The sequence below is a fragment of the Xyrauchen texanus genome, chromosome 38 (genome assembly GCF_025860055.1).
Source record: "Xyrauchen texanus isolate HMW12.3.18 chromosome 38, RBS_HiC_50CHRs, whole genome shotgun sequence".
In the NCBI taxonomy this organism is placed as follows: Eukaryota; Metazoa; Chordata; class Actinopteri; order Cypriniformes; family Catostomidae; genus Xyrauchen; species Xyrauchen texanus.
Window position 1 is genome coordinate 3,107,664 of NC_068313.1, and position 72,089 is coordinate 3,179,752.

General features: G+C 38.3%; 3 protein-coding genes and 1 long non-coding RNA gene across 12 annotated transcripts in view; 2 read left to right on the forward strand and 2 right to left on the reverse strand.

Moving 5' to 3' along the window:
* Positions 1 to 5,215: 5,215 nt before the first annotated feature.
* LOC127631528 (structural maintenance of chromosomes protein 5-like) lies at positions 5,216 to 6,657 on the reverse strand. The gene is made up of 5 exons (XM_052109683.1): positions 6,546 to 6,657; positions 6,350 to 6,394; positions 6,195 to 6,265; positions 6,043 to 6,106; positions 5,216 to 5,890 (listed from the first exon to the last, which is right to left on the reverse strand). Exons 1-5 carry the CDS (start codon positions 6,552 to 6,554, stop codon positions 5,621 to 5,623), a joined length of 459 nt encoding a protein of 152 aa, XP_051965643.1. The 5' UTR covers positions 6,555 to 6,657; the 3' UTR covers positions 5,216 to 5,620.
* Positions 6,658 to 8,750: 2,093 nt separating this feature from the next.
* LOC127631529 (uncharacterized) lies at positions 8,751 to 14,268 on the reverse strand. Of its 9 annotated transcripts, none has more exons than XR_007968988.1 (13): positions 14,200 to 14,268; positions 13,826 to 13,950; positions 13,564 to 13,728; positions 13,373 to 13,444; positions 13,090 to 13,288; positions 12,825 to 12,931; positions 11,064 to 12,676; positions 10,936 to 10,977; positions 10,638 to 10,703; positions 10,255 to 10,534; positions 10,069 to 10,178; positions 9,864 to 9,934; positions 8,751 to 8,929 (listed from the first exon to the last, which is right to left on the reverse strand). It is a non-coding gene; the product is annotated as an uncharacterized LOC127631529 (long non-coding RNA). The 9 variants fall into 9 exon arrangements; XR_007968986.1 differs by adding an exon at positions 10,789 to 10,863 and having other exon boundaries at positions 10,255 to 10,703; XR_007968989.1 differs by having other exon boundaries at positions 10,638 to 10,863.
* Positions 14,269 to 14,921: 653 nt separating this feature from the next.
* On the forward strand, positions 14,922 to 53,819 carry LOC127631510 (cullin-3-like). Its single transcript, XM_052109655.1, has 16 exons — positions 14,922 to 15,160; positions 15,870 to 16,067; positions 27,174 to 27,287; positions 27,440 to 27,600; positions 27,955 to 28,069; positions 28,209 to 28,437; positions 30,535 to 30,680; positions 30,774 to 30,950; positions 34,416 to 34,586; positions 34,676 to 34,783; positions 39,138 to 39,262; positions 39,406 to 39,502; positions 39,619 to 39,750; positions 40,759 to 40,945; positions 47,030 to 47,175; positions 52,995 to 53,819. The coding sequence occupies exons 1-16, from the start codon at positions 15,098 to 15,100 to the stop codon at positions 53,124 to 53,126; spliced, it is 2,301 nt and encodes a 766-aa protein (XP_051965615.1). The 5' UTR covers positions 14,922 to 15,097; the 3' UTR covers positions 53,127 to 53,819.
* A 6,966-nt stretch (positions 53,820 to 60,785) lies between these two features.
* LOC127631515 (protein FAM124B-like) overlaps positions 60,786 to 72,089 on the forward strand; it is an 11,432-nt gene continuing 128 nt past the window's right edge. Inside the window, exons 1-4 of the mRNA XM_052109664.1 lie at positions 60,786 to 61,101; positions 65,325 to 65,356; positions 66,328 to 67,121; positions 71,586 to 72,089. The exon at positions 71,586 to 72,089 is cut by the window's right edge and continues 128 nt beyond it. Of these exons, the coding sequence (XP_051965624.1) occupies positions 61,028 to 61,101; positions 65,325 to 65,356; positions 66,328 to 67,121; positions 71,586 to 72,089 (1,404 nt within the window). The 5' untranslated portion in view covers positions 60,786 to 61,027. The remainder of the gene's footprint in view (positions 61,102 to 65,324; positions 65,357 to 66,327; positions 67,122 to 71,585) is intronic.

Sequence of the window (72,089 nt, forward strand, 5' to 3'; positions counted from 1 at the left end):
TATTCATTTGTATTCTGCAAAAAAAGAAAGCCATGTTTCTGGAATAGCATGAGGGTGAGTAAATAATGAGGGAATTTACATTTTTGGGTGAACTATCACTTTAAATAAAAAATAACTAGATGATGAATATAGAAATGAAGTAACTATACACACACACACACACACACACACACACACACACACATAAATATATATATATTAGTGGTCAAAGGTTTGGAATAATGTACAGATTTTGCTGTTTCAGAAGGAAATTAGTACTTTAATTCACCAAAGTGGCTTTAACTGATCACAAAGTATAGTCAAGACATTACTGATGTTAACAGCACCATCATTATTTGAAAAATGTCATTTTAGATCAAATCTAGACAGCAGCATCACTCCAACACCTTATCCTTGAGTTATCATGCTAAATTGATCATTTGGTGCTAGAAAATCACTTGCCATTATATCAAACACAGCTGAAAGATATTTGGTTTGTTAAATGAAGCTTAACATTGTCTTTGTGTTTGTTTTTGAGTTGCTACATTATGCAATAGACTGACATGTCTTAAGGTCAATATCAGGTCAAAAATGGCAAAAAATAAACTGCTTTCTCTAGAAACTCATCAGTCAATCATTGATTTGAGGAATGAAGGCTATACAATGCTTGATATTGCCAAAAAACTGAAGATTTCATCCAAATGTGTACACTACAGTCTTCAAAGACAAAGAACAACTGGCTCTAACAAGGACAGAAAGAGATGTGGAAGACCAGATGTAAACTAAACAAGAGGATAAGTACATCTGAGTCTGTAGTTTGAGAAATAGATGCCTCACATGTCCTCAGCTGACAGCTTCATTGAATTCTACCCGCTAAACACCAGTTTCATGTACAACAGTAAAGAGAAGACTCTTATGGGAAGAATTGCAAAGAAAAAGACACTTTTGAAACAGAAAAACAAAAAGAAAATGTTCTAGTGTGCAAAGAAACACAGACATTGGACAACAGATAATTGGAAAAGAGTGTTATGGATCTTAACCCTGCTGAGCATTGTGGGATCAGCTAGACTGTAAGGTGCTTGAGAAGTGCCCGACAAGACAGTCACATCTATGGCAAGTGCTACAGGAAGTGTGGGGTGAAAGGTCACCTGAGTATCTGGACAAACTGACAGCTGGAATGTCAAAGATCTGCAAAGCTGTCATTGCTGCACGTGGAGGATTTTTTGATGAGAACTCTTTGAAGTTGTTTAAAAAGTTCTGAACAATTTTTTTCAAATTTAATATACATTTTTCATGTTATTAATGTTCCGATTATACATTGTGATCAGTTGAATGACACTTGGTGAATTAAAGTACCAATTTATTTCCATAAGTGCAAAATCTGTACATTATTCCAAACTTTTGGCCGCTGGTGTATATATATATATATATATGTATGTATGTATACACTGGCGGCCAAACGTTTTGGAATAATGTATATATATTATTGTAATATATATATATATATTAGGGCTGTCAATCGATCAAAAAGCGTCTTTAGAATACATTGTATTGTTTACTACCATATTATTGATCATAAGTCAATCATTGACACACAGTTCACAGCAATCCATTTCACAAGTGAATTTGTCAATCAGAGATTTATTATGAGGGCTTGTTTAAGGACCCATCAATGTACACCTGCGTCAGACATGCTTGTGTAGTGTCTCGGATGAGTTGCATCATAAACATAAAATTTAGGTCACTGTGTCGAGTTAAATATAGTTTAATACTTAGAACACATCTTGAGATCCCTTAGTTCGAATTTGCACTCCATCAAGTGTTTTGAACGCAAGAATGTTGCGCAAGTTTGTGTTGTGTGTCTGCTGATGGGTTGATTTCTTCACTGTATAAACTGTGCGTTGCTCATACAGCTGAAGTTTCACTTACTGCCCTCTAGAGTAAACAGGTGGTACTACAAGCTTGCATTTCTCAGGAAGGAATCTTACTTATTACGGTCCGGGGGTGATTCATTGCGTAAATTTTTTTAACGCGTTATTTTTTATCAAATTAAAAATTATATATATATAAACAGTACTGTGCACAAGTCTTAGGCACATAAGATGCTTCACAAAAGCATTTGTCTTGAGATGTTTATTTATATCTTCAGATTTAGTGTGCTAACAGGAAATATATATATTTTAGACTCCCAAACATTACTTTTGCAAACAGATTAGAATAGAAGAACAGTAAGCCCTGCAACAGAGGTCATGGTCCCCACAAAACCCCCCACGAGACAGAAGCAATTGAGACAGCTTAAATAGATAGAAGAACTGTGGAGAATTGTCCAAGAAGCTTGAAATATCATATCTGCCAACAACCAAGAAAAACTGTGTCCAGGTGTATAGTAGAATCAGTGCTGTTTTGAAGGCAAAGGTGGTCACACCAAATATTGATTTAGCTTTTTTATGATTACTGGACGTTGTATGATGTTAATTGATTAATTAAAACTATTTATGGCATTATTTCTGAAGACATCCTCTCTATGCAACATTTTTATTAAGTGCCTAAAACTTTTGCACAGTACAATATATATATAGATCTTGCGAGCTCTCTGCGGGGGCAGGGTGGCACAGTTTGGGGTGGCGACGTCATGCCGCCTCAAAGAGAATTGCTGCCCTAGGCAAGAAGCAAGTAGCGGCCCGACGGTGGCAAAGTGGCCCTGCGGATCACCAGCCTTCTCCTCATCGTTTTTCGAAATTGTTTTTTCTCAAAGCTGTTCGCGCAGCAGTCTGACGGCCCACAGTCAGCCCATATTATGTCTTTCCACATGCTCATGTCCTTCCACCCAATAATGAATCAAAAACATGTACACCTCTCTCAAAAACCATTGCAAATGTATTAATATTATCATTTAACAGATTAAACCTACCAAATTATTGGTTATAGAATAAATATCTAAGACTTAGTAACATCAATGTAAATATATTAATTATTGTAAAGTACAAAAATATAATATTAATATATAGAAAATAAATAATTTCTTAAGTAAAGGAACTCTTTCTGTCTTATATAATTGTAACCTATAATTTTCTGTTTTGTATATTTGATTCATATGAAGCAGTTAAGTTCTTGAGTTCAATGACCCTCTTCAATTATTCTTTCTTTTCTACCACCTTCTCTGTCAGCGGCTCCTTTTAGAAATGTTGAGACCACTCTTGGAGGCTCCCCTCTGTTGCCTCTTTTGTAAATGGGTTCTTTCTTATGACTCCTGCAATCACAGAACACTTCTCATAAACACTTGTACATACATCATGAACAATTACTATTAATTTGTGTGAGAATAGATTAAAATATAACTCCTTTTCACTGTAAATATTCACTTCAACAGTCTTCCTGGTGATGATTTCAGGTTCAATTACACATCCTAGCACCATCTAGCAGTTCTACACATGCATCAAGCACTAGGATGTGAAATCAAGCCTTAAATCATGATCGCCAGGAAGACTGTTGATATGGAGATTTACCGTGAAAAGGAGTTATATTTTAATCTGTTCTTGCACAAAACCCATTGGATTGTTTCAGAAGACATTTATTTAAACCATTGGAGTTGTTTGAATTGCTGTTTTTGTGTGTTTTTGGAACTTGGAGTGTTGGCACCCTTTCACTTGCATTGTATGGGCAAACAGAGCTGAGATATTCTTAAAAAAATCTTCATTTGAGTTCAGCAGAAGATAGAAAGTCATGTTCGTAACAGTACTTATAGGGCTCTGTTTTCATAACAAAACAACATCAGGCTCAAATTGTGTTTTTTTTTTTGTCGAGTGGTTCAGGGAGCATGAGGAATCATTTTCACACATGAATTGGCCACCACAGCGTCCTGACCTAAACCCCATTAACCCCAATGAAAGTCTTTGGGATGTGCTGTAGAAGACTTCACAGAGTGGTTCGACTCTCCTGTCAGCAATTTCAACCAAAAATGAATGCAACTCTGGATGGAAATAAATATTGTGTCATTGCATAAGGTTGTCGAAACAACACCATGACGAATGCACACCATATTCAAAGCTAAAGGCAGTCCAACAAAATATTAGAATATGCATTTTTTTATTGGCCAGGCAATGTATACTTTCGTTTCATTTTGCACTATCATTTGAAGTGTCATTTAGAAATATATTTGGTTTAGAATTAAGGCATTTTGATAAACAAATTAAATTTGTAATACATTATTTATTTTATTTTTTGGTTTTTCAAACCTGATGAACTTTTAAGTGATTCTTATTAACAGAGGTGCACATGAGAGGTGCTGAAATGTGGCTATCGCTCAAAACAGGCTAATGCTCATCATTGTAATTTCATTATAGGCATGATTTAATAATTACTTGTATTTACCTTGCTGGCAAATGTTTAAAGTTATTTTCTGAAATAACCAAACTAATTAATAACATTAAAAATATAGTTTTATAGTAATTTTGTGGTGTAGTTTGATCAAGCAGAGAGCCTCTCTTGCTCCCAAAAGAGCACGAACATGACACCAATGCACAACAATTAATAATAAATATATAAATAAAAATAACTGTAAAGTGATCAATGGAAAGGAGGAGGTGAGAACCGGCTTGACGATATAAATAATGGTTTAATGATAAACTTAAACTACAACATAAACACACACGACAGACATGTCCGTAAACGATCTCTCTCTCCTGCACGATCCCCTGCAGTCGACCTTTATCCCTCACGGTGGCCTAATACGGGACCAGGTGTGTAGGATCACAACCCGGCCCCGCCCCCCGCCCTGCCACAATAATGTTTATGTAAAAAACCTATTATGTTCACATTGTATACTGCTGCATGAAGTGTAAAAATCTTACAATTAACTGTATTATAGTGTATGATGTGTAATTTGGTCTGTATACTTAACGATGCTCTTAACGTTCTACTATTACTCCACAGCACTCGTAGGTCCTAAACGATTACTGTAAGGCTCTCCCTTTTGGGATGCTATTCTCCTCCAGACCAACAGAGGGCGCTCGTCCTGTACCTTCTATGCCATGTTCCTCTCCCCTCCTGCAGATGGCACTAACACCCCTAACCCAGTTCAACCATCCACTCTTCAACCCTCATTCACCTGTGCTTAGCCCTATATAACCCACAATAGTATCCAGCTGCAGACCCGCAGCACCACCAGTTTCAGAACCCCAGCGCCAGAACCTGAAGTGAGGGGCGGAGCTTACGTTCTAAACCGAGTAGCGCCACCTAACGTTTTGGAGCGTAGTTTGCTTTTATTACAAACGAAACATCATACTTTATACGTATGTTATAATGATACATTAAGGTACAGTACAATAAGCATTTTAAAACATTGATCTTGTGTAATATAATTGTATATAGTTATCCGTTTCCTTGTATTATGAGAGTTACTTCCTGATCATGATGGTGAAAAATAATGCTTGAAACTTATGGGCATTTTATATAAAATATACTTTATTTCACAAGAACATGTGCAGCATGCATTTTTCTTTATGTAAAATAAAACATGTCAAAAAACTAAAAAAGAGAGAAAATTCAGCATAATTTTAAAAGAAACAATAAAAATATATACAACAAATGACCAATTCACCCCTAGGCCCATTTAATCATGACAATCCTGTATAAATTAAACTTAAAATGTATCAAATGAGGAATTCACTCTCAGGCCCATTTTGTCATTACATTCTTGCAAAAATAACTCCATGTCATCCCTGAACACAAAATGAAATAGAAAGGGCTCTCTGGAAGCTTCTGACTGTTCCAGGAGATTGTTGCGGGCCTTTTCCTTGTGGTCTTCATTCATTCGAATGAAAAGAGGCTCTTCCACTGGACCCCTGAGCAGATGGCTGTTGGAATGGAGCCATTTCACAGCTTCTTTCATGTGCCGGATTATTGGGAGCTCCTTCATTACAGAATATTAAAGGAAAATGTGACTTTATAAATGTGACATATAAATGTATTATATGTTAAGAGATTATATATATATATATATATATATATATATATATATATATATATATATATATATATATATATATATATACACACTCACACCGCCTCACTGCTGCTAAGCGTAGCTTGTTCTTCACATGGAAGGGACTCTTGTAGGGTTTCTGCACTGGAATATATATATCTTGGTTAATTTAAAATTGATCAGAAGAGGGTGCAAATGTAACGGTGGGCTGGAGTAAATGTCCAGTATATACCTTTCAGAGACAACCCCAAAGTTCTCCAGAAGAATAAGAGCCAACCATCTCCGTATGTTTGGAAAGTCGCACTGGAAGACAAAAATAGAGAAATCTTGATATTTCAACTGCTACAACATCATAAAGGTCAATTACTTGAACTGGTAATTACTTACAGATGTAAAATCAAAGGGTGCTCCCAAGACAAGATGTAGAGCATACTGGAAAACAGCAAAAATTAAGGAACATTATCTCTGTAAACGTCAAATTAAAAAAATTCTTCCTTGTTCCGTATTTAACAACTTTAAAAAATTAAAATAAAAACACCACCACACCAATCATTGGTTTAATTATATCAAAACAATGTCTCACCATCAACATGAAGACTCCACAGTCTACACCACCAATCTGTTGGGGGATATCCTAAAAAAAAAAAAAGCATGAGTTTATTAAGGGTTTGACACTTCAGCAGTCCCAACTTTAGCAGACTTCTTTATAACCAATCTTGTTTTTCAGTAGCACCCAGTGCCTGGTGCAATTTTGGCTGTCATCTTACTGCAACAAAAATACAAAAATAATAAAACAGATTTGTTAATATGAAGTTACATTGTGCAGCACACAGTTTGAAGCTCTGAATCCATGCAAAAACACAGTAAACAGTATTTGGGTCTTTCTTGTAAAAACTGTCACAGCATGCAAAATCAGAACATCATGCAAGTAACCATTAAGCAAGTTTATTATACTCTTGAACGGCAAAACTTGAACACACACATTTAATTTTTCACCACATGATGTCAAAAACGTTAGACAACGTTACACAACTCACCATGCTCTCCGCCATGCTTGTCTCATTGTCAATAACTCTGCCCCTCACTTCAGGTTCTGGCGCTGGGGGTTCTGAAACTGGTGGTGCTGCGGGTCTGCAGCTGGATATGTCTCCTGTTTGTTTTTCCACAAGGTGTTCCTCCTGTGACCAGCCCTCAGCTAAGTTTGTCTCTAGTTGCTTTATTGATCTATGTTTCTCAGTTTTGTGGAAGCTGGTCTTTCCCAGTTTATTTGTACTTTGCAATTTTCTACAAGTAAAAGATAATATTTTTGGAAGAAACACAAGTATCCTGAGTCCTGACTCTTTACTTTTCTGGTCTTGGGTTCAACTATTGGGGGAATTAGCTCAGTGGCAGAACACCATACATTCTGAGCACTGCAGTCTCAGGTTCTATCCCCTCCAAAGGCAGACCTGTTACAAGTAGCGCTAAAGTTATTATCCTTTCTGGTAATTGGGCTGTAATTCTAGGATGATTCATTCTTAGGCTTACAATGCTTTTGGGAAATGAGGCCCAGATAAATTGTAGTTATCTCAAAACAGAAAACTTCAGGATTCAAATTAATTTGAACTAGTTTGATCATCAAATCATTTAGTCCACCCTCAAGCACCTAAAACATTATTTATGCTTATGATTGGCTGTTAATGTAAATAAAGCCATATTGTCTATCTCTATCTGAAACTGAGCATCAATACATCTGAAACCCTGTCTTACCAAAGCCATCAATATTTCTTTAATTAAATTCAGTAATATTTAACAAGGTTTCATTTCTATGTTTGTCTGTATTTCTGCATTATTTTCATGTTGAGAAGACAAACTGGCTTACAATGAGCTTGGGAAATTAAGTTTTATACAATTACCAATTCAGATTATAAACTGTTTGTTTTTTTTTGCAGGCAAACATCCTCTTTGGTCATTGATAGACATCACCCCTTTGCAGCCAAAAACCTCACCTGTAAAATAAATTGTTCATAGTTGTCTAAAGAGTAGTGAACTAGGTCTTCCAAAAGAAAAGCAGTGGTCACAGACTTCATAAGCACCCAAGTACTTATACAGTACTTTAATTACTCCCATAGACAGAGCCTTAACCATTATAAAAAGTGTTAATGTTCACTGTATGTAATTTTTCATTTTCTCCTGAATCTATGCATTTTCAGCAAGAGATGTTCAAGCTCCTGCAGCATCAGCTTGTTCTTTAGAGGAAGCACAATGTCCTCTGGCAGAACTATGTCCTCATGAGATCCATTATTTAACTGCATTAATATGTTTTGGGTTGTTCTCTGACATCCTCAGTCAGTTTCCATAGGTGCTGAAAAATCAGCCTATGGAAATCTTAAAACATCACTGTGGACTTAGAAAATCTCTGAATGACAAAGTAAAAGCTCAATGAAAACAGCTCAGATTCACTCAAGTCATTCACAAGAGAACACATTGAGGTGATTGAGCTTCAGGAGGATTCAAGGATTCTCTTTTGGGGTCTGTCAATTTAGCCTACTTTGTCAAAACAGCATACCAGTGTTTGTGAAGGGTATGCTGTTTTGATAGCCCCGGGTTCAATAAAAATACAGTTTATAAAGGGGTATGCTGTTTTGATAGCCCCTGTTTTTATAGGTCTTGCTTCATAGAAAATGAAGTGTTGGGGTATCCTTTTTTGTTAGTTTTCACACTTACCATCATACCCCTTCATAACCTATTTCTGTGTATCTTACTAAAAGAAAATAAATTATAAAAACATTCTTTGTTTATAGACAGATTGAAAAATATTTTAATACAAATTTAAACATACAATATGTTTATCAACAATATGTACAACATAGTTTGAGGCAAACATTATGCTTTTAACACACACTTTTTACACTTGAAATGCTCTGAGGCAAGGGCTGCAGGGGTACACTCCTTGTGCGTCCATCTTGAGCATATGTCACACTGCACCTTTAAAGACACAATTTAAAAAAATTCACTTTAGAAGTGCAATATATAATCAATGAAGCATTGAAGAATTGTTACAAACTTTTTCAGCTGTACCAGCAGTAAGAAGAAATAAATTTCTTCTTACTGCTACAAGAGCCTTAAATAGCCATAGTTAAGACTATTGTAATGTAACTTTTTTCAAGGATGCCTGTATTTCCTGCTTTAGTGAAAGCAGTTAGGAATGTCAGATTGCTGATTTGATTACTCACTACTCCAGAAGAGTGTACTGTCCCAAAAGACACCATGACATCTTACAAGGCCATACCAGTCCTGAGAACATTTTATCTAATGTTCATATGGGCTGGATTGGGGGGGCGGATATGAGTGGGGGAGAAGAGTCATACAAAATGCTTTGCGTTCTGCTCTGCTTGTTAACAAGCTGCAATAAATTAATAAAAAGACCAAAGGATTTTGTTGCCATCCCTTATGAAGAAAATGTCACAACACTATACTAAAATGCTTGCAGGTAAGCAAAAAGAGGACACAGCATCGTTGAACCAAACCAGGAGATGCTGCTGCTCCATTTGCCTTCGCCTCCCACTTGTCTGTCCCTAGAAGTCAGGTGAAGAGGCAGCTGGAGAGACTGAACCAGTGTTGTGCCAAATTTCGACCCCCACCAAATTATTACCCCCTAGTATTGGTAGGTTTAGGATTAGATGTGGGGGAGGGGTTAGGATTAGGGGTGGGGTTAGGATTAGGCAATCACCATTCCTTTTCACTCTGTACACCTCAGACTTCCAGTTTAAGTCAGAGACCTGTCATCTGCAGAAATACTCGGACGACTCTGCAATTGTCGGTGTATCAGAATTGATTTACATCAGATAAAGACAAAAAGCTGAGTGGATGGATAGTGAAAGTTGCCAGTTTGTCAGTATATAACCTATTGTCTTATTACCATCTCTGTGAAATCCTCCTCAGCATCAAACTGCAACATGTTGCAGGAAACACAGAGCTCTTCCACACCATCTTAAATGAAAAACAAAAATAGTGCAACACAAGCAATGTTAATTTAAAGACATTTGCTGCAAGACTTTAACCAATTTATCCTGAATATAGTCTCTTGTCAAAGGACAAGTCAGACATGGATTATTAATGGATACCTTTGCATTCCAAAAGAGTTGGCTGAAATTTTGACTCTTGCGGCTGAGACCTCCTCTGTGTCTGTTTGAGCAACGCAGATACTTCTGCCTTGGAGAATGAGCTCTGCAAACTACAAAGAGTCAGTGTAGGTGTAAAGTAACATACATTCACCTTAATTACATATATCAATAATATCCCTACCATACCATTAAAATTAAGACTCCACAACTAAAGCCATCCTGCTGCAGATTGTATTTTGCAGTTTGGATCGTCCTCGGGCCTTCACTGACATTTCTTGTCTTCCAAAAATTTCTGTTATTGTACAAGTCATTAGTTCAGACACATATTCAAATACAAAAGTCTACAAACACAGTAAGAAAGGCTTGTTTTACATCACCTCCAATTCCGAAACATTTATCTCTGGTACATATTTTCATTACCGAGGGGGTCTATCACAAGGAGGGATTTTTCATCCATTTTGACAATCTGTTAAAATGTATTAGTTAATCCTAAAACAATCCCTAAAGATTTTATAGACACCAAAAACTACCAATAAAGTTTGTGGTAAATACAGAATCAAGAAAAGTACCACTAAAATCCAGTGACCTCCAACGTTTACAGGACAAATCCAAGTTGAGGCTGTGGGTAACTTCATCTAAAAATAGAAGAGAGCACTTAAAATCCAAAGTTCCAACATGCATGTGTATAAGGTTACATAGTCTGTAATAAAACCATATAACCTTTTGAAAAACTCTGAAAAGGCCACGATGAAAGACAGAGGACCCAAGTACAGCATTCAAACAATGCACAGGTATCTGTAACAGTATTGGTCTGTTAAAATCCAGTATTTCTAACAACAGAAAAACACAGAAATTTTCATTTATTACCTTGGCTAATTTCATAATGCAGTGCAGGTATGCATCAATGATCTGTGTAAACAAAAAAAGTTGTTAGTAATTTAATTTCATACAGCACTGAAACATTAAACTTGTATATCACATGGATGTACTTTCACCTCATCTGAAAGCCAGCCATGTCCCGATAGTGTTCTAAAAGAGGTATCATAAATTTTGTATGGTCCCACGACCGCTTCCACTTGACCTGTATCTTTAGAAGACCAAAGTTTTTCGACTGCAACACAGAACATTTCAAATTATTCTTGTTAATATTTAGATGAAAAACTGTACCATTAACATTTTCAACAAAGAACACATGCAACCATGACCAGGAACGGGTCATGGGAGAAACATGCAACTTGATGACCAACCAGTCTAAACCAACGACCAACAGATCGGAACTAACTTATGAGTTTCTATTGCACCTTGCTCTTGAGCACTACTCCAGACAGGTACCAGAGAACTGGCTTGGGCTGGGACCCAAGAGCTGGTTGGGGCTGGGACCTGAGAGCTGGTTGGGGCTGGGACCTGAGAGCTGGTTGGGGCTGGGACCTGAGACCTGGCTTGGGCTGGGACCTGAGAGCTGGTTGGGGCTGGGACCTGAGAGCTGGTTGGGGCTCGGACCTGAGAGCTGGCACTACTTTTTTTATAAGGTTTCAGGTGACTGATGTTATATTTTGTTTTAAGACAGACACCCTGTGGTGTTTGTAAAGTTGCTGTCTTTCCTGAAATCTCCTTAATTGTGTAGGTTCCAGTGTAGTCTGCTTCCATTCTCCCTCCTTTCCTGCTTCTCTTTCTCATGTTCAGTAAGAGTACTTCATCTCCCTCTTTAAACTCCACATTTCTGTACTTTTCCTGAACTCTTTTTGCAAATGCCTCTGTCATTTTTTTTTTGTGACCGTGCAATATTCTCCTGGACCTTTTCTCTTGTGCTCTCTTGCATTCTCTGACTGTCCCTGAGAAAATCACTGCAGTCTTCAGGGAGTATTATTGTTGAAAGCTACAACAAAATAGATAATGACTTGTACATTTCATAGTATAGACTTTTACACTAAATTAATCTACAATAAAATATTAAACATGTTTCCAATAAAGCTGAGCTTCATGGGCAATATATCTGCATTTATATATTACTACTGCATCTAATGGATATATGTGGAATCTGGGAGTTACAGGAAAAGATATTGTGGTTGGGGTAGCCCGAATCTGTATCTGTATGCATGAGACTGTCTGAATACTGGCCGAATTCACACTTTTGTAGTAAAATGAGAAACATTATGCAGAAGTATAATTTGCTGTTATTTGTGTTTGTCAGAGCCTGCAGTTACTGTGTGGAGTTGGTGTGTGATGCGCGTTCGCTGCGGGCGTATCGTGACGAGCTGGACGCGCTGCGAGAAAAGACCGTTAAAATCGATTCTCTATTTTTGTTTTCAAAACTTGTGTTGGTTGGTCCGATCGATTGTGCATTCGATTTTCAAACATAAAGTGACAGCCCTACTGGTTTAAGCTAAGCCTATCTTTTAAAATGTTTGGTCACTTGATGCTTGGCACTAACAGAAAGCCATTTTTAAGAAAAAGACCTACCGGCAGTTCAACAGGCACAGGCCCATACATTAAAAGAAATGGTGAGAATTTTGTTGTGGTGTGTATTTTGGATCTCAGCGAAAAAATACTTGCATCTAGGTACTGGTCCCAGTCATCCTGCTGATCATTAACAAGTTTTTTAAGTGCCCTAGAAAAAATATTTTTACAATTTTTCTAAATGAATGTATTTCAAGACAGAAACTACCAAACTTTCAATACACTCTGGAAATAATGATCAGAAGAGCTACCAAATAAACAAAACCCAGAAAATAAACACAAGAATAATGAATGCTTACCGTTTGATGTTATCATTGGTTTTCTCATCAAGCCCATTTTTTGGGGGATGGTAAGCAGCCGTAACACTCCTCTCAATAGAGAGCAGCTCACAAACTGTGCTGTTTATCTAAAAATAAAAAAAACATAAATAAATAAAAAATCAGAACATTATTTTCATTTGGTTTATAGTACTTCTGTCAAATATTTCAATCAATAAATCTTTATTTGTTGAGCACCAAATCACAAATGGCATCATCAGAACAAAATGCATAAAGTGAAGCTTACTTGATTGACAAACTCCCGTCCTTGGTCTGACAGTACAAAGGTTTTTGGCTACTTCCAATGCAGACTTTGTCTTTTGAGGAAAGGCCTCCACCCACTTGGAAAAATAGTCAGTGACTGTCAATATATACTGATACCCAGTAGATGTTTTTTGGAGTGGACCAGTGAGATCAATGCCAATGAGCTCCCAAACAGCAGATACCTATTAGTGATTTGAATGCATAATAGATTAAATAACATAATGCTTAGCATTGTTAAAATCTAGTCGATTACAAAAGATGGTGACCTTGATGCATTCCAGAGTTTTAACAGCATTCAGGGGTGGTCCCACCCGCTGACATTGGTCGCATTCAGATATCTTGAAAAAAAAAAAAAACCTCAATTACAAACAGTAAGTTTCACATAGCTATTAATATGTAGATATAGACGGATAAAAATACAAATTTTGGCGTATGGATGAACAGATAAACTACATACCCATTTGTCATTGTCCACTGTCATGCCATACCAGTAGAACCGTGAACACATGGCAGTTCGTGTTTTTAAGGTTCCTGTATGTCCTCCAATAGGTGAGGCATGAAATTCTTTAAATAAATTCATAGCCTCCTCCTTTGTCTTTACTGCCAAAGAGTAGTTCTCCATCTTTAATGTATATTGACATAACCAATAATAAATACAAAATATGAACACGTCATATTCCTGTCAGTATTATAGACGTATTTTGATGGTAAATACTGACCGTGAATCCTGAATTTCGAGGAGTAATTCCTTAGGCTTTGCTTCTGACCTTTATTTAGCTCTGCAGGGTATGAACCCTTTAAACGGTAATTGAAAATTTCCTCCCACTTATTTCCCATGGTTAAACTACAGTTAGCAGAAAAATAAGCATTAATCATTTAAAAGCAAAACATTAGTCGAGGCGTTTAATCTCGGTCAGATGGCGCCAAACGCTAGAACCTCGAGCTAACACAAGATTTAACGTTTTAACGCGACTTTACAACTCCACTTGCTAAAAATAATATATTGAAAACGTCTGTCAACAATTCTTGTGATTGTACAAGGATTGTACAAAGCAACAATTAGGTAATGTGTATATAATACACCAACACTTACCGCTTGTAATCTTAGGTATGCTGAAATGATGTTTTAAATTTAACGCATGCGGAATTCTACAAATTTCACTGCTGCGCATGCGCATTAACTGAAGGTATCCCATTCTGATGGGTATGATGTTTTGTCAGAACACCTGCAACATTACAGATAGGTCATTGTTAGCTGGGTTGTTTGTTATCGTAACGGCTTTGAAACGGTGAAAAGCACTATAGATAAAACAACAACTTGACTGGCTTTACATAATTAGTGAACATGATTATATAAAAAAATAAACCAATAATAAAATAATAATCATTACAAAAATAAGGGCATAATAAAGGCATGTTTTAGGAGAGTTGCTTCTAGCTAAATGTTCTTAAATGTGCTCAAACCTGCTCCGGACACAATTATTATTCCATCATAATAGCTGGTGTACATATAATTGTAAGGCGTAAATATGTGAAATATTTTGTAATATTGTGGTTCAGTAATTCTGTGGCACATAGCTTGCTAAATGTAAGCTAACTGAAAAACAAGAAATGTTGTGGTAATATATGTGTAACATAAGATTTAAAGTCAATAAATGTCGTATTTATAAAGTTATATTGACATACATCATCAAAAGGGTTTTGTAGGATTTCTACTCAGGCAGTGAATATAGACCTCATTAAAAGTTCTAAGAGCCAATGGAATCGCTAAAACGTCAGATGCGGACCCATTTTCATTTGATTACGACACCGCCATCTCTTGAGTGGAGCCCGAGAGTAGCTGTGCTCGCAGCGGTTTGTCAACAAGTCGGAGTGAAACTCATAAAGAAGGTCAAGTGGAGGCAAAGCTGCGCCTCATTTTACGTGTTCCCCGTCTTTTCTCAAAGAGCACTTTCATGTGAAAAGAGGCAACGGCGGGGAATAAGCTAGACATGTCAAACCTTAGCAAAGGCGGCACTAAGAAAGACACCAAGATGAGGATTCGAGCCTTTCCTGTGAGTATGACCGGCGCACAGGTGCTCAGAGGCGGCGAGACAATCACTCGAGCACCGGGGATCAAAGCAAGCAGGCCTATATGCTCATATCCCTTTACACGGTCTCGAAATGCTCTTATATCTCACACAGTGTCAAATAACTGCCACGAGAAGAGTATCAGAATAATGACGGTGCAGTGACAAGTTTAGAGTTGTTTTTAGGCCAGCTAAATGAGCCAACTAACCTGATGAACTGCAACAGATATCACAAATACATGCGTTATGATCCTATTTCATTGTTTTCACAGCTGGGTAGACTTATAATCTACAATAACATGGTTTCAGTCATGCATGAATCAAAAGGTCGTGATGCTGTGGATTCTAGTAATAATGTTTATGAGAGTTTGCTGGTGTATTGTGACGTTTGTACTGTGTGGTTGTTTTACGTCACGCGTGGCCACCGCTTCTTTTTGTGTGACGTCTTGCACGTGTTTGTGTTCGTTAAGTTTTTACCAGCGAAGAAAAATAAATGCAGTTTGGAGAGTTCTTGATACGGCTATTTACAGTTCCCATGTTCAAAACATTTCATACAAACTCGATATGCATTGAGATATTCGGTCTGTTAAGTGACATCTTGAACATGACATCATTGTGAGAGTTAGTGACATCACACGGTTTCTAAGCACTTTATTGACATGATTGTTTCGCATACACTACCACCTCCTCATAGATGACCATGGATGAGAAATACGTCAACAACATCTGGGATCTCTTGAAAAATGCCATCCAGGAGATCCAGAGGAAGAACAACAGTGGGCTGAGCTTTGAGGAGCTCTATAGGAATGCCTACACCATGGTACTGCACAAACATGGAGAGAAGCTCTACACAGGCCTGAGGGAAGTGGTCACCGAACATCTCATCAACAAAGTAAGCACCAGACTAATTTTAAAATATCACATTATACTCAAACAAAAATAATCAAACTGTTACTGCGGCTGTATATGCGCTCTGCCCAAGCAGCATCACATTTCCTTGAGGCCATAAATGCATTGTCATGTGCATGGAGTTACACTGCTGTGGTTAAATGGCCTCCTCTGGGTGCTTTGATTTTTAAATGGTTTAAAATCAAGTATCATTGAACTTGTTTGATTATTGTATGAAAAATGCACACCAGAGCAAAATGGGGAAAAAACACTTTCTTACTTTTTGTCAAGCGCTGAAACTTTGCTTGATGAATAAAATACCTGGCATGTTTAATGGTGTAACGGTCACATAAAGTCCATTTTGGCAATAAAAAAAAATGTGCCAATCCAGTTAAAAAAACTGACACAAACATGGCGGCTTGTCAGAACTCATTGAGTTGGGGTCGGTTTGCAAAACTCTATTGCATGTGTAGAAAAACCGAAAAAGATATTGGGACTCGAATAGTGGTGTATCAATGGTTTACCAAATGCAGACTATCTGTGCACATCCCTACACTATACGTGTGTCTCTCTCTCTCTCTCTCTCTCTCTCTCTCTCTCACTCACTCACTCACTCACTCACTCACTCACTCAGATGGTAGCCTTTTTTTTCTTGGAGGATATTGAAAGGAATAGAGTCAGGGTTTTTCCTGCATTTGAAAATGTTTCAGAAAATGTTGCTTTTGGTGCTTTGTGAGCACTAAATATGCTTCTCATGTGGTACGTGGTAGGGCTGGGCGATATGTAAACAATATGTAAATGATAATTGCAATGAAAAAGCTATTAAAATAATGTGATAAAAAGTATTTAACCACCTCCCAAAATCGAAACATTTAACATCTCCAATGGCCCCAATTTGCCAGCACGCAAGTATCAGTCAGCAACAGCAGGTGGATAATTACGATAGCCTACAGATTAATAACTAAAGACAATTATAAATGGTAAGACATTATAAAATAATTAAGCCGTATAAATTCCCTCGTGTTCCCAAAATAATACTGCCAAATGTGTGTGCTTATCGAATTTGTGTTTGTATTGTGTTTGGTAATACAGAAAATGCTGCCTAAAGAAAAAAAAAATAGAACTCAAATTTAGGTAATTATTTTGTTGCACGCCTCTGAACAAACAGTGAATCAGACACAAGCATTGACCGCTTTTCTTTTGTCTGTTCTTAAAAATTTAATAAAGGGTGTTTCTTCAAGCATGTGTCTTTGTGACTAACAGCATTTCTTATTATGTGTGATTTTGAGACATCTTGCAGATTGCCTGCCTGTTGCGGAAAGATGAGCAAAATTACCCGTGCATGAAATACATTTGCATGAGGAGCTTGTGAACTGGATTCAGCCTCGTTGCATTTGCCGGTGGCGGGTGCTAGTTTCACACCCTGGGCTAATATAGAGATGCACCGATCGACCAGCCAGGGACCGGAATCAGCCAATTTTCCGCATGCTCGGCCCGGACCGGTAACCGGCCGGTCAGACTCACGTCTTTCCGATTCCAAGCCAGTCCGTTTTGTTGCCAGCGGCGCAGGCAATAACGCCACAGCTGCATGTAAATGTCATTGGCGTGGAAGCTCATTACTGTGAAGAATACATAAAGTTCGCAATTTGTAATGATTGTAAGGCTAAAGTAAACCGCGGGGAACCACCAAAATAATGTTAAGAAAAACAAACCTAATTTAGACACTTAATACACCATCACCCATCTGAAAATGCCCATTTTAAAAAAAGAAGCTAAATAAGGGAAAGTGGCTAAAGCTAACCAGAACTAATCAGCCAGCCACAAGTCAGCAGCCTCTCCTCTCTTTCCTTGGTATGGGCAGCGAAAATACTGTGTCCGATATTAAAATCAGTGCGACACACATTGCAAAAGGTATTGTTGATATGGCTTCGGGATATGAAAATAAATTCTTCCGTCCAGCTGTTGTTAAATTTACGTGTGTGTGTGTATATATATATATATATATATATTAATTTATTTTCGCCAGAGCACCACCTTGAGTCTTCTCCTTCCATCTACCAGTGATGCTTGATTCAACTTCGCATCTACTGCCTGCGTAGATATCAACAGAGCAGCTGGGTTTTGGTTGCCAGATTGAGGTCACAAATTATTAGAAATTTGTATGATGTGTCGATTGTGTGTGTAGGATGCGTTTCATACAAGATCTGGCAATTGGACAACCTTGGAATAATATATTGATGTGATTATTCATATAACGTGGTTTGGGCCATACAAATTATGGGAGTTTCCCGGGAGAAATAAAAAACGGGTGGGGGCGGGAGATGGGTGTGAAATACGGGAGACTCCTGGGATAACCGGGAGTGTTGACGGGTATGGTTACAAGCCGATCCCGAAGCATGTTTTATGATCAACAAATCATGGTGTGATCAGAGGAACGTACATTTAATCAAGTCTTTCTGCTCTCCTGATCTGGAATATCTCATGCTTCTGTGTCGACCATTCTGGCTGCCGAGGGAATTCACAGTGGTCACTATCACAGCTGTGTACATCCCCCCCACAAGCCGACACAGACCGGGCACTCAAGGAACTGTATGGGAGAATAAGTGTGCAGGAAACCGCGCACCCTGAGGACGCGTTCATTGTTCCCGGGGACTTTAACAAAGCCAATTTTAAAACAATCGCTCCAAAATACCACCAACACATAAACTTCAACATACAAGGGGACCGGGTTTTAGATCATTGTTACTCTCCTTTCCGGGATGGCTACAAATCCCTCCCCCGCCCCCCATTTGGCAAATCAGACCACTCTTCCATTCTGCTTCTGCCCGCTTGCAGGTAGAAACTGAAACGGGATGCACCCACCCTCAGAACGATCCAGTGCTGGTCGGACCAATCAGACTCTGCGCTACAAGACTGTTTTGATCACGCGGACTGGGAGATGTTCCGGTTCGCCTCTGATGACGACATCGAGGTTTACGCTGACAGCGTAACGCGTTTCATCAGGAAGTGCGTAGAGGACGTTGTTCCGACTAAAACAATACGGATATACCCCAACCAGAAACCATGGGTTAATGCCGATGATGGCGCGGCACTCAATGCGCGGACCTCCGCTTTTAATTCTTCTAACACGGAGGAGCGTAAACAAGCCAGTTATGCCCTCCAAACGCCAGTGCAGCCAAACGCCAGTACAGGCACAAACTTGAAGGTCAGTTCAACACCACTGACTCTAGAAGTATGTTGCAGGGAATTAACACCATCACAGACTACAAACGGAATAAAGACTCCGCCGTGAACACCACTGCATCTCTCCCGGACGAACTTAATACATTTTATGCTGGTTTTGAGGACAATAACACCGCCCTCGTGGAGAGAGTATTCGCGTATGCTCTCACCCATCTGGAAAAAAGGAACACTTATTTGGAGTGCTGTTTGTAGACTACAGCTCAGCATTCAACAACATAGTGCCCTCCAAGCTTGATGAGAAGCTCTGAGCTTAAACAGCTCGCTGTGCAGCTGGATTTCCTGTCAGGCAGAAGTGGGGTGGTTAGAATGGGCGGCAACATCTCCTCATCACTGACCCTCAACACTGGAGCCCCGCAGGGCTGTGTTCTCAGCCCAGTCCTGTATTCCCTATACACACATGACTGTGTGGCAACACATTGCTCCAATGCCATCATTAAGTTTGCTGACAATACGACGGTGGTAGGTCTGATCACTGACAATGATGAAACAGCCTACAGAGAGGAGGTGCACACTCTGACACGCTGGTGTCAGGAGCACAACCTCTCCCTCAACGTCAGTAAAACCAAGGAGCTTGTAGTGGACTTCAGGAAGAAAGGCAGAGAACACAGCCCCATCACTATCAATGGAGCACCGGCAGAGAGAGTCAGCAGTTTCAAGTTCCTCTGTGTCCACATTATTGAGGAACTCACATGGTCCGTCCACACTGAGGCCGTTGTGAAGAAGGCTCGCCAGCGCCTCTTATTCCTGAGATGGCTGAGGAAGTTTGGAATGAACCAACACATCCTCACACGGTTCTACACCAGCACTGTAGAGAGCATCCTGACTGGCTGCATCGCCATAAAGCCCCGACTGGTGGATGGCTGCAATGATGGTTGACTTACTACAACTTTCTCCCATCTCCCGACTGCATCTTTGGGTTCTTCTTTACCTCTCTCACCAAGGCTCTTCTCCCCCGATAGCTCAGTTTGGCCGGACGGCCAGCTCTAGGAAGGGTTCTGGTCGTCCCAAACGTCATCCATTTAAGAATTATGGAGGCCACTGTGCTCTTATGAACCTTAAGGGCAGCAGAAATGTTTTGTAACCTTGGCCAGATCTGTGCCTTGCCACAATTCTGTCTCTGAGCTCTTCAGGCAGTTCCTTTGACCTCATGATTCTCATTTGCTCTGACATGCACTGTGAGCTGTAAGGTCTTATATAGACAGGTGTGTGGCTTTCCTAATCAAGTCCAATCAGTATAATCAAACACAGCTGGACACAATTGAAGGTGTAGAACCATCTCAAGGATGATCAGAAGAAATGGACAGCACCTGAGTTAAATATATGAGTGTCACAGCAAAGGGTCTGAATATTAGGACCATGTGATGGACATCACTTCAATCTATTATGACGGACTTCAGAGGATGAAATTATGCCAACTCCAATCTGCATCACCTCGGTCTATTTATGGACTACGATCCTGAAATGAAATGCTTAGACTAACAATTGCCAACAAAAGCCTTCATCAGCCAATTAACAAGGACAATTGCATCTATGTGAACTTCTGCAATTAATCAAGATGGACTTCAAAGACTTTGGTCATTAATCTTACAGTTCAAACACAATCTATGTTTAATCAATGACCCTTATCACTTAGTTTAATAATTTTAAACCATGATTTTACCTATACATAATTCATATTTACATTACATTCATGATGTTAGCCAGAGGGGAACTGGCCCCCACAGTGAGTCTGGTTTCTCCCAAGGTTATTTTTCTCCATTAATGTACATCTTATGGAGTTTTGTGTTCCTTGCCACAGTCGCCTACAGCTTGCTCACTGGGGTTATTAATACAATTATCATTTATCATTTAATTATTTATAAACACTATTAAAATTCGTATTTTATCTAAATTACACAATGATGATTAATCGACTTTATAGACATTAAAGTTCTTATCGTCTGTTAATGCTGATATTCTGTAAAGCTGCTTTGAAACGATGTGTGTTGTGAAAGGCGCTATACAAATAAAATTGACTTGACTTGATATTTCAGTTTTTCTTTTTTAATAAATGTGCAAAAATGTCAACAATTCTGTGTTTTTCTGTCAATATGGGGTGCTGTGTGTACAATAATGAGGAAAAAAAATGAACTTAAATGATTTTAGCAAATGGCTGCAATATAACAAAGTGAAAAATTTAAGGGGGTCTGAATACTTTCCGTACCCACTGTATATATATTACTCTTTACTTATTGTATTGTGTATTGTATATTGTGTGTATTGTTTACTGTACATTGTATATAATTATTGTGTTGTGTAAGTATGTGTACATTTGATATGTAGATTTGTGTTGTTTACTGTAACTGGTATATGTCTTGTCACTGTCATGACTGTTATGTTGCTCGGAACTGCACACAAAAATTTCACCTACTGTTGCACTTGTGTACATGGTCATGTGACAATAAAGTGATTTGATTTGATAAAGAGAAAAGGGTCCATTTATAAAAATAGTGGAAAAGGACATTTTGTTTTGTTATATAAAGCAACTCATTTGCAGTTAATTGTTATTTCTACCTCTTTCCAGTCACAAAACACACTATTATGAGAGCTGTTTAAGTGAGAGAAGATCCTGTAAACTTAGTGCAGTTTGGGGGAAATTGCAATGTTTAATAATTTATTTTATTATGAAAATAAAATTTAGCATTGAAGAAAGGTTGATTTTGTTTGTATATGCAGTCAATAATAGTTCTTAGTAAGAAAATCGTAATCGGGAAAAATCTGTATCGGCAGTTCACACTTGTAAAAACAAATCGGAAAATGGAATCGGCCAAGAAAATTGCAATCGGTCCATCTCTAGTTTAATATATTTGCAGACTTCCAAGGTCCATGGTTCTGAAGGTCCATTTCCTGAAATTGTTGATCATCGTGTGTCAACTGAGTGGGTTAGTAATCGGGATATTTGTAAGATATAGTCGATATCCGATTACATCGTCCTATAGCCCAGAATCTCTCATGCAAGTGATACAATCTTCTCTATCCTACTATTGTATTTCAGGAGCATGCAGGTGCGCGCCTCAAGTGGGCACCGACAAAATAGCACAGAGCAGATCACATGCACATTTAAACTGGGCTTCCCTCGATATCATGGTGCAAAACAAACATAATGCGACCCATTTAAATTCTAGATGAGAATTTTCTATTTAATTCTATTAATTGTGAGCTATACCCGCAATCCCATGCTGAATTTCAGGCCCTGCCTACCGTACCATGTAAAACACACAAATTGGCAAATTGACATGGTCTGTAGATGATGCCACATGAAATGTTGCGCCTCAGGAGGCAAAACCACAATCCTCGCAAAAACATCTGTCCCTTGCTCATTCCAGATAATACAGGGAGGTCCGAGATTGACGTTTCAGCAAGATAACATAAGACCATCACCTCACTGATGCAAAATATATATTTTAAATCCCTGAAACTATGCATAAATTCAGATTAATAAAATGTTCTAATATCTGTTAGTCAAAATGCATTCGTATACATGTTTCTGTTGTTGAAAAGATTAGTTAACGTATACAAATGCATTATTCTGCCATTTACTCAGGATTGTGTTTTCTATGATTGTGTGTATTATTAATTTATGACAAGACATTCAAATGCATCACTTTGCGAATGAAATCATGAGGGTTTGGTACTAGGGATGTGCCACTGTGGTCGACTGATGGACTAGGTGTCCAACTACCGACTAGTCAGTTAGAGGGGTCAACGAACATTGATGTTTTTAGTGGTCATGGCTTTAATGTGAGACACAATTCTCGAATTATTTGATTTAACTTCTTGGAGAGTGTTTTTGCATGATTATAATTTGTTTTAATCAGTCTTGACTTAAAAGTGAACAAGAGTCAGCACAGTAAAACCTTCTGCAAGAAGTTTCATCTCTTTAACATTTTAGGCTTAGTTCATTTATGCACTGCTACTGTTTGAGCCATCAAAGCACCGCATCAACAATACAAGACGATCACTGTCGGACGTTAAATCCTCTGCTGTGAGTAATTTTCCCATATTTGTGATGTGCTTTGGAGAGATTCAAGTCTTTTGCTGATTCTGTTTGACACTGCTTAAATGCATAGTTGCAGTAAAAACTGCTTTATGTCGTGAACTAAATGAACTCATCATTTTGTTGCAGTTCTACGCTTTTGAATGTGCAGCGAGGATCACTGAAGAACTACGGTTATGTTGTACTGCGGTTTTGTGCAGCTCTGTGTTGATGCTACGTCTCTTACTTTGATAGTTTTGTACAATATGGTGTTATGTAAATGATAATGGACAGTAGGGGCGGGAGAAAAAAGATATTCTCCGACGCATCACGATTCTTTCGTGGGTGATGTTTATTTGTTTGTATTTTTTTGTCTGCTGCTTCCCAATGTCTTTCTCTCCTTCTATTTATAATATAATCAGTTGAATTAGTTATTTTAATAGAATAAATATTTATTCTATCATATATTTTCTTGTGCTTTAAAGAGGTCAGTGTTTATCACATTTTATGATGACAGTACTGCCATACAAAGGCTGTAAATACACAGTATACCACCAAAACTCTTCCTTGATTATAATGCGGATTCTGAAGTAAACTTCAATTTTCTCAAAACCTGTTTATAGTTGAGTCAGACTTTTTAGTCTGAGAAACCCAAATTGTCAAAATGTGAAGTTACTGTGTTTTGCATTTGCACAGCAGAATTATCATTAAGAAAAAATTTAGCTCTATCAGGAATCATTTTGGAATCTTATCGTGACTCCTAGAATCGGATCAAAATGTGAGGTGCCTGAAGATTCCCACCTCTAATGTAAAGTCAGGCAGTTGTTATTGCGGAATAAAACCTTACGGGGTATCAGGACACTGACTCAAAGTGGAGGACCCCCTGCGTCACTCTGAAGTGTTTTAATTTGCGATAACAACCTGCTAATTGTACATTATCCCACATAAGAATACTTGCCAAATAAATAAATAAAAAAACATGAAACATTGATTTAGTTGAAATTATTTTATTAGCCTACTTGTAGAGATAGCACAGTGATTTGAGAAGCAGAAAAGATGACTCGGTACCCGGATGAGCAGTCTGATATGTGGATGTGCAGTTGATACTGAGAAATATCAGACAGCTAGATGGCGGCATTTTACCGATCATAATTAACTATTCAAGTGGCCGGTATTATAAAGTTATTTAACCTATATTTTTTGTTGAGTATCCGTTAGTTACAATGTTGAAGTGCTGCACTTAGCATCCGTAAATCCCTGTCTGATCAGGGTCACCTGAACATATTGGAGCCTAATTACATGTTACAGTTCAAACAGCCGACCAATGGCACATCCCTACTTGGTACAATTAATGTGTGTAAATGACAGAATAACATTCTGTCGTTCGCGATGATGTCTGATGTCATTGAATGTGATTGTATTTTAAATTGGGGGCTCATATAGGGCCCGAAATTCGGAACGGGAATATGAGTATTGCGCACAATTTTAATAATTCCCGCAAGTTCCACGTTCATAATGTTGTGCTTTGTCGCACAGTTACTGAATTTAAGATGTTACAGATGTATAAACCTTTCTAAACCTGTTAATTCGACATGCAAATTGCATTATACTGAATCTCCGTAAGTGAGCGACATGATACAGCTATATTGTTCCGGTTTATGGTCAACAAAGCTGTTAGCATTGTTGGCATCTCGGGATTAGTTTGCAGCTTTTTCATATCTTGGCGCTCCATTAATCATACTGCAGCACATTTCCAAAAATGCTTTGTGTAATGTATTTTCTTTGTTTTGTAATGTATTCATATTATGAAATCAAATTCGGGCATGTATTTCTCAAAACTGTTTGTCTTATTACAAGGGAGTCTCCATTAAACTTCACTGAGCGAGCATTTGTGTCAAACAGATTGCAATGGATAAAGGGAGCACAATAATTTTGATTAAAACTGTGGTTTGCGGTATAGTAATTGTGCAACTCACAACCATTTCAGTTTCAATGTAAATTGTGCAGCTTTAATGGATGTCACACTGATGAGGCAGTGTTTTTTCTTTTAGTCATAGTTTTAGTCTTTTGACAAAAATTAGTTTTAAAATTAGTCAATATTTCATCAAGTCATATTCATTCATGTTCATGTTAGTCGGTTTGAAAATGGTTTTTCATTTTAGTCAATGAAAATATCTTTTAGTTGAAGATGATGTGCAAAATGGACAAAGTGTCACTCTAACAGACCAAACTTGAATAAAATATTCAAACATTTTGAAATAAAAAATTATAAATATTTTCTAATTTATTGTATATTATAAATATAAATAGGCTACTGTCCTTGTTGTGGAAAAACAAATGCTCCTAAAGTAATAATGTATAGACTGAAGTATTACTTTAGACTTTACCGGATGACTTTAGATGTAGCCTGTATTCTGAATGCTTCATGCTTTAGAGATTTGATCGTTTTCAGATTCATTTTCCATGAAAGGATATTACTTTGTGTGTAGCATGATTCTTACGGAATGAACATATTCACAACGCAAAGTATCCTTATTCTGACTAGCACGTCACTTGTTCATTCGCTTCACTGTGCAGATGAAAGTTGTTATATTACACACATATTGTGGATATAGTGATTAATCTCATGTACAAATAAGATGTGTTTTGAAGCGGTTCAGCGCATTCAACTCGCACACCAAGCGGAGAAATCCCCAATTTCCTGGATTATTGGATTGGATGAATCCTTATCTAATATCTTCTTTTATATGCAGATTCTTTAGATGTTTCTTCTTTGTTTATACAATATAATTTTCATCTCATATTTTCTTCAACAGTATGCTTTAATGAAAATGTTTATCTTCATGAATGTTTTTTTCAGTGATTTCATTGACAATATTAACACTGCTCAGAGGTCAAAGTGTCACTTTTTAACATGTTTTAGATGCACTGATGAGACTTAAGTGCAAGAGTGAATCTAATGTCTGATTTCACCAGTAAATTAATACTGTAACATTATTTTACTGGATATGCAAGCACTACTGTTAAAATGTATTTTTGAAAAGAATTGCTTTAAAACATGTAATCAGTGACAATACGCTTATAAAAATGAACATACTTAAAATGTATGTAATCAGTATGACCATGTACAAGCATGTGTTTCTAATTATTAACATGACATTAATATGGCGAGTTTAACTTTAACTTCTAGAGTGAGCGAGTTTGCATGCATGACAACCCAATGCTTCTGTTTTGCTTTTGATATTAATTATTTTAATGATATAAAATGTCCGCCTGCTGTCAAAATGTGGACAAACAGTTGGTTTTGTATTGATAATGTGAAATGCTGTCTGCAATTTATATTGTTAGATTTGTGCTAATATTTTATTTCAGCACACATATAGCCTATATTTGTTTTAAAGCTTTTAATAAGGAACTTAGAGGAGGACATGGGGAGAGATAAAGGAAAACATGTTTTGTTCATGAAATACAGGAAATAAAATGATCAAATTAATGAAAGAAATTAAATAAAAAGATAAATGATCAAAATATCGTTAAATGCAACCTAAGGCCTATTCTTTGTTCAGAAAGCCTTTTTCAGATTAAATTGTAATTACTATACATATAAATAAGCCACAGAGGAATGATATGTGGGAATGAGGGGAGTTGGAAAGCAGAAAGTGTTGGATAAAAGTGGTGTCAGAGCTCAATTCTCCCCATAATTGGTTCATCTTGATGTCATTTTGCACATAGAAGATGTTAATGTTGTATGCTACTCTTTACAGTTTGTTACTTCAAGTCACTTGGATACATAATTGTTTTTTGACATTAATTCTACTTGAAAATAATACAAGACGTATCATCCTCTCAAAGGTACGGGAGGATGTGCTAAACTCCCTGAATAACAACTTTCTGCAAACACTGAATCAAGCCTGGAACGACCACCAGACAGCTATGGTGATGATCAGAGACATCTTGATGTACATGGTGGGTCCTTGCAACAGTGTTTCAATTAGTGTTGCTTTGATTTTGACTCTGTACTTCACTTTGTATGTGGAAGCTCTTGTGAATTACTCTGACGGATGCTGAAGTTGATGGTTGTATCAGGTTTCTGTCTTTTCCTGTTTGTCTTCCTATAGGACCGTGTGTATGTACAGCAGAATAATGTAGAAAACGTCTATAATCTGGGTCTCATCATCTTCAGAGACCAGGTGGTTCGTTATGGTTGCATCCGGGACCATCTGAGGCAGACCCTTCTAGACATGATCGCACGTGAGAGAAAAGGCGAGGTGGTGGACAGGTGGGTGTCTTCTCAAGTAGTGCTAAAACATCTTGATATGGGTTTAAACCTTGAAAGTGTTGCTGACTTCATCGATCACGTTTTCATTCTTGAGTTGTTTTGGATAAGTATTTTCGATAAAAACAACTTGCATAATTGTGTTGCTGTAGAACCATCATATTGAATGTTAAGCAAAAAAATAATTTTAAGATATCAATTTCAGTGTATAGAAAGAGACAAATAATAACAAATTAATTCTGATTTGCTGCTTTTCACAATCATCTGATAACAATAATGAAATGTTATCCTAAAGGAAGGTTTTCATAGTATAATTGTAAAAAAACAGAAAAAACAAAAGCGTTGCTTTTCATCCAGGGGAGCCATCCGTAATGCTTGTCAGATGTTGATGATTTTGGGCCTGGAAGGACGTTCAGTTTATGAAGAAGACTTTGAGGCTCCATTCTTAGAAATGTCTGCTGAATTCTTTCAGGTTTGTAAAGCTACATTAAACTTTATTGCAGTAGTATTAAGCACTAGATTTCCCTCAGTTAAAATATGACACCACCATATCATATATTTCAGCAGTTTTAAGTAAATGCAGATGTTTTTATGCATTTCTTATTTATCAGATGGAGAGTCAAAAGTTTTTAGCGGAGAACAGCGCAAGTGTGTACATAAAGAAAGTGGAGGCGCGGATAAATGAGGAGATCGAACGAGTTATTCACTGTCTGGATAAATCCACGGAAGAGCCCATTGTGAAGGTGGTGGAGCGAGAGCTCATCTCCAAACACATGAAGACCATTGTAGAGATGGAAAACTCCGGCCTGGTGCACATGCTCAAGAATGGAAAGACTGAAGGTGTCCTGTGCTTAACTGTCTCACAGATATTAATTATTAAAGTTGTTGAAGCACAACTTGGGGCATCTGTTGCAAACGCTAGAGATCTGGATATTATCTTACCACTAGGTGGTCTCCTAACAGTTCTTAGCTAAGAGATTTTTTTTTTTGCTTAAGAGCTATTCACAAAACTGCTAAGAGCATGTTTTACTAATAAATTAGGGGTGGGCATTCATCAATAATTTGGTATTTGAATAGTGTACAAAAAAAGAAACAAAAAGAATAGAATGAAAGCATTTAAGCTCAAAGCGAAGAAAAAGTAACCACTATTGACGTAGACTGACGCAGTTAACGTACAGGACGACTATAAACACTCGTCATATAATAGTTATCATGTTTATATTGTAGCTCATGTCATGTTTTTGTTGAGAAAAACAAGCATATCCACATGCTCTATAAACTATACTCATTTGTAAACACCAGTTTAAATGATTGAATGTCCTTTACTTCAGCTAGCATAGTCTTTCTCGGATGCCATGTTTGTGTTCACAGAAGTGTCGCGGGGATTATGTTGCTTCGGGGATGCTGCTTTCTAACGAGCTGCACATATTCAAGAGTAAAGTGTACACCGCTTATCCAGTATATTTAAACAGGAAACCAGCTTTCTCACAGTAAGCCACATTCTCACAATAACCCGCTTTTCTGCTGTACATCTTAGTCCATATCATTATTGCATAACGAATATTCGACTACTCGTGCACATCCCTAAAGGAAATCCTAATGTAAGTGTAAGGCGGAGTTGACCTCGTAGCTATGGATGACGTCATGTTTAATGAGAAACCATCTCTATTAACAATCACTCTTTATTTTTATGGAACCGAAAATACTTCCACACTTTCGTCTTAACCCTTTTAGGTGGCAAATAAAGGGTTGGCCATGCTTCTCGTCCACACTGGTTTGTTGACATCAGAGTGTGCATGTGTCATTTATGCTGCATACACGCAATTTTGTGAATCTCGATTCGTTGATGGAAAACAACTACTGTGCGATCAGAAAAATCTAAACAATTTGTCAAAAGGTTATCTACAAATAAGTGCCCATGATAATATTGTGCGTGTTAATTAACATCATTCTTTGGTGATCCTTGCTGTGCGTTCAAAAACGCAGAACTGCAAGATAATGATGCAGGTTCATTTGGTCCATGTGACCCCAATCAGACTCGTTTTATAGGAATATATAGATAGTTAAGCTGTATAATGTGTATTTATATTTAAGCTCAACCCTTTAACAGAATAACCAACAGATATTTAACAATTAAATAGGCTAAATAACTACAACCTCTTTATTGCAAAAAACAATCAAAAAAAGAAACATAAAATGCAAGAGGCTCCAAAACCGAGTGTCAAAAAAACACTTGTGCGCAACATGCAGAAGGATGCTTTTTAACATAATCGTGTTTGGAGTCAGATGGTGATTCTTGCTTAACATTCAAATGTGCAGAATGTTTGCATATTGCAGTTGCACAACATGTAGTTCCCGGCCTCCTACAGTTTGGTGAGGATTTTTTACTGCTACATAAGGCAGTGTCAGACAGAATCTGCAGAATGACTCTCCCCACATACACCTTACAAATATACCTGGGGAATTAAGCATAATAACAGGAATTGATCACGGCTGAGGATTTGACATCCGGTAGTGAACAAGCGGCACTTTGATGGGTGCAACAGTGCTGCATGAAATGTCTAAACGAAAAGAATTAAAGAGATGAAAACTCTCTGAGAGAAAATCTTTTCACGTGGAACTCTGCACAAATATAGCTTCCTGTAGCTGTCATTGAATTAGCATATCAAGCTAAACATGTGTTATTAAATTACAAATAGATTTTAAAATTTTTGTCTCAAGAATTGTGATTCATAACAATCAAGTTTTTTTCCACCGCTTATTTTGACTAGTAGTAATTCCATTTTATAGAATTTAAGGAAAGATGATCGCAATACCCAGATGACTGGTGAAATATATTCGTACCTGGATATATTGTCGAAAGTGCTCATAAACATAGAAGTTTAATAATAAACTGACTTGTATACATCATTCACGTTGTTGTGTTTGTGTGCGCAGATCTGGCCTGCATGTACAAGTTGTTCAGCAGAGTGCCAAACGGCCTGAAGACCATGTGTGAGTGTATGAGCTCCTATTTGAGGGAACAGGGCAAAGCTCTGGTGTCTGAGGAAGGAGAAGGCAAGAACCCAGTCGACTACATCCAGGTACCAAGATAAGCATTAAAACCGTACTTATTCACAGAACACACAAGAGGTGGGACAGACCTTGTTTTCCTCCTGTTCCCTCTCTTTCTTTAGGGTCTTCTGGATCTAAAGTCACGGTTTGATCGCTTCCTGCAAGAGTCCTTTAACAACGACCGTTTGTTCAAGCAGACCATCGCAGGGGACTTTGAGTATTTCCTGAACCTCAACTCTCGTTCGCCAGAGTATCTCTCACTCTTCATAGATGACAAGCTGAAGAAAGGAGTGAAAGGAGTGAGTCACTTTCTTTAGTCACCATTAATGGACACTTCCCAAGAGATGAATCCTGCTCAGGCAGAAAACCTCTTCCTCATTCCTTTGACTAAGCACAAATCATTTCAGGTGACAACTGGGCATGTTTGAAGCCTGCTGGGTGGGCTTGTTTTGCCCGCTGTGTGCTGTCATTCATTCTCTTTCTGTGTGAGCCATGTACAGTAGAGTTCGACCGATAGTGGATTTGGGCAGATAACAGATTAATCAGCCAAATCGTTTTTAAAATCAATTTATAGAACGTTAAAAAAAAATCTTATTTTGTCCTTACCATGACAAGCACAGGCATAGAGACTACGAGAGTTTGAAACAAATAAAATCCCAGATGAAGTTTATTTTTCGACCAAAATCCCAAAAAAGATATGTTGTATAACACAGGGCTCTTAACGATAAACAATCCCAAAACACACTGTGGACTCTCATTTTGAAATGGAGAATTGGCTCTGTTACAAGCAGGGATGCACTGATAACACTTTTTCTCTTCCGATTCGATACCTGAAATCTCAGTATCGGCTGACACTGATCCCGTTTACCTAATTATTGGGGTTCTTTTATATGTAAAGAAACACAAACCTTTATCTACATGTTATTTCAATATAAATATACAGCCTATTTAGAAAAACTTTATTGTTAAATATCCTACTGGAAAAAGCAGCACAAAATTAACAGTTATTCTAGTGAAAGTCTTCAGTAGAAAAGAACAGTTTTCTTTGCACCATTTTTTCAACTTGTATTTGGACATTTAAAGGATTCATATAAAGTCAAATTATTATTATTGACTTTTAAAATTTTATAGAACCCTCTGGCTTTTATTTTGATGCTTGGAAGACTCCAGGAAGTCCTGTAAGTGTCTGTATGTGCGCCATTTCACCGTAGATTAATTAGCTGCTTCAAAGTCTGGTGAAGTGCTCCTCTGGTGTCTTTTTAAATGCATGTTATAATCAAACTGAACTATTGAGCTTCTACATCTTAGATGTTGTTCGTGTGGAGTGCTCACTTATTGCTTGCCGCTCTGAGAACTCGAGCGTATCACCAGCCTGCATGTGCTATATATGTGTCAACAGAACAGCGTCATTCACTAACGCGCTGCATGTGCAAACTATACAGTATATTTTCTTATTAAATGCAGCCTTTTTAAGATCCACTGTCGAACATGACTAACACACAGTATCGGATATGGATCAGGCTCGTCGGAGGACCATAGAGGAATGCAAAGCAATAATATATATTTTTTTTAAATTGTCAGCATAGATTTTTGCCAGTAACATAGTTCCAAAAAACAACTATTGGCACCGATTTAATTTATGTATCAGTCCACCTGTAATGTACAGTATGGTCCAAAAGTTTGAGATCATTTATGAAAATGCATGTATTTTGTATTATTTTCCAATTTGAAGCAACATTTTTCATTACAAATTAAATTAATATTATTATCTTAACAATTTGAGTCCATGTTCTCCCAAAATGATTTGAGAATGCTCCAAAGAGCATCTCGTGTTCAAGTAAATCTGACTTTTTGTACTAAGGTGTTAAAATGTTTACAGATTTGAGTGGTGACCTAGAAATGGTGCAGGAAAAAAAGTTATGCTGTAATAAGAAGCAAAATATTTGGTTTAAATTTTACAAGGTTCCCACGGACATGGTAAACCTAGAAATGTTAGGGAATTTAAACATTGTGTTTTCCAGGCCTGGAAAAGTCATGAAAAGTATTCAAATCTTTAAAGTCATGGAAAATGCGCAAACATTTCCAAACTGAATACACATTCGAGTTTTTGCTATAAAATATTTCGGCCCATAAATATTGCTCTGGTGTAGAGTTGAACTTGTAAGCCATAGCGTTGTCCTTTATTTGTGAGTCGGTTCTTTGCAGTTATTTCAATGGTCTGAAAGATTCGTTAGCAAATCAGTCTGAATCAAAATGACTTCTTAAAATGTATTTCCAGAAATCACAAATTGTAAACAAAATGTATCAATGGGTTGGCATTTTTAGCATAATTATATTAAATAATTAAATATATTAAATATAAAAATAATTACTGATTTTAAGTGTATGTTTGAAACCGTAAGGTCTAATGGTAAATTAATCATTGTTGCTGTTTAAAAAAAAAAAAAAAGTTTGGTGCTATTTTCATGTCTATGTCTAGGAATTCCGTTCTTAATATTAGGTTCATGTATGTTCTTGAACATACACTTGAAGTAATTAAAACTCATTTTTTAACAACTCCACAGATTTAATTTAGGACAACTACTTTGTGCATGACAGGAGTAATTTTTCCAACAATTGTTTACAGACAGATTGTTGACAATATCACAATTCCAGTGGGTCAGAAATTTACATGCATTAAGTTAACTGTTCCTTTAAACAGCTTGGAAAATTCCAGACAATGATGATTGCCTTTTAGACAATCAGCCAGTTAGCTTCTAATAGGAGGTTTACTGAATTACATAACGTACCTGTCGATGTATTTTAAGGCCTACCATCAAACTCTGTGCCTCTTTGCTTGACATCCTGGGAAAATCAAAAGAAATCAACCAAGAAACAATTGTGAAGGAGACGCATTCTGTCTCCCAGAGATGAATGTACTGAAGTTTGGTGTGAAAAGTGCACATCAATCCAAGTATCTATATCCACAGTAAAACGATATGTATCGACATAACCTGAAAGGCTGCTCTGTGAGGAAGAAGCCACTGCTCCAAAACTGCTATTCAAAAGCCAGACTACAGTTTGCAAGTGCACATGGGGACAAATATCTTCCACCATCCCAGCCGTGAAGCATAGGGGTGACAACATCATGTTGTGGGGATGTTTTGCTGCTGGAGGAACTGGTGCACCTCACAAAATAGATGGCATCATGTGGATATATTGAAGCAACATATCAAGAGATCAGCCAGGAAGTTAAAGCTCGGTCACAAATGGGTCTTCCAAATGGACAATGACCACAAGCATACTCAATCTCAATCCAATAGAAAATTTGTGGGCAGAACTGAAAAAGCGTGTGCAAGCAAGGAGGCCAACAAATCTGACTCCGTCTGGAGGAATGGGCCAAAATTCAAACAACTTATTTTGAGAATCTTGTGGAAGTCTACACAAAATGTCCGACCCAAGTTAAACAATTTAAAGGCAGCATTGCTCATTCCTACCAAATACTAACAAAGTGTATGTAAACTTCTGATCCACTGGGAATGTGATGAAAGAAATAAAAACTTAAATAATTCACTACTATTATTCTGACATTTCACAATCTTCAAATAATGTAGTGATCTTAACTGACCTAAGACAGGGAAAGTTTTCTGTCAGGAATTGTGAATTGTGAGTTTAAATGTATTTGGCTAATGTGCATGTAAACTTCTGACTTCAATCTGTATGCTAGAAATACACATTTTCTGTTGGACCCCATTTTATTTTCTATGCTATTTGCCCACTTTTAGCTGACAGAGCAGGAGGTGGAGTCCATTTTGGATAAGGCCATGGTTCTGTTCAGGTTCATGCAGGAGAAGGACGTGTTTGAACGCTACTACAAGCAGCACCTGGCCAGAAGACTCCTCACCAACAAGAGCGTTTCAGATGACTCCGAGAAGAATATGATCTCAAAGCTAAAGGTGAATTCAGCTGCGTTACTAACATCAGCCGCTGTACGGAGTGGTGCTGTTTGTTTACGTCGCATTTGGTTTTGTTTCACATTCTATAGACGGAATGTGGCTGTCAGTTCACGTCCAAACTGGAAGGCATGTTCAGGGACATGAGCATCTCAAACACAACCATGGATGAGTTCCGCCAGCACCTTACATCAACAGCGGTGAGATATACAGAGTATGGTTTTGTGATGTATGTACAATGAATTTGCTGATTCTATGGTTTATGTTATCACTCATATGTTCACAAGTTCCCGTGTGGCATTTCGCATGTTAAAATGTTGTATTAAGACAAGCTTTCATTATTTTAAACATGATTTTTGATAAGGATGCATTGGCTGCCAATATTTATCCACCAATTATTGACCAAATTAAAGCTATCAGTTATAAGCATGGACAGGCTGATATGAAAAAGTTATGGTTTTATTTCTAATTAGTAACTCACTTTGTAAAAAATCTGTGAATTGAAATGCACAATCCAGAATAATAATAGCAACAAAATGTAGAAGGATTGGCACTTGTAATAACTAGTCATATATCACTTTTATTCCTTCTCGTTTTAATGTTAATGCAGATAAACTGACTTAAACGGTGTTGTGAAAGCTGCACTTAGCTATTGGTTGCATGATGATGGAAACATCCAAAACACTTTGAAACCAGTAGACTTTGACTTCTGTGACATCGATATACTATCCATTAATCCTGCATGATTGATTGAATTCAATATGGCCTTGACGTTATTACAAAAACCTTAAAAGTTTGTGTTTAAAATAAAGTGTGCATTCAGCACTTCAGTCAGCGCTGTTTGAGCAAGTGGCGCCCTATAGTGGTTCTGGAGGTCATTATTCATTATACTAGTATAATACAGAATTTGAATGTATTAAATTAATGCAAAATCGGATGTGCAGAAAAGTTTTAAAGATACAAAATAATGTTATCATATTTACTTATTTTTTGTGTCTTTTTTTTCATATTTATTTTTATCTTTCATTATGGCTCTTTAAAATTTTGCCCTGTCATGTGTTCAGATCCAATCCATGTTATTATTTTTTTATTCATTATTTAACTATTATTAGAAGAGTAAAAAAGCTGTTGTACCTCTTTGTACATTTTAAAGCATAATTACAAAGGAAAACAGTAATCTGATAACAAAATAATGAGGTTAGTGGCAAAATATCAGTATTGGCCTTACGTTTTTTGTTAAAATCAGTATCGGACAAAAAAATGTCATATTGCTTCTCTAATTTTCAAACAATTATAATCTTTCATGTCTTCATGGAACACATCTCATTAAACATTTACAGTGCTGTGGAAAAGTGTACCCTTGGATTTAAAGGAATATTACGGGTTCAAAACAGGTTAAGCTCAGTCTACAGCATTTTTGGCATAATGTTGATGTGAACAAGGCCAATGTTTAAATGATGGCAGAATTTTTTTTTTAAACCACTTTCATTAATTCTTCTGTTAACTTGTGTACTATTTGAGCTGTAAGTTGTTTAGATTGTTATTTTAGGGTTTGTAAGTAAATTTATCACACTAAAATCATGTTTACATGCATATAGTTCATTTTTGATCTGGAATGAAAACAGACCTTTTCTATGTGGATTGTGCACTGATTTTGCACCAATATGACTATGCAAAAGTACTCCAAAGGCTGCTTTCTTAAATAATTTAATCAAAGAATATTTGACATTATTATTATACATTGTCAACAAATTCTAGAAATGAAGGCAAAGAAAATGAATTAATAAAAATTCAATAAATAGCTAAATAAACATCAGTACTGTTTAGTATCAGTCAAATGCTGACTATTTTAGTACTGCCAGTCAATTAGGAGCAGATTGTATAACAAGAAGCATTTACACCTGCCGAGTCAAGAGGTAAACAGTGGCCGTGGTGTTGCACCGTATTCTGCTGTACAAGTTCAGGGGAAACTTTCAACATTGGAAAACAAGACCATTAAATATTACATTTTGTAAATGCAATGACTGGAATTGTTCGGTTAAAGGGGGTACCAAACTGCAAATCCCAAACAAAACAGTTTGGTGAATACATGTTTATACTTTAGCTTATAATAAGGAATTTCTTTACTTTCCAGCATTGTCTCACCAACTAGGTAACAACATAGCAGGAAATCAACACTCAACAGACACAATCCACCACCACACCTTTGTCTGCTGAGCTGCAAAAAGATGCTCTTATAAAATTTAGCTATCTAACATAGCAAACAGATGTGATATTTATGAGTGACATGGTTGTCGGGGACATGGTTAACGCTATATTGAAAAGGGAAAATGATGGGGTCATTGTTTATTAACTTTCTGGTATGTATTTCATAAACAAGTTGGCAACATACAGAGAAGACACCACTTAACTTTGCACTGTCTGCAGAGCCACTGTCAGGTCAGCTCTGTATACAATGGAATTGGTTGTCGCTCTGCTAGGCAAACTGCTGTACGTTATGACACCAATCCTAAAGCATTGTTTTCTGCATTATATGTACTGAAAGTTTTCATATCTGCTCATATTGGTAAACGTATACGCCGATGCTGATATGTCTGTGAAAGGCTAATATCGGCAGATTGATAAATCAGTTGGGCACTAGCCTTGTGGCTACTCTTTTGAGAAAGTGAGTCTTTTAACGTTCAAAAATTGGCCCCCATTCACTTCAATTGTAAGTGCCTCTCTGAAACCCAGATTGTTTTTTTTTATTATTATTTATTTTTTTTATTTTAAGAAAGGGTGGGGCAAGTCAAAATTTATTTTTGTGGTAATCAACATAGTCACAAATGCTGTCGATTTGAGCTTAACTTCAGTTGAATCCTGAATATTTTTTAAATAACTGGGCAATCCTCCTTTGACAGCCTCAACCAAGCATTTCCGTTAGCTGTGGATTAGACTTGCACAATGTTCAGAAGGAATTTTAGACAACATAGCATAGACTTCCTTACAGAACTGCTTTGTCAGCCATATTCTTAGGATGTTTGTTGTGAATGGCTCTCTTGAGGACATTCCACAGCATCTCTGATAGGTTAAGGTGTGGGCTCTGACTGGGCCACTCCAAAAGGTGGATTGTCTTTTTGTTTTGTTTTTTAAGCCATTCTGTTGTGGATTTACATTGATGTTTAGGGTCATTGTCCTGCTTCATCACCCAACTTCTACTGAGCTTCATCTGGTGCACAGCCACCCTGACCTTATCCTGTAGGATATCTTGAAATTTGGGAATTAATTTTTTCCCTCAATGATTGCATGTGGTTCAGGCCCTGAAGCAGCAAACAGCCCCAAATCATGATGCTCCCTCCACCGTACTGCACTGTTGGGATGATGTTTTCATGTTGGTATGCGGTGCCCTTTTTATGCCATAATAGTGCTGCGTGTTGTTCCCAAACAGTTCAACCTTAGTTTCATCAGTCCACAAAACATTTTTCCAGTATCGCTGTGGAGTATCAAGGTGGTCTTTTGGCAAACTTCAGGCACACAGCAATGTTTTCGTTAGAAAGCAACGGCTTCCTTCATTTTGTCCTGCCATGGACACCATGCTTGTTTTGCATATAATAGACTCTTGAACAGAGTTGTTAACCAGTCTTCAGTCTTCAGCGGTCACTCTGAGGGTTCTTTGTTACCTCATTGAGCAATCTGCGGTGTGCCCTTTGAGTCGTCTTTGAGTAGACACAGTACTAAATTGTCTAAATACAAAATGTATTGATAAACTCTGGACTGGTGAATATCTTAGCTCTTCTAGATAACTTTTTAAATCCATTCCAGCTTTATGCAAAGCAACAAAACTTGATCGTAAATATTCTGAGTTTTTTTTTTGCAAGGCAAGGTTCACAACAGCAGATGCTTCTTGTGAATAAAAAACGTAAAATGTTTGAGTACTTTTTATTAATCAAAGTAGCTCTAATCCACACCTCCAATCTCGTTTCATTAGTTGGATTCCAGGTTTGCCAACTCCTGACTCTTATTAGCTATTGTTGATGTCATTAGCCTAGGAGTTCACATGCTTTTTCCAACCTACACTGTGAATGTTTGACTAATGTATTCAATATTTACAAGAACAATACAATCATTTGTTTGTTATTAGTTAAAACCTGTTGTGTTTGTTCATTATTGCAATTTGGCTGAAGATCAAACCTGATTTTAAGACAAGTTTTTACATAAATGCAGGTAATTCCAAAGGGTTCACATATTTTTTTTCTTACCACTATCTGGGTGATTCTGGGTGGCACTTTTAGTCTTGTTAAAATATTTTTCACACAGTAGACAAATTTGTCTGCTTACAATGTCCAACAGTGTATGCACATACGTACATCGCAAGAAATACATGTCAATTTAGTATTTTTTATACAAGTCATGAATACCCATATATTTAAAAGGCTGTAAAAATAGTTTTTGCCCAAAATATCGAACTTTTGCTGGAAATATCGCCTAGCCATAATACAACATTCTGCTCTCCATGGCAAATACTGCATAATTAGGAAATAGATTGTATTGTGAATTTGATTTTTCTCTTCTCAGGTGACTTTAGGTGGTGTTGACCTCACAGTGAGGGTCTTGACAACAGGATACTGGCCCACACAGTCAGCCACTCCCAAATGTAACATCCCCAATTCACCAAGACATGCTTTCGAGGTCTTTAGAAGGTGCTTATTATTGTATATATTGTAACATTTTCTTCAAGTTTGTTGATCAAATAATTGGCTCATTCTGTCATTTATAAAGATGAGGTTGCTCCTGGGGGGGCTTGTTTGTGTATTCACAGTCTCTTTTGGCTGTTGTATTGCAGGTTTTATTTGGCCAAGCACAGTGGAAGGCAGCTCACATTGCAGCATCACATGGGTTCAGCAGACCTCAACGCCACCTTTTATGGGCCAATCAAAAAGGTACATGCGCCGGTAGCAAGCATTAACACACTGGCTAAAAGTGACCTGCCTTGAACAGTCCTTATCGAACACTTCTTTTACCTCCTCTGCTCATCCTAGTTTGTGTCTCCCTAAAGGAGGATGGCTCAGATATGGTAGGTGGAGCTCAGGTTACGGGCTCAAATACCAGGAAACACATTCTGCAGGTTTCCACATTCCAGATGACAATCCTCATGCTCTTCAACAACAGAGATAAATCCACATTCGAGGTACTGCACTCAATCACATGTTATAAAGGGTTTTAAACAAATCGTACTACTCTACATACTAATACTGTGTATGCAGTAGGGCTGGGGAATAGCATATTGTTTTTTTTTGCGGAATTTGAAAAGGTAATTTAGTATGAATAATTTATTGTCCCCGGCCCCTTGAATGCTGTAGGGGTTGCACAAACTTGTTGACTACAACTAATGTAGTCATCACTGCTAGCCTGAATTCTACTAGTCGCTCACCACGTGATTTATAAAATGCATCTGTAGGAAGTACAGCTGGTGTGAAGCCCAATAGCTCTGCACTGAAAAGATGTAGTGGCTCAAATATAGACTGTGATGGTCTGTCAGACTCACATTAAGACCCCATTTACACCTGGTATTAAGATGCATTTTTGCTGATCCGATCAAATGTGGTCAGGTCTAAATAGGGTCTAAAACGTTTTGTGATTGGATCACAAAAACCACATGCGAAGGTAGTCAAAAACGCATAAACAGTAATTGACCCCTCATCTGTCAGTCAACCTGTGCACTAAAACAAGAGTTTGAACTTTGCCAGTAATGAGCAGCTTTAAAAGGACGTGACCGTCCGATCGGAAAAATTGTAAAAAGCTGATACATAAGCATGAGAACATGATGGATCTTCTTTAGTGTGTCTGAGATCAACACAGATTAGAAGCTCAAACATTTGAATGTCCATTTAATACAGGTAATCTGGGAGAAACAGTGCACCGTCTTTTTCACACTTTTATTGTCTTCTGACTTTTGTTGCACTTTATCATGCAGTAACATAGTGATTAATGTATGTCATCATGAAACGGAGAACCTTCCCTCGAAATACGAACACAAGTGGTCACAGGACATGCTTTTAAGCTACCTGGTGTAAACGGTGATATGTCTCGCCTGACTACATGTGATAGGATCACTCGAGACGCATCTTAATACCATGTGTAAATAGGGCCTAAAAGACACTGGCACATGTTTCTCTTATTTTTCCTCTGGTGACAGGAGATTCAGCAGGAGACCGATATCCCGGAGAGAGAGCTGGTGCGGGCACTGCAGTCTCTGGCCTGTGGAAAGCCCACACAGCGAGTCCTCACTAAAGAACCCAAGTCGAAAGAGATCGAGAGTGGCCATGTGTTCACTGTCAATGACCAGTTCACCTCCAGACTGCACAGAGTGAAGATTCAAACGGGTAATGCTCTGCTTATTTGATTATTTTGAACCAGTCAAGAAAGATGCTCATCAATAATGAAAACCCATCAACACACAATGTAGCCGCGTCTTTGATAAAGCTGCCTTTTTGAATCTTTGCTTGGCTTCTTTGTTTTAGGTTATTATGGATGTAATTGTTCTTAAGTCAACCGATATGTTTTTTTTTTTTCAGGACAGATACTGATTATTAGTAGGACTGGAAATTTAACAGGTTAATTCAGTGTGGTTAATTGTATTAATATAACGCGTTAAAAACATTTACGCAATTAATCATGTCCCCGGACTGTAATGAGGAATGTTCCTGAGAAATTCAAGCTTGAAGTACAACCTGTTTTCTCCAAGTTGCAGTAAGCGAAACTTCAGTTGTATAGACAACGCGCAGCTTATACGGAGAACAAAACAACCCTTCCGCAGACAGCACAACACGAGCATGCATTCTTGCATTCAAAACACTGCTTGATGAGTGTCAATTTGAACTAAAAGGGATCTCAAGACATGGTCTTAGTATTAAACTACACTTAAGTTGACACCATGACCTAAGAGTCAGCTTTTATTAAAATAAAACAAATTGCTTTCCAGCATTTATCAAACAAAATACTGCTTTTCAGCATAAATTTAAACAAGGTCCAGCTTTTCAGTAATAATCATAAAAAGTCTCTGATCATAAATGCACATTCTCTGGTGTGTCACTCCTCTCTGTGGACTGGCCATCTTTTGTCTCCCCCGACTTTCACTGTGAACATTAAAACAGTAATTAGTCACAATTCATCTCAGGTGGATGTCTTTACCGCTTTATCTCTCCCTAGACAGGTGCTCGACCATGTCCTCACCTCCACATATTCCACAACCTGACTCAGGCCGGAAGAACAATCCAGACTGCCCACTCCCCCTCCTTTTCTAGAGAGGAAGTCTGCGACAGTCATCTGAGCCCTGGTCTGTGGACCACCTCAAACTTAAACGGCTGGAGTGCCAAATACCAACATGTGATCAAGGCATTGGCATCTTTCATATGGTGGAGCCATTGGAGCGGGCCATGGTCCAAACAGAGGGTGAATGCCCATCCCATTAAATAGTTGTGGAGCGTGAGGACCACCCACTTGATGGCCAAGCACTCCTCCTCAATGGTGCTGTACTTAGTCTCTCTCATAGCTTCCGACTAATGGACAGCACCGGGCGCTCCTCTCCCTCCACTACCTGGGACAGTACATCACCCAGCCCCCTGTCCGATGTGTCTTTCTGTAACACGAAAGGGAGAGAGTAATTAGGGGAGTGCAGAAGATGGCCCCGCCACAAAGCGCAGCTTTTACCTGCATGAAAGCTTGTTGGCATGTCTCCGTCCACTGGACTGGGTATGGGGCTCCCTTTTTAGTGAGATCAGTCAGTGGGCTGGTGACATCAGAAATATTAGGCTCAAACCTTTGATAGTAGCTGGCCAGCCCCAGGAACTGTCTAACCTCCTTTTTGGTTTTGGGTCCTGGGCAGGTCGCAATCTCTGCAGTTTTATCAATTGTGGGTCACACCTGCCATTGACCCAAATGGAACCCCAGACACCGTACCTCCACCTGGCCAAGTGCGCATTACTTCTGGCTAGCTGTGAGCCCTGCCCGTCACAGCGACCTCAGAACTGCCCTCAGATGCCATTGCCAATCATTACTGTAAATAATGATATCATCCAAATAAGCAGCAGCATATGCAGCTTGTGGTCTGAGGACTCGGTCCATAAGATGCTGAAATGTAGCCGGGGCCCCAAACAAACCGAATGGTGGGGTCACAAATTGGTGTAAGACAAATGGTCAAAATAATATTTAATGAAACAAAAAGAGACACAACACAAATGCACACAAGGCAACTGCACATGGCTCTCTCTCTCTCAAACTGCCGCATCCTGCTGCATTTATTCATCTCCTCGTCTTAATAGCCCGTTTGGGGTCTGGCCATGCATAGTCACGACCTGGCCCTGCCCCCCTCCTCATCACAGGGTCAAAATGAACTCTTACTAAATCACACACATTTGCTAGGAATAAAATGCCCAAATATTTAATGCCCTGTTTGGGTCACTGGAAGGCACCCAGCTGGAAAGTCGATACTGGGCAGTACACTGTCAGAGCCAAAGCTTCGGATTTAGACAAGTTGACTCTGTAACCTGAGAGTTTAGAAAAGGGATTATTAATTCTGTGGGGGCAAGGCATTGGTCTAGTAGGGTCAGAGATGAATAATAAAGTACCATCTGCGTAAAGCAAAAACTTATGCACCATACCTCCCACCACCACCCCTGGAAAATTATCCTCCTTATCGTGGCTGCTAATGGTTCCAGGGCAAGACAGAACAATAATGGGGAGAGAAGGCAACTCTGCCAGGTGCCCCATCCAGAGAAAAATAATCTGAAATTAATCAATTTGTTTGTACCGCCGCTACCGGGTGTCTATAAAGTAACTTAATCCATCCAATAAAAATATTCCCAAACCTGTACATTTCCAAAATCTTAAAAAGATTATCCCTTTCTACTATATCAAACACCTTTTCGGGATCAAGTGCGATGGAAGCGACCGTAATCTGATAATTTGCCACTGACCACATGATATTGATGAAACGCCTAATGTAATCAGAAGAGCTATGGCCCCGAATATATCCCACCTGATCTATATGTATAAGAGGATTCATAACTTAATCGATTTGGCAGCATTATTTACAGTATTTTTATGTCTAGCTAGATCAGGGAAATTGGACGGTAACTCTTACACTCGCTTGGATCTTTGTCCTTTTTAAGAATCCGACTAATACAGGCTTGTGTCATGGTTGGCAGAAGCTTTCCATTCTTTAATGATTCCGTATAAACTTCTAACAAAAGTGGAGCCAGAAAGAATTCAGCAGCAAAGCAGTCAGGCCTCGGAGCCTTTCCTGTAGGCAAGGCCTTAATTACCTCGCCTCACTCCTCCAAGGTTATCTCAGAATCAAGAGAATTGTTTTGGCTCAGTTGTCAGTTTAGGGAGTTCTAATGGTTCCAAAAAGTTTCTAATAGCTTCATCAGTAGACGAAGATGTGGAACTATAAAGATCTTTTGAAAGAAATTCTTTAAAAGCATTATTAATATCAGTGGTCGATGTAAATATTTTACCACCAACAGATTTCACTGAGGGAATGGTATAAAAAGATTCTCTCTGTAATATATATCTAGCCAAAAACTTCCCTGCTTTGTCCCCCGACTCATGTCTTGCCCTGAATAACCAAAACTCCACCTTCTGCGATAAAATAGTATTATATCTGTATTTCAATCAGGTCAGTTCTCTGAGACCATCGGATGACATTTTGCTCTTCAGCCCTGCCTCTGCACTTTTAATGTTCCCTTCCAACTTTACGAGTTCTGGTGCTTTTGGATATTTTATGAATGAGGCAGTTCTCCTAAGAACTGCCTTAAGATCATCCCAAGCCATGCCCACAGAGGATACTGAGGACCAGTTGGTCTCCATATAAGCATTGATTTCAGCCTTTAACATTTGTTGGAATTCAGGATTTTGCATAAGGGATACATTAAAGTGCCAACTATATGATTTATTTTTCTCCATATGTGGCAACGCCTCTAAACTCACCAGGGCATGATCCGAGACTAAAATGTTTCCAATTGAGCAATCAACAACAGATGAAATGAGGGACTTGGATATAAAAAATAATATATTCTAGAATAAATCTTATGGACTGAAAAAAATATGTATAGTCCCTACCAGATGGGTTCAAATGTCTCCAAATATCTGTAAGACCAAGACATTTACACATCCTGTGAAGCGTCAATGTTGTTCTAGTGGGCTTACACACTTTTGCTTCACTATGACTGAGTCCATCAAGTCTCCTCCCAATATTAGATCATGAGGGGTGCTAGCGGCTTGCAACATCCCTTCAAGATCTATAAAAAAGTCCTGATCATCAGTATTAGGTTTGTAAATATTAGCCAAAATAAGACAAATTTCTGCTAAAACAATAATGACTCTTCCTAATTTATCTTTAATCTGTTTGAGACATTTGAATTGTAGATGCTTGCTTATCAGTGTATTGACTCCCCTGCTCTTACTCGAGCCAGCACTAAAGAAAACATGCCCACCCCATAACTTCCCACATTTTTCAGCTTCCTTTGGGGAAAGATGCATTTCTTGAAGAAACACTGATCATATTTCTTACTTTTAAGAAAATAAATAACCTTCCTTTTTATGGGGTGCCCCATCCCATTCACATTCCATGTGGAGAGAGACTATCCGCTCATATTAACATTTGACATTTTGACACATGAGAAAAAATAGATTGTGTGTCAAAAATTACATTATAAAGACCACATTCCAACATTAGTGCAACAATCAAACCCTGAACGAAACAAACAGGAAAAAGAAGAACATGTGCATTAACCCCACACATGACAGCACCAACCGGCATCCATCTCTCTAAACTTAAACTGTCCATGTACACCTACGAGAGTCCCCGTGACAACTTGCTGTCGGATTGCTTAAGTCTTCGGTACAACTTTTGTGAGACAGAATTACACAGCAAAAAATAGTCTATAAAACAATCTCCAGCCCATAAGCAGAATAAACACACACAAAAAAATACATGTAGATTCATCCACTTAACTGTCTCAGAAGGTGTGTGCCTCCACAAAACAAGCTCCATCCGCTAGCGGAACAGCACAAAAAATACAATAAAATGGGCCATTCAGTTCTTTGGGCAGTCAAACTCATTCCAATGTCTTGCAAGAAATATTCCACAAAACCAACTCCAGCCAACAGGAGGCATAAGCACCCAAAACAAGCAGTTCATCCACAAGCTCTCTTGAAGAAATTATATTACACAAAACAAACTCTAGCCGCTAGGCGGAACCAGCACAAAACGAAACAAAAAAGGCGCTCCATTTCCTCGGACAGTCAAGAGAATTTTCAGCGAGACAGGTCCACTAGGCGGCCACATGAAAATCGCCAAATGGCTTGCTCACTCCAATGTCTTTTATGAAAGACCATAGTTACTGTGGGCATGTAAATTCTCTACAGCCATCCTTAGTATCTATTCTCAGTTTGGCTGGAAACATCAGTGCAAAAATGATCTTCTGTTGATGTAAGAGATCCTTGAATCGATCACATTTCTCACTTGTCGAATTTGCAATGTCTGGGAACAAGAAAATGTTGTGGTTTTTCCAAGAAATCTTCCTTTCCGAAGATCGGATGATCTTAGAAATTTGGCCAGAATTGATCTCCTCAGATTTGCGAGCCTGGACTCTGCGAGCTCTCTCGATTTCCAGCTTATTGCCTGTTATTTCAAGCAGACTTGGGAAGAGCTCATCTGGGAATGGTCTCATACACTGAAAACACCTCATGATCATCACGTGCCCTCTGTGTGTAGCTTTTTGGGTTTATAATCGCACTTGACCATGTAGCGAACTGCTTATTTGGAGGTGATCTACTTCTGTCAAAAACACACAAATGATTTAGTAATTAATAAATAAATTGCCACAATACTGTATTCATCATCATTATCGCTTGTGCGCTTTTCCTTAAATATTACACCTGTTGGGCACACAAAATGTCCTGGGAAATTATGCCTTGAAAAGAGTGGGAACCCTGAAGAAAAACTAGGATCATACCATGTGACACACATTTGGTTTTCAACCATTGCATATATGTAAAATGTAGTTATTTACACAGGAAACCTGACTGAGAGCCCCATATCTCGGATTTAACCATATAGGGCCTTGATCTAAAATAATATGAAGATATCTTTACAACTTCTGGAGTTATGGGCACTCCAACATTTTGACTCGCACCATTGGCATTTAATGCAACAAAGGGTGCTAAAGTCAACTGATTTAAGCAGATGTACCTTTCTGTGTATAATAAAATAAAAGGCAATTCCACCTTTGTAAGGTTATTTCTTTTCCTTTAGTTTTGCTCCAAAATCAAAGGTAAAAAATATTGTTTAACCCCCCCCTGCAAAATAATGGATTAAGCCATTTTAATTTTTTTTATGATTTGTTTATTTATTTAGAATCTATTTAACTTTATCACTCCACCTGTTTGTCTCATCCCTGCAGTTGCAGCCAAACAAGGAGAATCCGACCCAGAGAGGAAGGAAACACGACAGAAGGTTGATGATGATAGGAAACACGAGATTGAGGCAGCCATCGTTCGCATCATGAAGTCCAGAAAGAAAATGCAGCACAATGTTCTAGTAGCAGAGGTGTGTTTACTGTATATTGAGGCACTAGTTTAAGAACTTAAAAAAAGTTGATGATATCATAGTTAAGATAAAACACTACCTAAAATTCATCCTTCAATTATTTAAAAAGAAAGCTGAGGCTGCAGTGGGCCTACCATCTGTGCACCTCAACAGAAATTGAGATTCATTAGACCAGTCTTATTTTTAGATTTTAACTGTCCAGTTTGGGTGAGCTTGTGCTCACTGCAGCCTCAGTTTTCTGTACTTGGCTGACAGAAGTGGAACCCAACAATTTCTGCTGTTGTAGCCTGTCTGCCTCAAGGGTCCACGTGCATTCTGAGATGCTATTCTGCTCCCTACAATTGTACACAGGGGTTATCTGTAGCCTTTCTGTCAGTTCGAACCAGTCTGGCCATTCTCTGTTGACCTCTGTCATCAACAAGGCATTTCTGTCCATAGATTTGCCGCTCAATGTTTTTAGTTTTTGGCACCATTCTGAGTAAATTCTAGGGACTGTTGTGCGTGAGATCAGCAGTTACAGAAATATTCAAACCAGCCCATCTGGCACCAGCAATCATGCCATGGTCCAAATCACACAAATAATTTCCCCATTCTCATGGTTGATGTGAACATTAACTGAAGGTCCTTACCTGTATCTGCATGTTTTTATGCATTGCACTACTGCCACACACTTGGCTGATTAGATAATCACATGAATAAGTAGGTGTACATGCGTACATAATAAAGTGCTTGGTGAGTGTGTATATAGAATAAGTCAGTGGCACATACAAGTTTGGAACAACATGAGAGTGAGTAAATGACCGAATTCTTTAGTTTTTGTCTGAACCACTTTTTTAACTACATGCCATGTCACAGCAGAATTTCTGTTATTAACCCTCTGGGATCTGAGGGTGTTTTGAGCCCTGGAGAAGTTTTAACATGCCTTGACATTTGTGCTTTTTTCAGTTGCTTAAAAACACATTAATGACTAATGTCTGATAACACTGTATTCAGCACAAACTGGGCTACAATAATATGTGAGCAACATGTGTGTACAGGTTTGTATTTTTGAGAAAATAACATTTATGCATGGTTTTTGAAAAAAACAAAATTTTAAGTCACTGAAATAAGGTCATAAACATTTAACACACACTAAACATTTGTCCACAAGACTTTTGAGAACTGGATCCTGTAGCCTAGAGTTTTTGTTACAAATGATGTGAAAACCATCCTGATCACTCATTCATACAAAACAATGTAGTAATTCAACTTTTGTAAGACAATTTTAGTGTTGAAAGGTCATATGCGAGGAGGCGTGATCGATCATGAATATTAAGGTAATTTACACCTGAAGAGACAAAAGACTCTCCCCTGGGCCTATCAATGAGGGATAGAGAATGAATGTGAGGAGACTTAATGATCAAAATCAAGTTTTAAGTTAAAAGAAGTAATCTGACTATATATTTTCTTTACGTAAAGACTTAATTTTATACCTACATTATTGTTAAAAGAAGTCTCTTCTGTTCACCAAGACTGCATTTATTTGATCCAAAATATAGTAAAAACAATTTAAAAATTTAGAAGAACAGTTTGCAACTTGTGATCAAAGCTGAATTTTCAGCATCATTACTGCAGTCTTCAGTGTCACGTGATCCTTCAGAAATCATTATAACATGCTGATTTTCTAATATGGGCATATTTAAAGTGCATTTTACTCATTTAACTTGAAAACATATTTGCAAGCACAAGCTTTGTTGATGATAATGAGGCAGAATAAACACTAGTTAAAATATAATCTAAACATTCATATTATTTTTATATCATATTAAATATCATATTTATATCATACGGCATACAATTTAAATACCTGCTTTAGCCGAAACAACATTTAAATGTAACTAAAACTTGCTTATTAGGACATATTTCAAATGTCAATACACTGAATCCTGGCTGGCAAGTCTGGAAATAGTCCCACTAGTAAAATATGTACATGTTTCTATAAAATGTCACGTCAGCTTATGAAAACTAAATGACTTACTCGTCCGAAATTGTATCTCTCTTCAAAATACAAACGTTCATCGGAGTCCCGCTCTTCTTCTGAGGAAAATGTTAACTCTTCGTCACTATCCAGGAGTTTGATCGCATGTGTATCGTTACAAACACTCAGAAAAGTTGAGCTGTGTTGTGTTTACATTAAACCTCACTGTCGGGGATGTGTACATTTCCCTTGATCATCTCAGTACATTAGCGTATGAATGGCTCACTCTGCTGGTAGGTGTGATCACATTAGCATTAATGAGTTGAGCCAGAAGAAACTGTACATCACTTTGTTTCATACAGATTACATTGCAGGAGAATATTTGTTTTAAATTTGAATTGTTTTATTTAAAAGTAGACATTTTAAGCTTTCTTTAGACATAGGTTTCATGTTTGTGTGATAAGTATTCGCGGACTTTGTTCTTTTTTGTGACGTGTTTCAGAAATATGCTCGTGAACCCATAGACTGCTGAAAGCTCACCCTTTTTATTTTCTTTATTTTACAAAAGCACAAGGATTTGTTGTTATTGTGAGTGTACACATATAAAAGTAGACACTTTATAGTCTCTAATGATGTCTTACACTTATCTGTATACCCAAAAATTGAGTATTTTAAGTTGTTTCCGCTGTAATGATGAAATATCCAGCAGGACGTGCCAGCGCGTCCGTAGACCCCAGAGGGTTAACTTCGATATTCCAATTTTGATTTGAAAACTTGTTTATAGGCCCTCGGTTGACCTGTAAAAGATGTGGGCTATAACAAGGACTATGTACAAATATAGATTTTAACTATATATATATATATAATTTTTTTTTTTTTTTTTAACTGAAACATATCAGTTTAATTGCTATCTTCATTTGAACAATTCAATTCTTAAAATCACAAGATCTTTTTTCCCCATTATCTATATGCCGGTTTCCTTCAGTGGTGAATCCTCGTAGCCGCTCCGCACAATGCAGAGGCATGCTCTTAGACATGCATGCCGCTTCTGTCCCCTCTAACACTAATCTGTGCTAGCTTTGTAAATTATATCAGCAAAGCCTCCTCACCTGCTAGAGACTAGTGATGTGAACGGATAGCTGACGTCCTGTTAACCATTCGACACAGCACTATTCAAATAACAAAATCACTATTCGGTTATTTTACACATGAAATGGAGGTCTGCAACGTGACGAGCTACACTAGTTCCGACAAACCATCAGGTTTTCCGGCCGGGTTAGGGAGATATAGGGTGAGTTAGGGGCTGTTCAAACGTGCTTTTGTGTGCATCTGCGCTGTTTTCTGTTATAGATCAGTGACACGAACACGTGCTGGACAGACATTTTTGACTGTTGCGCTGAATCTCACTTTCTTTCAGTGCCTCTCACAGGATCGCTGCATTTTTAGACACAAAGTTAAAATGAATTTTTTTTTCAGAACTCCTGCATTTGTGTTTCATTTGTTTTGCTGCGTTCCGATGATGAGTAGCCTACTTTGAGACTTTACACCATAAAAAAAAATTCCAGTTTGTTTTTCACAGAGCAACTTTTCAGCGCTTGATAAATGGTAAGAAAGTGTTATTCCCCTTTTGCTCTGGTGTGCATATTAGTACAATAATTAGACAAATAATTTAGTTCAATGTATTTCGATTTTAAACCATTTAAAAATCAAAGCACCCTTGAAGAGGCTAACCGCAGCAGTGTGACTCCACACACACACACGTGATATTTGCGTTCGTTGTCTTAAGGAACCTGCCCGGGCAGAGCACATACAGGTGAAACTCGAAAAATTAGAATATCGTGCATAAGTTCATTCATTTCAGTAATTCAACTTAAAATGTGAAACTAATATATTATATAGACTCATTACAAGCAAAGTAAGATATTTCAAGCCTTTATTTGATATAATTTTGATGATTATGGCTTACAGCTTACGAAAACCCCAAATTCAGAATCTCAGATAATTAGAATATTACATGAAATCAATAAAAAAAAGATTTTAAATACAGAAATGTCAGCCCTCTGAAAAGTATAATCATGCATATGTACTCAGTACTTGGTTTGGGCCCCTTTTGCATTAATTACTGCCTCAATGCGGCGTGGCATGGATGCTATCTGCCTGTGGCACTGCTGAGGTGTTATGGAAGACCAAGATGCTTCAATAGCGGCCTTCAGCTCTTCTGCATTGTTTGGTCTCATGTCTCTCATCTTTCTCTTAGCAATGCCCCATAGATTCTCTATGGGGTTCAGGTCAGGCGAGTTTGCTGGCCAATCAAGCACAGTAATACCATGGTCATTGAACCAGGTTTTGGTACTTTTGGCAGTGTGGGCAGGTGCCAAGTCCTGCTGGAAAATGAAGTCAGCATCTCCATAAAGCTTGTCTGCTGAAGGAAGCATGAAGTGCTCTAAAATGTCCCGGTAGACGGCTGCGTTGACTCTGGACTTAATAAAGCACAGTGGACCAACACCAGCCGATGACATGGCTCCCCAAACCAACACAGACTGTGGAAACTTCACACTGGACTTCAAGCATCTTGGATTGTGTGCCTCTCCATTCTTCCTCCAGACTCTGGGACCTTGGTTTCCAAATGAGATGCAAAATTTGCTCTCATCAGAAAAGAGGACTTTGGACCACTGAGCAACAGACCAGTTCTTTTTTTCTTTAGCCCAGGTAAGACGTTTGACATTTGAAGCCCATGTCCAGGACCCGTCTGTGTGTGGTGGCTCTTGATGCAGTAACTCCAGCCTCAGTCCACTCCTTGTGAAGCTCCCCCACACATTTGAATGGCCTTTTCCTGACAATCCTCTCCAGGCTACGGTCATCCCTGCTGCTTGTGCACCTTTTTCTTCCACTTAACTTTCTATTAATGTGCTTTGATACAGCACTTTGAGAACATCCAACTTCTTTTGCAATTACCTTTTGAGGCTTTCCCTCCTTGTGGAGGGTGTCAATGATCACAACTTCACAACTGTCAGGTCAGCAGTCTTCCCCATGATTGTGAATTCAACTGAACCAGACTGAGAGACCATTTAAAGGCTCAGGAACCCTTTGCAGGTGTTTAGCTGATTAGAGTGTGACACTTTGAGCCTACAATACTGAACCTTTTCACAATATTCTAATTTTCTGAGATTCTGAATTTGGGGTTTTCATAAGCTGTAAGCCATAATCATCAAAATTATATCAAATAAAGGCTTGAAATATCTTACTTTGCTTGTAATGAGTCTATATAATATATTAGTTTCACCTTTTAAGTTGAATTACTGAAATTAATGAACTTTTGCACGATATTCTAATTTTTCGAGTTTCACCTGTATACTGTAGAGGTAGTGATAGTTTGATTATTTTTATGTATTGTGCCACTTGGACTCATAGCTCACTGTGCACTTTATTTGCTGCTGTTTTGAGTATTATTTGATGAAATTCCATTTCAATACTTTATTCCTCCGTCCCAACTCCGAAAAACCGATTAACCGTTTATGAAACCTTGCGGTTAACCAAATGTAAAAAAAAAATGGTAACCGTATCTCTTCTAGAGACCAAAAATGAGGGAGGTATTTTAGTCATTTTATTATTTGTAATAATGCTTAATCCAATCCTCTTCTGTGTAATTTTAACCTTGTATGTTAACCTGTATGGCCAAAATGATTTGGAAAGATTTGAATGTGAAAATTAAGAGTGTGTTAGTCATATGCATGTTATGGGCTGTAGCGATTAGAAACATCAAATCAGGAAGTTGGTACCAAAACACAGCCCTTGCTGTAAGCACAATAAGCATATAGAAGGTTGAACAAATGGTGATTTTCTTCTTTCTCTTTGCCCACAGGTCACTCAGCAGCTGAGGGCACGATTCCTTCCAAGTCCTGTGGTCATTAAAAAGCGAATCGAAGGACTTATCGAGAGAGAATATTTGGCAAGAACGCCAGAAGATCGTAAAGTGTACACATACGTAGCATGAACAAGGAGCGGAATGAAATCTGGCATGGAAGAGCAAGTGAGGGTGCGAACGCGAGCGTTGATTTGGGACATTGTCACACCTGACCTGGGGCGTCGTTGTATTTTTTTACTTTTTCATTTTTTTCTTTATTTTCATTTGTACTGGAAAAGGCTGAGAAGCAAACCTTCACATTCTAACAGACTGGTTTTAAATTGGTCTTAGCGATTTAAGCAAGGCCTTCCACTAGATCAGGTTCAGCTCTGGGCTTTCACAAAAGGTCTCTCCACCTAGAATGCCAAAAATTTATTAAAATATTCAAAGTAATTCACAGGAAAGATGATTAGCCAACATTGGTTGAATGCTGAAGAGCATTCATATCATTATGAAATACTTTCCCAGTTATGTCTGTGTAAATGTGTTTGTGTCTGTTGCACCTTTGGTTGTACAGGTCATCTGACCCGATTGGCCACTGGCCATCTATGCTTGACCTGTAAGATTGTCAGTGGAGTTTGTATCTGGGCCGAAGAGAGTTGTAGCATTCGATTAAGAGCATGCTGTTACTGAACACTTGCACAGTCTATAAAAAGGTGGTTTGGCTGTCTTTTTTCTTTTTTTTCTTCTAGTTTTGTTTTTTCATGTCTAACATGGCCAATTGTAAAAGAAGACAAAGCTTCTTTGAGGGTGTGTCGAACGCAGTTCAAACTGGAGTAGGATGGGGGGCAGTTTGTTTTTTCTGCATTATGTGAGAACTTCTGGAGCATCATATTTGAATGTGTATAAATTGTAAAATAATTGTTATTGTACTCAATGCCGAAGTGAACTGTACAGCGCCTTGTTTTCATCATTAAATGTAGAAAAACAAAGAAAAGGATCGGCTGTTTTGGATCAGTCTGCCTGTTCTGCTTTGACCTCCACAAGGGAACAGCTAGCTTGTTGATATGACATGTCAAGCAGAGACGGCACTTTTCTAATTCTTCATAGTTATATATGGCATTTTTATGATTTCAGTTTTTCTTTACTGATTTCGCAAATTTTTCAAACGATGGTCAGTGCTTTCAAAACCGTTAATCTTGTGCGACCTGTGTCCTCATGCACATACATTGTGTTTCTTCTTTGCTATATGCTACGTATAATTTAGTTTCATTTAAACCGACTGATCTCACACTCTGGGCTGTAAATTTTTTATGACAAAACAGATAATAGAGGAGCCGGGGACAAAAGAGAGAGAAGAGACAGACAACATACTACTTCGGCTCCTGCGGGCACGCTGCCCTCCTGGGTTTTGTCACCAGTGGGGAGGATCTCTGTACGTCTGGGAAAGGAGGAAGCAGGAGCTTCTATGTACAAACGCTGAACTGAAAGCCTAACATCACAACATAATTGTTGTGATGTATTGTGAATCGACATACTGTTCAAAACAATGACCACAGAAGAGGACTATAGCTCTATTTTTTCCTTAGAAATCCTATATTCACATTGAGAATCAGTGGGTTAATTCAAAAGCTGAAGAATTTTGCTTTAGAGGTTTTATATGGAGTTAGGATGACAATAATGTTCATTTCAAACTGTTCTGATACCAGTGCAGTCAGACAACACACTGGAGTCATTCACTAATTAGGGAACAAGAGCATTATATAGCTTTCCTTTGCAGCTAAGTGCATTCAAGTCAAGTAATTTTTATTTGTATAGCGTTTTTCACAACACGTCTTTTCAAAGCAGCTTTACAGAAAATAATGCTGTAACCGAGAATGAAGCTGTAATGTCTTGAAGTCTATCTATTTTTATTATATACAGTGGGTACAGAAAGTATTCAGACCCCCTTACATTTTTCACTCTTTGTTATATTGCAGCCATTTGCTAAAATCATTTAAGTTCATTTTTTTCCCCTCATTATTGTACACATAGCACCCCATATTGACAGAAAAACACAATTGTTGACATTTTTGCACATTTATTAAAAAAGAAAAACTGAAATATCACATGGTCCCTAAGTATTCAGACCCTTTGCTGTGACACTCATATATTTAACTCAGGTGCTGTCCGTTTCTTCTGATCATCCTTGAGATGGTTCTACACCTTCAGTTGAGTCCAGCTGTGTTTGATTATACTGATTGGACTTGATTAGGAAAGCCACACACCTGTCTATATAAGACCTTACAGCTCACAGTGCATGTCAGAGCAAATGAGAATCATGAGGTCAAAGGAACTGCCTGAAGAGCTCAGAGACAGAATTGTGGCAAGGCACAGATCTGGCCAAGGTTACAAAAAAAGTCTGCTGCCCTTAAGGTTCATAAGAGCACAGTGGCCTCCATAATTCTTAAATGGAAGACGTTTGGGACGACCAGAACCCTTCCTAGAGCTGGCCGTCCGGCCAAACTGAGCTATCGGGGGAGAAGAGCCTTGGTGAGAGAGGTAAAGAAGAACCCAAAGATCACGGTGGCTGAGCTCCAGAGATGCAGTCGGGAGATGGGAGAAAGTTGTAGTAAGTCAACCATCACTGCAGCCATCCACCAGTCGGGGCTTTATGGCAGAGTGGCCCGACGGAAGCCTCTCCTCTGTACAAGACACATGAAAGCCCGCATGGAGTTTGCTAAAAAACACCTGAAGGACTCCAAGATGGTGATAAATAAGATTCTCTGGTCTGATGAGACCAAGATAGAACTTTTTGGCCTTAATTCTAAGCAGTATGTGTGGAGAAAACCAGGCACTGCTCATCACCTGTCCAATGCAGTCTCAACAGTGAAGCATGGTGGTGGCAGCATCATGCTGTGGGGGTGTTTTTCAGCTGCAGGGACAGGACGACTGGTTGCAATCGAGGGAAAGATGAATGCGGCCAAGTACAGGGATATCCTGGACGAAAACCTTCTCCAGAGTGCTCTGGACCTCAGACTGGGCCGAAGGTTCACCTTCCAACAAGACAATGACCCTAAGCACACCGCTAAAATAACGAAGGAGTGGCATCACAACAACTCCGTGACTGTTCTTGAATGGCCCAGCCAGAGCCCTGACTTAAACCCAATTGAGCATCTCTGGAGAGACCTGAAAATGGCTGTCCACCAATGTTTACCATCCAACCTGACAGAACTGGAGAGGATCTGCGAGGAGGAATGGCAGAGGATACCCAAATCCAGATGTGAAAAACTTGTTGCATCTTTCCCAAAAAGACTCATGGCTGTATTAGATCAAAAGGGTGCTTCTACTAAATACTGAACAAAGGGTCTGAATACTTAGGACCATGTGATATTTCAGTTTTTCTTTTTAATAAATGTGCAAAAATGTCAACAATTCTGTGTTTTTCTGTCAATATGGGGTGCTGTGTGTACAATAATGAGGAAAAAAAATGAACTTAAATGATTTTAGCAAATGGCTGCAATATAACAGAGTGAAAAATTGAAGGGGGTCTGAATACTTTCTGTACCCGTGTGTGTGTGTGTGTGTGTGTGTGTGTGTGTGTGTGTGTGTGTGTGTGTGTGTGTGTGTGTTTGTCTTTAATCCCCTAGTGAGCAAGCCAAAGGTGACTGTTGCAAGGAACACATAACTCCATAAGATGTTAATTAATAGTGAAAAAACTCTAGTCTATCCTATGACCAAGATGATGCAGGCAGAGGTCAGTGAGAGGCATAGCAGTCAGGCTGGAATTCCGTCGTTAATCCAAGGTTCAGGCAATGGCTAGTGAAGTATCCTATCTCTTACGGTTAGAGTTGGCAGCAGTTTATCCTCTGTAAAAGCTTTTTGTAGTAATTGTAGTAGACTGAAGAGTCATCTGGCTGGCACAGCCAACAGTTAGTAGTCAACACTCAGCAACGCATAGCGGTGTGAGTGTGAGGGACAGGCTCTGGGATATGTATCCCGAGGTTGAGACAGGGAAACAAATAGAATAATATTAGTGTAGATTCCACTCATTATAAACCTAAATTAGGTGTAAGCCTGGCTGAAGAGAGAATTTTTTTTTTTAGTCTAGACTTAAACTGAGTGTGTCCTGAACAATGCTAGGAAGGATATTCATAGTATAGTAGCCAAATAGAAAAAGGATCTCCCTCCTTTTGTGGATTTTGTTATTCTCTGTATTTTTAACATGCCAGAATTTTGTGATTTGTAGTGAACATGATGGAATATAGTGTGATCGAATGGTTGCTTAAGTTCTGAGGAGTGAGACCATTAAAAGTTTTATTAGTAATTATCTCAATAACCTCCCAGTAATGCATAACAATAATTTAGTCTTGAGGTCATGAACTCATGAATTAGCTTTTCGGCAACAAAAACAGAGAGCATGTGTCATAATTTAGCAATATTTCTGAGGTGGAAGAATGCTGTTCTACAAACATTGGAAATGTGATTTTCCTAGGACAGATTGCTATCAAATATTACATCCAACTTATTCACTGTAGACGACGATGTAACAGTACATCCATCGAGAGTAAAAATATGCTTTAGCAGCTTATATTTAGAGGTTTTTGGTCCAATAATTAGTTACTCTGTCCGAATTTCTAGCCATCTGATCTTTGATAGAAATGTTCATTTTGCTGTGGATATAGATACTTGTCTATATGTTTCCTCCAGCATCTTCACAAGGTCCTTTGCTGTTTTTTTTTGCACTTTTCGCACCAAACTACATTAATCTCTAGGAGACAGAATGTGTCTCCTTCCTGAGCGGTATGATGGTTGCGTGGTCCCATGGTGTTTATACTTACGTACTACTATTTGTACAGATGAACGCGGTACCCTCAGGTGTTTGGAAATTGCTCCCAAGGATGAACCAGACTTGTGGAGGTCCACAATTTTTTTTCTGAGGTCTTGGCTGATTTTTTTTTTTTTTTTTGCTTGTTTTTTAGGTGCTACTAGTTACAAATAAAAAAGAGAAATAGAAAATGCACACAGCAGTCACACTCGGGCATCAGTAGGTTAACAGAGCCACTGAAACAGACACTTAATTTAGAAAACTATTTGGTTTCATTGCATTATGTAGTACTAAATGTTCTGTTGATTACATAACGTATTCAGCTTTACACAAGTATTTTGTAAAATGTTTTGTCATAAAGTTCCATCTTTTTTTCCTTTTGTTTAAATTTCTGTAAATGTACATATTTATCAAGCCTCTCATTTCTGTCTAACCTAAACATTTCATTCACGTCACACACTGTTTTTCCAAACTCTGGATCTAAGGAAAGAACTGTCTTTAGCTAGGTTTTAATCCACATTTTTATGCAAATTAGGGGAGAAAAAAAATTGCTGGATGGAAACACCAAGATGCAAGCAAAGAAATCTCCAGAATGTGCATAAAAACATGTATGCTTGATTGAAAAGACATGCACGTAAACAACAATGGAAACACATTTATAGAATACTTTTTTCATGGTTTGCCCCTCAAAATGTCTGTGCACAGCCCTCGTAAACTCATTGTCCAGTAAAAAAGTGTGGGGGACAGACTTTTAGTCTGTTTAGAACTGCCCAGGTGTTGAGTGGAACTGAACTGAAGCAGGATTTGTTGTTGGTTAGCTTTACGAAGTTGCTATTTTATAAAGATGGGTTGTTGACTGACTGGCTAAAATCTTTTTAAATACTTTGTTGCCCGTTTAGAATAAGAACTAGCAAATTAATCGCTCTTTTTAGTTGGTGGTTCTTTTGATGAATTGCTCAACAGGTTTGGGGAAACGGTCTGATTCAGTTGGTTCACTCTGAATCATTTGGACGACTCTCGCACAGACTGAATCGTTAAGTGCATTTTCTCACTTAATAAAACAGGACATTTTCTAACCTAAAGAGTATCATAACATGAACACATGAAGTGTCAAAAGTTAGCATTGTGTTGTTGTTTTTTTTGGGGGTATGTTTCATGTAAATACCAAAACCATGGACTAAAAACGAAATGAGCTTTTTATTCAGTTCCTTCGTTCCCTTTTGTATGCTCCTTTCTGGTGTTAACGAAATAAATTAACTGTTAATAATGTTCCTTTTAAAATGAAAGTACTCTGCTAAGGGTGGGTGATATTACATGCTCAAAATAAGGGACTTGCCTCACCTAAAAAAAGCAAAAACAAGCAATTAAATGTTTTCACATGTTGGGGAATTTTAAGGATTGAGAAGCTTGTATAAAGTAACGTCTTTTGAATAAATTTATTCTTAATCTTAAATATATCCTCATACATTTTTAAAACATTCATTTGGCCACATAAAATCAATTAATAGCCTAAATCTCTCTCTCATGCATGTACGCACAAAGGTGAATAAACGTCGCCTTTGTGGCCGAATAATTTGATTTTTTTAGTTTTAAAATGGTGGTTTCCTTCAGAATCAAAGTTCATGTGTATGTTTACAAAAACATAGAAGCCTAAGGATGAGGCAACAGGATGGGGTGTAATTCTGGATATTTACTGTGATTAAACCCTTTGGTATTTGGTTTCATGAAAAAAATATTGGAACAAAATGAACCGGTTACTAACTAGTTACAAGCATTTCAAAATAATAGTTTCATTACGGAACAATTGAATGTGATTTTGTTCATGTTTTTGGTCACGTTTTACAAAACATTTAGTTTGTTTTTGTTCCTTAAACCATTTTTAGCTCTTGACCATCATCCCCTAATCTTTCAACTTCTAGAAATGCCCCTGGTGTCAGTGGGTTCATAGATAAACAGTCAACAGTCTGTATCTGATTTTCCTTTTTGTTTGCAAAAAAAAAATGTGTATGTAGTATAACGTGTAACAGTGGTAACATTTTAGAATCTTGAAAACCCATAAAACAAATCTCCTCAAAATAGAATATGCATGAAATCACGATGTTTATGATGTTTACCAGTGTCTTCCTATAAACACTTTCAATGAGACTATAAAAAAATCTATAATATCAACACTTAGGTCTCTGAGGGTGAAAATGTTGAAAACTTAAGAAATGGTGACCAGTTACAGCAGCTAAACATTAATGTTCCCTTTACATTAATATAACTGTTAAAGGAATATTCTGCTTTCAATACAAGTTAAGCTCAATTAACAGCATTTTTTAAAATTCCCCTTTTATCCCTAATTTGAATGCCCAATTCCCACTACTTACTAGGTCCACGTGGTGGAGCGGTTACTCACCTCAATCCGGATGGCGGAGGACATGTCTCAGTTGCCTCCACTTCTGAGACCATCAATCCAGGCATCTGATCACGTGACTCGTTGTGCATGACAACGCAGAGACTCACAGCATGTGGAGACTCATGCTACTCTCTGTGATCCACACACAACTCACCACACGCCCCAATGAGAGCGAGAACCCCTAATCACGACTATGAGGAGGTTACCCCATGTGACTCTACCCTCCCTAGCAACCTGGCAAATTTGGTTGCTTAGGAGACTTGTCTGGAGACTCCCATCTCCTGGGGTGATAGTCAGGGTCAATACTCACTGAGCTTCCAAATCAACATCATTTGTGTCATAATGTTGATTACCACAAAAATTAGTTTTGACTCGTCCCTCCTTTTCTGTAAAGAAAAAGAAAAAGTCTTGATTGCAGTGAGGCACTTACAATGGAAGGGATTGGGGCCAGTTTTTGAATGTTAAAATACTCACTTTTTCAAAAATATAAACAATATTAATTGTGTGAAATTAAATGCAATATTGTCTGATGACAGCCATCTGCTGCGGTTCAGCCCCCTGTAATGTTATAGTCAGCTTTACAGACGACAGAGGAGCCCTTCCCCGAAACACTCAGAACTAACTGGGCTCTCCCAAAAATACATAATCTTGAGACTATTCGATCTCTTTGGAGCTTTTCTGTGCGTTAAGAGTGCTTCTGATGATCATCATAAACTGTAACTGTGCTGAAGTGACGTCAGAACTCGACTCCAGCGAACACAACAAACTCAACACGATGAGCTTTGTAACGCAACAAGAAGAGGACACGAGCATGTTTAAAGTGGATTTTGCGTGAAAGTAAAAGTTATGCTCCGCCAACCGCTTCACTTCAGCGGCAGGACGGAGGATGAAACCGCGGATTCGGGCGCGGAGACTGCGGGGTAAGTTAGCGGAGAAGGCTAAAGATGAACTCACTTTTGTTAGCGTATCTAAGCGCGAGAAACACCGTAACCGACTGCGCTGAACGATTTATGACGTAAACTACAAAAGTCACATTATAACGTCACAAAATCTGTTTTTTTATTTTAGAAGATACACCATTCAGTTTAAGGATCAAATTAAAGGCTACCGTAATCTCTATAAGACAATTATTATTCATTTGGATGCAACCCACCAAGGGTTCTTCATATTTGTTTCGAATGAATGACTTTATTAGAATTAAATCAAGTTCACGTCTTTAGTTTAGCTTGGTTGGTTTCTCTTCAGGTTCTCTTTTCAGTTCACAATTGCATTATGCTTTATGAACTGAATGAAGAATATCTTGAGCATTGTGAGTGCAAGGGCGTAGCAGTCGTTTTTAAAAAGGTGATTTTTGTCCCCCACACATTTTAAAAAGGTGATTTTTGTGCCCCGCACTCTTTAAAAAGGTGATTTTTGTCCCTCGCGCTTTTTAAAAAGTAATTTTTGCCCCCAGCGCTTTTTAAAAAAGTGATTTTTGTCCCCCGCACTTTTTAAAAAGGTGATTTTTGTCCCCCACACTTTTCCAAGCTAAACCCATATCAAGTCTAAATGGTGTATTTGTTTACAGTATTCTTTGCATTTGTTACTTTGGGCTGATTGTTCGACCATCCAGCCAATCACGAGTTTCATGAGCCGAAACATCCCTTACGTTATAGACCGTCAGTCAGACAGTCAAATCAAACACTTTCATTTCTACATAGTTGCTCTCAACAATGCTCATTTATCCATGTTTTTTATCAGCATTGATGTTGATCTAAATTAATAATCCAGAAATGAGGAACACACAAACAAGTTATTTATCGGCATATCGTTCTTGATTGGCAGCATTATGTGAAATGCACAGCAGAAAATAAACAAAGAACAATCCTTCTTTTAAGCACACAATATAAGTGAAGTCTATATGAGCGCACGAGTCTTCATTACGTTTTTACATTATGTGTGTGAGGTAAAAGTTTCATCCTTTCTTTTTTGTCAATTTAAGCAGATTACTAGATGGGTTAAATATGAAAAGCAATTTTTAATATCAGTGCCTGTGTTTACCTCCGTGTTGTTGTGCAGTCGACAAACTGCAGGAAATAAAGATAGATCTGATGTGTTCTTAGAAGACTTATGCATTTTACTGACGTCCATAGATATGTAGACACTTTTTTTATTCATGAAAACATACGGACGTTATTGAAGCTCATTATAATTATTATATACCATAATTGTTGACTTTTGATAAAAGTCATGACAGCTGTAGGGAAATAAAAGATTTGCTTTGTTCTCATAATCCTTAAAACCTCTACTGAAGTATCTTTGTAGGTCTGTAGACACAAATATTAAAGGATTAACATTTTCTTTTGATATGTTTTTTGACTCCATGACAAACTAATTTCACACAAGACACTCATTTGTCTCCACCTTCTGGCATCACCAGAAACAGTCACTGAATCATTAAATGATCTGAACGAATTTTGGTGAATGTAGTCAAACACTCAAGCCACTTTGATACATTTAAAACCAACAATGCTTACTTACACCGATCAGCCGCAGCATTAAAACCACCTGCCTAATATTGTGTACAGTGGCCAAAATTATTGGCAGTGACATAAATTTTGTGTTTTGCAAAGTTTTCTGCTTCAGTTGTTGTGTGGTTGATTCACACTGTTTCTAGATTAATGAGTGATCAGATGCATTTTAAATTATTGTGAAAAGCTTCATTGGCCAACTTTATCACAAAACCCCAAATTTCACAGTTTTTTGGCCCTGGCACAAAATGACCAGCTAACATAATTTCATTAATCATATCAGCAGCACCTCGGAAAGTGTGAACGAGTACTAGTCGGGTGAAATCACTCTATCAGACTGATCATTGTGTTCTTGTTAGCAGTGGTTACCTCTAAAGAAAGACAGCAATCATCGCTTTGCATCAAAATGGCCTCACATGCAAGGAAATTGCTGCAAAGAATATTGCACCTGAAAGAACCATTTACCAGATCATCAAGAACTTCAAGGAGAGAGGTTCAACTGCAGTGAAGAAGACTTCAGGACGTCCCAGAGTGTCTAGAAAGCGCCAGGACAGTCTCCTCCGGAGGAGTCAGCTGTGGAATCGTGTCATCACCAGTGCAGATCTTGCTCAATTTTGGCAGCAGGTCGGTGTGTGTGCATCTGCACGCACAGTGAGAAGAATACTTTTGGACAATGGCCTGGTGTCAAGAAGGGCAGCAAAGAAGCCACTTCTCTCCAAGAAAAACATCAAGGACAGACTGAAATTCTGCAGGAAGTACAAGGATTGGACAGCAGAAGACAGGTGCAAAGTTATTTTCTCTGATGAAGCCCCCTTCCGACTGTTTGGGACATCGGGAAAATCGATAGTCCGGAGAAGAAAAGGTGAACGCAACCATGAGTCCTGTGTCGTGCCAACAGTGAAGCATCCTGAGACCATACATGTGTGGGGTTTCTTTTCATCCAAGGGAGTGGGCTCTCACAATTCTGCCCAAAAACACTGCCATGAATAAAGAATGTTATAAAAATGTCCTGCAAGAGCAAATTCTCTCAATGATCCAGGAACAATTTGGTGATTATTGTTGCATTTTCCAGCATGATGGAGCACAATATCACAAAGAAAGAGTGATAATGAAGTGGCTCGGAGATCATTACATTGAAATTTTGGATCTGTGGCCAGGCAACTCCCCGGATTTTAATCCCATGGAGAACCTGTGGTCAATCCTCAAAAGGCGAGTGGACAAGCAGAAGTCCACAAATTATGATCAACTCCGAGCACTAATAAGGCAAGAATGGATCAGCATCAGTCAGGATTTGCCCCAGAAGCTGATATCCAGCATGCCAGAGTGAATTGCAGAGGTTATGAAGAACATATATTGAACATTTTTGCCAGTAAAAGCCTTTAAAACGTATGAAACACTTATCATCGTTTTCCAGTATACCATAGAAACATGTGAAAAAATTATCTACAAATACCGAAGCAGCAAACTTTTCAAAACACAAAATTTATGTCATTGCCAATAATTTTGACCACGGCTGTAGATCCCCCTTGTGCTGCCAAAACCACGGCAACCCGCATCTCAGAATAGCATTCAGAGGTGATATTCTTTTCACCACAATTGTACAGAGTGGTTATCTGAGTAACTGTAGACTTTGTCAGTTCAAACCAGTCTCGCCATTCTCTATTGAGCTCTCTCATCAACAAGGTGTTTCAGTCCACAGAACTGTCGCTCACTGGATGTTTTTTTTGTTTTTGGCACCATTCAGATTAAATTCTAGAGACGGTTGTGTGTGAAAATCCCAGAAATAGTCAAACCAGCCCATCTGACACTAACAATCATGCCTCGGTCCAAATCACTGAGATCACATTTTTGTCTATTCTGATGGTTGATGTGAACATTAACTGAAGCTCCTGACCCATATCTGCATGATGATTTTATGCATTGTACTTCTGCCATTTGATTGGCTGATTAGATAATCACATGGGTTGGTGTCAGATGGGCTGGTTTGAAACCTGACTGGAAACACCTTGTTGATGAGAGCGGCCAACAGAGAATGACCAAACTGGTTGGAACTGACAAAGTCTACAGTAACTCAGTGTAGCAGGGCGGAGGGCGGGGCTGGGTCGTGATTCCGTACACCCGGCCCCTAATCAGGCTAATTAAGTCTCAGAGAGGGATAAAGGCTGACTGGAAGCTGCAGAGCGAGAGAGAGAGACAGATTTACGGACAGCTGTCTGACACCTTTGTGTGTTTGTCTTTTTGTTTCAGTTTTATATTTAACTATTATTTATATTGTCAAGCTGATTCTCTCCTCCTCCTTTCCATTAATCCCTTTACACTCAGATAACCACTCTGTACAATTGTGGTGAGAAGAATATCATACACAATATTAGGCAGGTGGTTTTAATGTTGTGGAAGAACAGTGTATATAGATTAATATATAGAATATAATATTAATACTGCTCTGTAAGTGTTGGGTCTGTGTGATCCACCTATTGACAGATGTGTCCCCCCCACATTTAAAATGACTGCTAAGCCCCTGTGAGAGAATGGTTGATATGACACAAGAAAAGCTGCATTAACTCTATTGACCCTTGAGTTTTTTAAAGGATTGCAAATTGGTTGTAAACAAAGCACTCTTTTCTTTCTTTTAGATCTGACTGCAGTAAAATGTCTTGCAGTAGCAGTAAGTTTCATTTTCTGATTCCTTACTTAAAAAAAACCTGTCATCATTTACTCACCCTCATATTTTTCCTAACTGGTATGATTTTCTTCTGTGGAATTGCATGATGTGATGTTTAGTAGAATGTTGAGTGGGAGTAGTGTATTAAAGGTGCACAGAGTCAATTTTTCTTCATTAAAGAAAGTTGCACTCCTAAAAACACCTGAATAGTCATTTTGAGACGTATAAAATCATGACCACACACATTTTCATTTATGCATTTGGCAGATGCTTTTATCCAAAGCAACTTACAGTGCACTTATTACAGGGACAATCCCTCCGGAGCAACCTGGAGTTAAGTGACTTACTCAAGGACACAATGGTGGTGGCTGTGGGGAGCGAACCACCAACCTTCTGATTACCAGATTACCAGTTGTGTGCTTTAGCCCACTACGCCACCACCACTCCGGTGGTTTCATCTCATTCACATGAGATGAAAGCTCCAGTCATAGCAGACACATTATAAAATCTGTTTTATTCTTCATGAAGAGGGTCACCTCATGGGGCAGCCATGTTAATATCACATGATCTAGGGGGCATGATTATGAAATTAGGCTGACAATTAATTGGCAAACAAATTATTGTGATTATGAAGAAGATTGTCTCTTTAAGGGTTTAAAGTGTGCTTTTTTTTCTGCATGTATGCTTCATTGTTTCCCAAAGGATTTAGTGAGACTCACTGCTTCGTTTGCACATTAATAGTCTCATAATCCATAATCGTGAATATTTATTATTATAACTTTTATTACATTTTAACCTGGTTTTCAGCATTAAAACAGCCATAGAGCTGAAATGCAGAGAAATCTCAATCAAACAAACTACACCCTGTTTGGAATGGCATGAGGAAACTAAATGATGACAAAATCACATTGAGAGCCAATGCAGTTCTTCCAGCATCAGTGCCCTTCTTGTTCATTTCTCTACCCTTTGTTCAGTTGACCTCATGGCAGTCCCAGGTCAGGAGCTCCCGCTCTTCACCTTGCACCTGCTTACAAACCCCGGCGATTCACTGCTCCTCCAACACACTCTGGACTGCCTGCTGAAGTGGATCCGCCCCGGTTTTCGTCTCTTCCACGTGTCCGAGCGGGCATGCCCCCTGCGAGACTATGGCAGAGCTGACCTGCGCCCTGCGGCTGGTTACCCCTCGCACGCAGTGACCCTCTTCCTGAACGAGTCATATGGAGAGGAGCGTATTCTCAGGGTGCTAGACTTCCTGCAGTGCCCACCCTGGCAGTACCACCACACGGAGAGCTATGGCGGAAGAGCAGCCGGCATTCATATCAGCTCTGCTGCCACCCCGTCGAACGCCCTCCTTAGGCCCTACCTCCTCCCCAGCCGGGACTTCTACAGCCTGAGTGTGGGAATGCCAGTGTGGGGGGTGCGCCCGGTGCACTACGGTGGAGAGGTGGTGCGGGTGACTTTGCACAGCACATACGATAACTTTGAGGACACGGTGCGCTTGTATGAGACAGTGCTGCAGAGGAGGGCGGAGGAGCAGAAAACGGGCTTCTGCTGGTTCACGCTGTTGATGGATGGAGGGTTCAGCCTCCAGCTGGCACTGAAGCAGCTCTCGCCCGGGGTCAGAGTGGAGCGCTGTCACTCTGCTGTGCTGCAGTTCAGGGTGGGTGAGATCGGACAGCTAGTGCCCTTGCTGCCCAACACCTGCTCACCCATCAGTGCCACCCGCTGGCACACGGAAGACCTGGATGGCAACAAGATCCTCTTTCAAGTAGGTCACTTGTCTGCCCTATAAATAAAAACACAGTAATGATGGCTGTGGACAAATACAGTGGGGTCCAAAAGTCTGATTAAAAATATGGAAGTTTTGGGGTTTTGAAAATACCTTCTATCACAACTTATAGCAATAGTTCACCCAAAAATGAAAATTATGTCATTATTTATTCACTCCAAAGTTGTCACTCTAAATCCGTATGACTTACTGTTCTTCCATGGTAGACAAAAGTGGATTTTTTTTTAAATGTAAGTGAATATCAGTGTCAGAAATGAAAGGGGGCTCATGACAAAAACGCCACTGAAAGTGATAAAAATGCCCCCAAAATAAATTCCTATATTTTGGCCTAATAATAAGCTTCATAATATTGCATTAAGAACATACTGATGCTGATTGAATATTATGGGTAATACATTTAAGTATTTGGCATAAAAGAATGCAATTTTGTTTTTTTAAATAAAGGTCTATAATGCCCCTAAAAATCTAATTCAGGGGGTAAATATTGTCCCTTAATTGAAAAGTTAAATTCTACACTGGTGAATAGTGACTGCAGTCTGTCAAGCTCGAAAAAGGACAAACACAATAGAACTACAGTATTGGTAATTGATAAGACTCATGCATTAAATTCCAAGTCTTCTGAAGTGATAAGATCTCTTTGTGCGATGAATAAAACTTAAGTTATTCACTGTCAAATAAAACTGTATAAATGAATCGCTTAAAGGAATATTCCTTGTTCAATTCAAGTTTAGCACAATCAACAGCATTTGTGGCATAATGTTGATTCCCACAAAAGTAATTTCTTCTCCTTTCTTCTTAAAAACGAAAACCAAATATGGAGATTATGTGAGTCACTTACAATGGAAGTCAATGGGGTCAATGTTTGGAGGGTTTAAAGGCAGAAATGTGAAGCTTATCATTTTATAAAACATTTACATTAATTCTTCTGTTAAATCTCATGGAGGATTTGAGCTGCAAGTTGTTTAAATGGTCATTTTAGGATTTGATGACATTATATCATCATGGCAACTAAGTTGTAAAATTGGCTATAACTTTACACAGAAAAGGTTAGTAATTGATTTTATCACACTATAATCATGTTTTGTTTTTTTGGCTACACTTTCAGAAATTGGCCCCATTCACTTCTATTGTAAGTGTCTCATTGTAAACCAGAGTTTTGCTTTTTTAAGAAAATATATATATATATATATATTTTGTGGTATTTAACATTATGCCACATACTGTATTGAACTTGTATTGAACCCGGAATATTCATTTTAATCAAATACGGCGGCCCCTTCAGTAGCATCAAATCTCATTGTTGTCATCGTGACCAAACATCACATGTCATGTTTCAAGATCTAATAATATCAGCCTGTCTGAAAACAAACTTGTGATAATGAAGTACCAGGTTAATACAATGAGCACTTAAAGTTTTCAGGTAAGTGACATCAAATCTTTTGAAAGAATATTCCGTGTTCAATAAAAGTTCTCAATCGACAGAATTTGTGGCGTAGTGTTGATCAACACAAAAAAATAATTTCAACTCGTCCCTCCTTTTCTTTAAAAACAAAAGCAAAAATCAGTTGTAGTGAATGGAAGGAGAAACCTAAATTAGTTCTTTAGTAGTGTTGTTCTCCATATTTACTTTACTTTTTTTTATTTTTCAGATAAAAATGTTTTTATTGGTTGATTCTCAAACACCGTACAGAATAAAGCAAAGTATACATGCACAGAGTCGACCATTATCATCAGTTAATCCACATTAATGACTTACCCCCTCCCAGTCCCAAACAAACATTTCTGTGGTCCAAGCCTTATTATACACATGTAAAGAAAGAAAGAAAACTCTGCATTGCCTGTGCCCTCTAAGAATTATTTGTCTGATAAATGTAGACCTTAAAATCTCAAATTGCTGTGTTATATTTTCAAATGATCGCAAAGCTCCGTTTTCATAAAGGTCACCAGGTGTAGCAACACCCCTCTCAATTCATTATTTCCAGCAAAAGGGGGTCTTGTTAATACATCATTTGAGGTTCAGCCATATGCTTGAGGAAACATTTAGGTATGTATCAAAATTGAGATAGAAAGACTTCGCAATGGTGAAACTGTGGCAAGGACCGCTTGTTCAATGAAGTACCAGGGAGGTGGAAGAGACAAATGGGCCAAGTGTCTAAGATTAAAAGCATAGTAATAAAACAATATTTTAGTGAGGCCTAAACCTCCTTTGTCAATTGGTCTATGTAACTTATGTAACTATGCTTACCATTCCAAATAAAAACTTAGATATTCTATCAAATTGTTTAAAAGAGTAACTTCTAGAGGGAGATGCTGCAGTAAATAATACAATTTGGGGATACAATTCATTTTTATAACATTGGCCTTCCCAGCCATAGACAGATGTAGTGACGCCCACCTATCAACATAACACGAGAACTTTTTCATTAATGGGACAAAATTAACTAAGTAAATCTCTCAAATTTGCTGGAAATAAAATGCATAAGTACCTAATACTTAGCTTAGGCCATTGAAAGGCTCCAGGTTGGAAAGCTGTGGTAGGTCAATATGCTGTCCGGGCAGTTTTGACCGGAAAGAGCAAAAGTGAAACTTTTTTACCATAATAACGATACCATTTCTTCTTCCTTGAACTAATAACTATAAAATCATGCACTTCTTTTGGGATATTATGCTATTTTTATCTTGTTAAAATGTAAATCTCTCAATTTTACCATCAATTTACATAAGCACATTTTTAGTACAGTTGAAACTTATATTTCACATTTAAGAATGATTTGCTGCCATTAGCTGAACATGACTTTAAAATCATGTTGTGACAATAATAGCCAGTAGATGGCTGCAGTGTTATATGCAGCCACTTACAGTGTATCTGATTGCTTGTAACCTAATTTAATATTTTATCACAAGTTATGTATTTGGATATATATTTAGACATTATTTGTCAGTTTAGCATTTTAAAATTTATTTTAAGTGCAAATTTCTGAAAATGCAATTAGAGTACAAAACAGAAGAATCAGAGTAAATATTTAGCACACACAAACTTTGTGCTAAATATTTAATTTTCAGAAATTTGCACTTAAAATCAATTTTAAAATGCTAAACTGACACTTTGTGTGTGTGTGTGTGTGTGTGTGTGTGTGTGTGTGTGTGCATATGTTTTGCTTTGTAGATGTTTTATAGTCTCACTCTTTAATTTCTGTGTGTTTTCTGGACTGTGGCTGGTTTATTGATTCATTGCATTAGATTGGGTTATGGTCTTTCCCATTCATTTTCAATGGTTGGTCAATTTTTTCCACATAGACAAAAGGTGTCAGTTTTTTTATTTCTTTTTTCCGACCACTTAGGCAAGGCAACTTAGACTTATTGAATCATGCCCAATTTTGTTCGCTCAGATAAAGGAAACCATTTTTATTAAATCAGCAAAAATGATGCCGGTCAAAAATGACCAAAGATCATAAGAGGATTAAAGGCTCGGTCACATTTACCTTTGCGCGGCAAAATTCTGCAGGTAAAATAGTCACCGCAACAGGAATCTGCTCGATCATGAATTTTGCGCATTGGACTAACAGTGGCGAAGAGTTTCCCCATGTGGATTTTGCATGGAGTTTAATTTTGGTGAACTTTCAAAGGTGAATTCGCCGATCAATAGGAAGTTGTTTGGTATGGCAGTGACCTCTGTGTGGGCGGTGCTTCATACACTGCTTCACTGAATATTCACAATGCACAAGTATATCATTTTCTCTTTAATTGTAATTGGAGCATTATAAAGAGGCTGCAGGGCAATTCGTTTTTGGTTGGTTTCACACCCGCTCAAAATGCCTTCTTCGCCCGCCTATTTTTACCATGCAACGGTAAATGTGACCGTACTTTAACAGTGCAGGATGAGTTCTAGAGCGAAAATTGGTACTTAGGAGTTTAGTAGAAAGGTGTGCTATTGATGCTGCATTCACCTCATATCGGAATTACTGTAATTACAAGATGGCAACTCAAAGATTCTATTTGGAGCAATTCATTTCCTTAGATCTCAGTCCTCAGAAGTTATATGGTTCTATGGCAATCATGCACGGTGTTATTTACAATGTATTTTTATCCACTGTTGTGCAAAAATGCAGCGACAAATCAGAAGAGTTTAAATTACTCTATCGGCATATCAGTAACGAAAAGCTAGTATTCCAATATTGTTGAATTGCTCATGTTCCGTGCATAATTTATTCCAAATTTTAAAAACATCTTTGGTTTTTTAATGTAAATAAAGTAATACAAGAACCCAGTTCTCAGCTTGTTTTGTATGTGTAGCCAGTGTAACGAATTGCAGTGGCCCAACACAAAATAATGTAAACTCTAATAATCAAAATAATTGCAATTACAATATCAAGGGAAGTATTAATTATGATTTTTTTATGAATTATTGTTGAATCGATAAAGTGTGGCTTGTTTTTGTTGCAGGTAAAAGGATCAGCCAAACCCCAGGGGCTCCACACATCTGCTTTCCCACTGAGCTGCCCCAACCTGTCCTCCAGAAACCCACTGAGGAGCTGTGCATCCACCAGGCTCCCCTCCACCTCGCCCTGCAGCAAACTGTCCCAGCTGAAGGAGTGCACTGTGGGCCGTTGTCGTGTGGAGCTGCCCCTGGATCGTGCTCTGAAGTCAGGAGCATGTGCTGGAGAGAGTATGGGTTCAGACAGCAACTGTAGCACGCCTCCTGGAAGCTCTTGTTACTCGTCCCAGCGCAGCAGCCCAGCGGGCCTGTCTGCTAACCCGTATGATCCAGTCATCACCCCTGAAACCTCCAACTCCCGCCTTCTGCTGGAAGATGAGAAGCCGGAGACGAATGTGGACACAGGTTGTGATGTAACCCCATGGCCCGAGCAGCCTGGTGCAGTGGAGGCGTCTGCGCTGGAATCTCTATCAAGAGACCTGAAACATGGGCTGAATGAGTCACAGTGGATT

What these genes read in the sequence shown, in the direction of transcription:
- LOC127631528 (XM_052109683.1), bottom strand. An exon ending in TTTGGGGTTGTCTCTGAAAG is followed by an intron (nt 6,107 to 6,194) that starts GTATATACTGGA and finishes TATATATTCCAG; the next exon opens with TGCAGAAACCCTACAAGAGT. An exon ending in CGCTTAGCAGCAGTGAGGCG is followed by an intron (nt 5,891 to 6,042) that starts GTGTGAGTGTGT and finishes TCTGTAATGAAG; the next exon opens with GAGCTCCCAATAATCCGGCA.
- LOC127631510 (XM_052109655.1), top strand. Translation starts at nt 15,098, where the DNA reads ATGTCAAACCTTAGCAAAGGCGGCACTAAGAAAGACACCAAGATGAGG. An exon ending in TGAGGATTCGAGCCTTTCCT is followed by an intron (nt 15,161 to 15,869) that starts GTGAGTATGACC and finishes ACCTCCTCATAG; the next exon opens with ATGACCATGGATGAGAAATA. An exon ending in CAGAGTGAAGATTCAAACGG is followed by an intron (nt 40,946 to 47,029) that starts GTAATGCTCTGC and finishes TCATCCCTGCAG; the next exon opens with TTGCAGCCAAACAAGGAGAA.